The sequence below is a fragment of the Danio aesculapii genome, chromosome 15 (assembly GCF_903798145.1).
Source record: "Danio aesculapii chromosome 15, fDanAes4.1, whole genome shotgun sequence".
Taxonomy (NCBI): Eukaryota; Metazoa; Chordata; class Actinopteri; order Cypriniformes; family Danionidae; genus Danio; species Danio aesculapii.
The window spans coordinates 8,922,652-8,994,740 of record NC_079449.1 but is presented as its reverse complement, the minus strand read 5'-3'; the positions used below and the strand labels follow the sequence as shown (position 1 = coordinate 8,994,740).

General features: G+C 35.6%; 4 protein-coding genes across 5 annotated transcripts in view; 2 read left to right on the top strand and 2 right to left on the bottom strand.

Moving 5' to 3' along the window:
- cab39 (calcium binding protein 39) overlaps nt 1–14,520 on the top strand; it is a 36,904-nt gene extending 22,384 nt beyond the window's left edge. The window contains exons 6-10 of one of the 2 annotated variants that reach the window (XR_008838903.1): nt 137–196; nt 1,734–1,799; nt 6,548–6,691; nt 10,603–12,770; nt 13,107–14,520. Coding sequence is in view for 1 of the 2 variants with exons in the window: in XM_056473760.1 (XP_056329735.1) it covers nt 137–196; nt 1,734–1,799; nt 6,548–6,691; nt 10,603–10,791 (459 nt within the window). In the remaining variant the exon portion in view is untranslated. Of the gene's footprint in view, nt 1–136; nt 197–1,733; nt 1,800–6,547; nt 6,692–10,602 lie in introns of both variants that reach the window. The other variant, XM_056473760.1, reaches the window with a different exon arrangement.
- A 2,631-nt stretch (nt 14,521–17,151) lies between these two features.
- itm2ca (integral membrane protein 2Ca) lies at nt 17,152–35,243 on the top strand. The gene is made up of 6 exons (XM_056474368.1): nt 17,152–17,457; nt 23,365–23,508; nt 25,985–26,173; nt 28,469–28,579; nt 28,663–28,813; nt 33,430–35,243. The coding sequence occupies exons 1-6, from the start codon at nt 17,362–17,364 to the stop codon at nt 33,519–33,521; spliced, it is 783 nt and encodes a 260-aa protein (XP_056330343.1). The 5' UTR covers nt 17,152–17,361; the 3' UTR covers nt 33,522–35,243.
- A 7,854-nt stretch (nt 35,244–43,097) lies between these two features.
- On the bottom strand, nt 43,098–44,875 carry lpar5b (lysophosphatidic acid receptor 5b). The gene has a single exon (XM_056473833.1). It carries the CDS (start codon nt 44,718–44,720, stop codon nt 43,791–43,793), a length of 930 nt encoding a protein of 309 aa, XP_056329808.1. The 5' UTR covers nt 44,721–44,875; the 3' UTR covers nt 43,098–43,790.
- An 8,720-nt stretch (nt 44,876–53,595) lies between these two features.
- On the bottom strand, nt 53,596–66,571 carry gpr55a (G protein-coupled receptor 55a). Its single transcript, XM_056474213.1, has 2 exons — nt 66,453–66,571; nt 53,596–55,663 (listed from the first exon to the last, which is right to left on the bottom strand). Exons 1-2 carry the CDS (start codon nt 66,470–66,472, stop codon nt 54,655–54,657), a joined length of 1,029 nt encoding a protein of 342 aa, XP_056330188.1. The 5' UTR covers nt 66,473–66,571; the 3' UTR covers nt 53,596–54,654.
- Between the last annotated feature and the right edge of the window lie 5,518 nt (nt 66,572–72,089).

The window sequence follows — 72,089 nt, the reverse complement described above, 5'->3', positions numbered from 1 at the left end:
TATTGAATTTGACTCTCTCCTTCCTGTATATACCCTGTGTTTGCTTTGTTTGGGTGGCAGTTCTTATTATTTCTTCCTCAAATGTGCTGTGTAATTATTCAGTCTGACAAATGGTGTTTGTTTGGTTTACTTCCAGGATTTGCTGACGAGACACAAAGTGCTCAGCGCAGAGTTTCTGGAGCAGCACTATGACAGAGTGAGTCACGGTGGAATCGATTTGCCTTCCTTCATTGTCTGTTGTCATTCAATCTGATTGGATCTGTCAGTCATTCAGCATCACTTGTGCATTTTAAAGGGGGTACTATTATAACCCTTTTTTTACAAGATTAAAAACAAGTCTCTGATATCCCTATAGTGTGTATGTGAAATTTCAGCTCACCATACAATACATTTTTTATAACTCTTTGCAACTGCCCCTTTTAGGCATTTTATGCCATTGATTTTATGCCATTGATTTTATGTGAAATTATGCCATTTTGGTGACTGTTGCTTTAAATTCAAATCAGATTGTGCTCTTTACAAAAGTAAGTGGAGCTACAGATGCCTATGTGTCAACATAGCGGCAGATTCAAAACTCGACTATTGTTATCTCTTTGAATAACTGAAAATGTCAAAAGAAGTGGCTCAGAATAAGGCAGTCTATGGAGACTGGTGTTTATTTGTGCATCCTAAAACTTGACATTTATAATCCACTTAGTCGCTAACACTATCTTCAGCTGGTGAAACTAATGACAGAAGACTACTTCTCACTCAGGGTTGTCTATGCTAATGAGGGAAAGATCATCACTAATGGGCGGGGCTTTCTCCATCTGCTAAAGGGAGAATGTCAAATCAAATTGTTTCCGTAGACTTTATCAAGTGTAATTATAAAGAATTGGAATTAATTAGAGGTTGGCTATGTCCACACACTGTTGCCACACAACTGTTTAAACCCCTTATAAAAGTGATTTTTGCATAATAGCTCCCCTTTAAAGATTCAAATCACACTTTAAAATGTGTCACTGTCTTTAATATAAGATTTATATTGACAAAATGTCAATAAATGCCACTAAAACTTTCTAAGATAACTTGGGCATACTTGATTAAATACTTGCTCTTTCAGTGGATTTTTAGTTCCCTCGTTCTCTACAAGTATCCAAAAACAAAAATGTCTAAATTTTGCAGTGTTCTTAACATTTAAACCCAAAAAAACAACTTCTTATGAGAGACGTCTTTGTTGGAAAGTACTGAAATGTATATTTTCATATTTTACAGATGTGTTGGAAAGTAATAGAGGGGCACAAGATACACAAATACACTTCATTCATTCATTCATTTTCCTTCGGCTTAGTCCCTTATTTATCAGGGGTCATCACAGCAGAATGAACCACCCACTATTCCGGCATATATTTTTTTACGCAGCGGATGCCCTTCCAGCTGCAACCCATTACTGGGAAATATATTAAAAATATATCATTCACATAGACATAGTCTTTTTTAAGTGACACTATGTACTGTATAACTGAGGGTTATCTGTGTTTATATACTGTCCATCCTATACACAACTCCTTAACTTTTCTGATTTTGATTGTGATGTAATAACATGCATTTTGTAAAGCTGCTAGGAACGATAATTATTGTAAAAAGACCAGTACAAGTAAACTTGAATTAAACAAAAAGAAGTCAGAATGTTTAATGTTTATAACATGTATAATGTAAATTACATTTATTTTTTGTCTTCTTTTGTTCTTCAGTTCTTTAGTGAATATGAGAAACTTCTTCACTCAGAAAACTATGTTACTAAGAGGCAGTCGCTGAAGGTAAGAAACTAGTTAATGTATTAGTTAGTGTGTTGTTGTACAATTTGTTGTTTGCTTATTTTACCAGTCAAAAGTTTGGGGAATTTACAGTTTTTAAACCTATTTCTTGAAGGAAGTCTCCCATTCTTCTCACCATGCATTAATTTATTTGGTTTAAAAAATGGTAAAAATAAAATAAATGTAGTGTTTTGTTTTGTTTTGGATAGATTTATTTACTGATATTCCACATAAGAGGCCATACAAAATCCTCCAGATGCCATAAGAAAAAGTAAACACTTTCTGACCTCATACATCAAATGTAAGTTCTAACATTATTATATCATAAAGCTGAAATAGCCAATGCTATACAGATCGAAAACGTGGAGGAAGCCATCTTTGTGCAATTAATTTTCTTATAATTTAGGAAAAATAATATTCCTGTCATATTTTCCTTTAATATTTTTCCTATAATTTCAGACATTATTGATAAAAGTTTCTCCCAAAACTCATAGACCTTCTCACATTCCCACACCATATGTACGTTCCAATTTGTTGGTGAGAACAAAAACTACAGTGGGGACTACAGTCCAAGTGGGAATAGGAAGATCATTCCACAAGCGAGGAACATTGGATTATAAAATTTGGAAAGTGACTTATAGCCGTTCTGTGATGGTACCACAAGGCGGTGCTCACACCCTGATCAGAGGCTCCTGGAGGAGATGTAGACCTTTAGGAGCAGGTGGAGGTAGGGTGCTGTGGCTGTCCTGTAAGCAAGCATCAATGATTTAAACTTGATCCCAAAGCTTCAACTAGAAACCAATGCAATGAGATAAAGAGAGGTGTTACATGGGCTCTGTTTGGCTCATTGAAGACTAGATGAGCTGCAGCGTTCTAGATCATCCGTAGAGGATTGAGAGTGCAGGATGGGAGACCAGCTAGAAGAGCATTGCAGTAGATCAACCTTGAAATGACTAAGTTGTGCAGCATAATCTGCTAGGAAGGGTCTAATTTTTCAGATGGTGAAAAGTGCAAACCTGCAAGATCGAGTCGTGTTAGCAATATGCTCTATTTCTGTAAACATGCCATTTACAGACAGAATGTTTCTTTGGTGTCCAATACAATCTGTGACAGAGCTTAAAATGGATTAACTGATGGTTTGGATTTTTTGATGTGCAAATCTAGTGATTATCATGATTCGAGTAAAACAAATAAGGAGTACCTGACGAAAGCAATTTGGGAAATAAAATAATGCACTAGGAAAATAACGCACGCCTGTAATGAAAATGGGCCTACGAAGAGGAGTGGTCATTAATGCAAGTGTGCATTATTTTCAGATTTAATACTACATTGTTTTATGATTTATTTAAAAGAACACTTGTTAGGTTTTATCCTTAAATGCTCTTTATTACTTTCTTATGCATCTCATAGCCCGTTTTTAAGTTCGTAAAGGAGCCTTCGGCCATTGTTATGAAAGAGAGAGGTAAATTGTGTCATTCACATGAATCTGTGCTTTTTTAACAGCATTTGGCAGCAACATCTTTACTAAGATCAGAACTGAGAGTTTAACTGTGAAGTTTGTACCTCGCTACTGAGAAATGGCTTTTGTTTCAGTGAAGTGTTGAAACAAAACAGTTTCAGAGTAGTGCTGACAACACGTTGCTGTGTTCATGCAAGCTTGCCTGTATTGAGTGAGTGAGATCTATAAGGAGAGAGAGTGTATGTGCTTTCAACGGGTTTGTGTTTGTCAGATTTATGTTATTGCTTCATATATTTATTTGCTTGATCAGTGTAATTGTGGGTTTTGAAATCAAGCGTTCAGCAGAACTGTTGAACATCCCACAATGATAAAAATGCACGTTTCATGCAATGCAAAGCAGAATTTTCAGCTTTTGGTGTCACATGATGCTTCAGAAGTCATTGTGTGTATGAGAAGTACTTGAAAGTCAGACATATGGATTCAAGACCTGGAAAGTACTTAAAAACAAACACAGGTCCTTGAAAGTGCTTGAATTAAATTTGAAATGAAATGTATGGTGTTATTTCAGCAGTTGTACTGTGCTGCTGTCAAAAGCAGAAAAAAAACTCTTAATTGAAATCTCTTTATTCAAGAACTATGATAAATATTGCACATTTATCAACATTTCAGACACTGCGTTTAAATATATTACCACTATTGAATTCAACACTTTAAAACAGCTACATTTTTTTTTTTTTGGTAAATGACACAATTAAAACATCATTACTCTGACATTTTTATGTAAATATTAGGTACAAGTAAATGTTAAAGAGCCTCTATTTTGCACTAATAAAGGTCATATTTTGGTTTTAGGGGTCTCCAACAACAGGCTGATATGCGTGCAAGGTCAAAAAAACACTTTCATTGTCTTATTATATGCATTTATTTTTACTTAATTATCCCAGCGACTCCCATTTGAATCTTTCAGCAATTCATTTGTTCCCAAACCCCTCCTTAGCGCGAAGCTAATCTGCAGTGATTGGTCCGATGACCCAGTCTATTGCTATTGGTCGACTGCGTTCAGCACGAGACAGAGAGAAAAGCTCACCACGGCTATGAAATAGCAGCCAGAGAGTATGTGAGAGCAGGAATGTTATTCTACGCTTAAACCTAACCCCATGTAATAACAACGACAACGATTCAGTATTAATCCACACAGTGGCAAAAGTTGAACTATTTTGAACATTACCGCACTGTGCGTGTGTGTAGGAACAGCTAATCTTGGCCATAGCAAAGACAAACAGCAGAGGATCGCCAGTTCCGAATGCATTTGAATCAGTGAAGAAACAAGCACGCACCATGTTTTGGACACAATATGTGAACAGCCCCATACAGATTTAACCTGAGAGATACAGTACAAGGACTGATCTATGAGAGATATGTGATTACAAGCCGCGCGGGGCCATTAGATCTTATAACACACAATTAAACACATATTTTGCAAACTACACAAAACAAGGCAACAATTTTAATGAGAGTTACAAGTTATGATCCGGAGGAAGAAGAAACTGGTCCATATGAACTGTAAAAGGCCGGCGAATCCCACGTTGCAGCGTAGGTTATTGTATCAATCATCAGAAAAATGATAGGAACAATCAGCACTGGGCTGGCTAAACTGTGGTATTGTTGTGAAAATTAACTTTAACCCTATATTCCCAGCAGCCGAATCTCCATCTGTCAGTGATCATCATCTTCACGTCATGATCAGTCTCGTGATCCTCCGCGCCTTCTCTAGTATGTGGAGGGAAAGCGCGTGCACATTTTACCAGAACTGGAAGTACGTATTTGGTGATGTACCGTATCGACGTCGATGCGATCAAACAAAAGATCCGAACACAACTCAATTCATTTACTCGACTCTGAGTCAAATATTTAGAATCTATATTTAGAATATTAAAGAATCAATAGTTTTAAACATGCTGCACTTTTAGATTTGAACCTCTGCTGGATGTTTTTATTCATTTAGAGCTGTGTTACACACTGCTTGGAAGCTCATTTTCAAAAACCCATAATAGGGGCTCTTTAAGTACAGTAAGGGAGCTTCATGATGCTACATATGCTGGGGGAATTAAAAAAGGTGCTTGATTTGAAATTAATGGTGTTTGAAAGCCTTTGAATCTTTGAACATTTCTCATTAATATCAAAGCTGAAAACAGTTGGGCTGATTTATTAAGAGGAAAATTGTATTTTTATTTGAAATAAAAGTCTTTTGTGAGATTACACTGTTGTTCAATTTCTTTTATAGGATTAATTTCTATTACACTGGAACTAGCAGGATTCTTTAACTACTAAAATGGCCATCGTGGTGTTTCTGAATTTTTTTTTCATGTCATGAATTAAAAAAAATAAATATATTTTATGTAGTTTATATTTGAAGATTCGATTGAGATTGGAAAAATTAAGCTTTGAATTGTCTGTCATCTGTGCCTCAGCATGTGGACTGTCGGTTTAGTTGACAAGTCTGACTCTGTCATAACAATTGTGTAAATGTAACATAGATAATGTTCAGTTTGAAAGACTCAGATCTTGGATGCAGTTGACGGGATTGTATTAAATTAGTTTATGCAAGCAGAACAAACACACCCTTCAATTAAACTGCTTCTGCTTGTTTTATGAAGTCGTTGTTATCTTAAAAATAAACCCTTTTTTGTTATAAAGCCTATAATTGTGTACAAGTTCCTCACTTTGTATTTTTCACCGCAGTGAGTGTGCTGTTTTTGAAGTTTTAAAGACGTGTCTGAAGTAAAGGTTTTTTTTCTATCAGGATGTTGTGTTTTTGTTAGAAGAAAGTTGCTAGGCAACAGAGGCACACATATGCAAAGGCAGTAGCGGAAAGTAGCGGATGCTGAAATGCTTGTAGGCAGTTTAACCATTATCCTCAGTCAAGGTAGAAATAAAAACTCTTTTGTGATTAATATTTTTAGTTATTATTTTTTACATTTTTCGTTTGTTTTGTAATTTTCTGTAATTTTTATTGTTAGGATAAAATATATACACATTCAGGAAAAGTCAGAGCACTATGGTTATATATGTTTTAGTTATTAATTTACAAAATTAAAATGTGGTCAAAATGACAGCTTCAGTAGTTCTAGTGTTAAACAAAAACTTTTATTGACCCCAAACCTTTGACCACTAGTTTTATTTTCTGTGAGTTTTTGTGTCACTGAAAATCTCCAGAATGTCTTCAGACAGAATTACAGACGGTAACTTCATGTTTACGTGCTTTTAACATGTGGTTTGTGTTTCCTCTTAGCTTTTAGGAGAGCTGCTTTTGGACCGGCACAACTTCACTATAATGACCAAGTACATAAGCAAACCAGAGAACCTCAAACTCATGATGAACCTACTGCGAGACAAGAGCCGCAACATCCAGTTTGAGGCCTTTCATGTGTTTAAGGTAGAAAACCTCCCACCCTCTTGTTGATTTATTTATTTTTTGATCAACTTACCAGCAGTGTGGAGTGTAATTAGTTACTTATCCACTGATAAAGTGTTACTGTTCATTTTTACTTAATTTAATAACTTACTTATAATGTAATTGTCTTAAATCCTGTAAATAAATTCAGCAGTTATGTGTAAATCAGACAAGCAGATTAATTGTGTAATTTGTTATATAAATATGTTTTGTAGAATAATTCTATTTTTGAACTAAGGAAGGTTAAACTTATATAAATGATTACACATGCTAAAAAACGAGTCAGAATTAATTGATGAAAATATGTTTATATTTCAGATATTTAGCAGAAAAAATTTGTTTTTCAACTAAGCAAATTACATTTGTCAGGTCATTGAGCATACTTACGAAACAACGAATTAAGAAATTAGTAATTTGCTCTGGAACATTATTTTTTTTTTGTTACATATGATGTTTTGTTTGTATTTCTGCCGTTTAATTCTGTTTGTCCACTAAAGAATGTTATGTTTGTTAATAAAATGCTTAACTGTCGGCACCAATAGCCTAGGGCAGGGGTCACCAAACTTGTTCCTGGAGGGCCGATGTCCTGCAGATTTTAGCTCCAACCCTAATCAAACACACCTGAACAAGCTGATCAAGGTCTTACTAGGTATACTTGAAACACCCAGGCAGGTGTTTTGAGGCAAGTTGGAGCTAAACCCTGGAGGGACACCGGCCCTGCAGGACCGAGATTGGTGACCCCTGGCCTAGGGGTTAATGCACCAAGTTTTTTGCCGACCATTCCCCTCTTTCCACTCCCAATACTTTCCTTTCTGTAACCTCTACTATCCTATCCAAAATAAAGGTGAAAACCCCCTAAAAAAAATAAATTAAAATGTTTTAATAAATCGAACAAAGCTAAAGTATTAAGCGTTAACCCCAAAATGTAAAAATCTGTCATTATTTACTCACCTTTCACTTGTTCCAAATCAGTTCCAACACAAAAAGATGTTTTGAAGAGAGCTGGAAACCTGTAACTGTTGACTTTCGTAGTATTAGTATTTCCTACTATGGAAGTCAATGCTTACAGGTTTTCAGCTCTCTTCAAAACATCTTCTTTTTGTGTTCAACAGAAGAAATAAACTCAAGTAGGTTTGGAACCGCCTGAGGCCTAGTAAATCGTGAGAAAATGTTCTATTATCCTATTTATTTGTATTGTCTAAGGATGTTAAGTAATATTCAAAAGTTAAGTAATTAAATCCCTTATTGAGTAACTCAATTACTTTACAAACACGGTAGTTAGAAAAGTCATTTAAATGTAACTTTAACAATGTAATTAGTTGTCTGACATTTAGCATTGTTTATCATTCATTCATTTTCTTTTCGGCTTAGTCCCTTTATTAATCTGGGGTCGCCACAGCGGAATGAACCGCCAACTTATCAAGCACTTCCAGCTGCAACCCAGTACTGGGAAACATCCATATACACTCATTCACACTCATACACTACTTTCCTGATTCACCTGTACCGCATGTCTTTGGACTTGTGGGGGAAATCGGAGCAACAAGAGGAAACCCACGCAAACACAGGGAGAACATACAAACTCCACACAGAAATGCCAGCTGATCCAGCCGAGGCTCGAACCAGCGACCTACTTGCTGTGGGGTGATCGTGCTACCCACTGCGCCACTGTGACACCCCTTCATTTTTTTGTAGAAAGTCTATTCAAATTTACTCGTATAGCGCTTTTCATAAAAATTATCATTCCAAAGCAGCTTTACAAAATGTGTGTTATTATATTACAATCAGAATCAGAAAAGTTAAGGAGTTGTGTATAGGGTGGGCAGTATATAAACATAGATAACCTGCAGTTATACAGTAGGCATGGAACGATAACAGGTTTACCGTGGTTTGAAGTTGTTGAGTAATCTGTGTTTTTGAATCTAACAAAGACAGAAGCAGAAGTCAATAGCTATGTTTCCATCCATCTATTTTTATGCGCATAAAAAAATGGTTGATGGAAATGCCAAGATGCGCACAAGTTTTGAAAACACGAATGAAAACATATGTGCATAACTGAGTAGGAAAAACGTTTTATTTGATGAGAAAAGATGCAAATTCCAGTATGCCCATTAAAAAAAGTAAGGTGATTTTGTTATAAGAGATCATGTGATGATAAAAATGTGAGTTATTGGATAAACCAGCAGGCTGAGCACATTGTAAAACATCTGAAATGTTGTTTCGATCATTCTAAAACACCTTAACCGTTTCAGTATTAGTGTTATTATATTATTAATGACCTCCAGAACTGTCAAGAGTGTCCGTGCTCCGCGTCTCAAGCCTTCAAATGCCACCACATGTTCATTGCATGTCAGCATTTGTCTTCTGAGGTGCAAGTTATTTATTAAATGAAGAAAAGATTCACACAGCTTCTCCTACCGCAGTAAATTTCGTTTCTACTGTTGATATTTGGCGCCTGTTAATCAGGAAGTTAGAATTTAGTTGTCTTTCACTCATTGGATGGAAACGCTGCTTTATTCGCACATCTTTTATTCAATATTCTAGTTTTGCACATTAATTTAATTCACATCTTTGGATGAAGACATAGCTAATGATTAATTTTAATTAATTTTAACCAGACATGTTTAAAATAAAAAGAGCCAAAATTATTTTAAATGTTTCTTAAAATAAAATATTTTGTGTTTAATAAGGGAAAAGTTTTTTTTTTTTTTTGAACAATCTTTTTATTGAGATGTAATAAAAATATGACAATATAACATCACAATCATATTTTACATCTTTTTTTTTCAATTTAGAGGAAAAAAATAAAACAATAAAATAAAAATAAATAATAAAAAGCATACAACAACAAGAAAAAAAAAAAACATAAAAAAGGAATAAAAAGGAAATGAGAAAAAAAGGGGGGGGGGGCACAGGGTGTTTGAGTTAGTAACAGATTATTCTAGATACAACAATTGGAAGAGATTGTTGAAAATACAAATAATCTATAGAAGGCATGAACCAGATCATCAGATGGTTTGTTTAAATAATTCTTTGGAAATAGGGGGAATATTTAGATATGCTTAGTCAATGTCAGTTTATTTCGTCGTTTCCTGTTTCATTTAATAAATTTCTGAAATTTGAATTTGAAATAAGATATATAAAGGGTGCCCACATTTTCTCAAAAACAGTAAGTTTGCCTTTTAACATGTATGAAATCTTTTCCATAGCTAAACAGAAGGACATATTATTGATCCACTGTGCAATAGATGGCCTTTCCATTTTCCTCCAGTACAAAGCTATTAGACGTTTTGCTTGGAGTATACTTATATCGATAAGTTTACGGGTGCTGCTGTGGCAATCAATATTTTCATAAATAATTCCCAAAATAAACATTTCCGGTTTCATGGGCAGTTTTACAGATACCATTTCAAAAATGAAACTAGCCACCTCTTTCCAAAATTCCTGTACCTTTGGGCAATCCCACATACAGTGTAAAAGTGTACCTTTTTCCACTGAGCATTTAATGCATGTGTCTGGGATACTTTGGTTAATTTTATTTAACCTGACTGGAGTGATATATGTTCTCATAATCCAGTTGTACTGTATTAATTTAAGATTACTATTAAATGTTAATGATTGAGCTTTTGTAATAAGGGAAAAGTTGTTACTTTTTTTACAAAGACATTTAAACGAACTAATTTCAGAGTAGTAATCACAGGACCCTGATACCATGAAACTGTGATATTTTTTTATCCAAGGTTATCATACTGTCAGTATCTTATATTGGCCCATGCCTATTATACAATACATAGGCTCCCTTCCAAAAAGTAACTCCTTATCAGTATGCAAACCCTGAAACTCATCTCAAGCTTCAGTATCCTGAGTCATTCATTATCTCCTGGTTCCTTCAGGTGTTTGTGGCCAATCCCAACAAGACTCCGCCCATCCTGGACATCCTGCTGAAGAACCAAACCAAACTCATCGAGTTCCTCAGCAAGTTCCAGAACGACCGCACCGAGGACGAGCAGTTCAGCGACGAGAAGACGTATCTAATCAAACAGATCCGAGACCTCAAGAGGCCGACCCCGCAGGACGCTTGAGAAACACCACCAGTATACACACGAACGTATAGAGGAAGTCTAGACGGTGGCGTCTGGGCAATCTTTGGCTCTCTGGGACGTTGAGTGGCCGCAGCGCTGGGCATGTTTTTGTGTTTTGCAGGAACCGTCAAATGCCGTTTGAGCTCGGTGAGTGATGATGATGATGAAGGGTCTCGCTTTGCTGGACATCCAACCTCTTCCCCCGATTATGTTTTATTCTCATGTTTAAAAAACGAGCAAAGTGAACAGAGAAGACGGAAGTAGATGCTGCTGCTTTATTGCACATACAGGAGGGGGTTTTGTACCTCATACACAAACAAACATACACTCAGATGCTAGTAAACCTACACAGATGGAGTTTGCTAATTGGATGGTGATGAATTCAATGATGAATATGCATTTATCATATCTCATATAGCATTCAAACACACTCCTGTGACGCACGCATCATGTTTTGCACATTTTGAGGTTGCATATCCTGGATGAGTAGTGAACATGTACATAGGGTATTTTTTTTTTTCACTTTTCATATTTGTTTTGGCTTTGTAGGATGTGTTTTAGCACCTTTAGAGATGGTAACGGTTTATGGTTTATTGTGTCAGTCATTTTGAGAGACGCGTGTGGACATGAGTAAATGTGAGAGGTTAGATACTGATTTGTTAGCGCCGTCTCTGATTTAACGCTGGCATTTTTTGTCTATCATTATTAGTCACTGCATTGAATGGGTGTAATGGAAAGTTGGCGCTGTTAATTCTGCTTTCTGTGGTCGTGACCTTAAATTTTATGATCTGACTTTTCTAGTTTTCGATGTTACTAACCTACTGGTGTAGTATTTGTCTAGTGCTCATAACTTTTAGACAGTCTCATTTAATGTTAGCTTTTGATCATTTGGTGCATGCATAGTAGAATCTGACATAACCTCACATTTCACCCTAAAATCAAGAGAAATTTTATATTTTGGCACCTGCTCATCAAAAAATTGCTTTAGTTTGTTAAAAAAATTTATAATTCTATAATAAATCTTACTATATACTAGTTTTTTGTAATTATTTTTAGATAAAAAAGGGATGGTTCACCAAGAAATGAACTGAATCATTTACTCGCTGTGGTTCAAAACCTATTTCATTTTTTTTCTGCTTGTGTTGATGACAAAATGAGATATTTTGAAGAATGTTGGTTGCTGGTAACCATTGATTTCAGGTATGGAAGTCAATAAAAGGGTGTCAGCATCCAGCATCTTTTTTTGTGTTCAATAAAAGAAAGAAACTCAAAGGTTTAAACCACATGAGTGACAATAAATGATGAGGTCATTTTCATTTTCTGTGTGAACTATCCCTTTAAGTTTATTAGTATTGTTTTTAAAATAAATACAATGCAGTTGTAATCATTTACTTACTGTTGTTCAGAACCTATTTGGATTTTTTTATTATTCTGTTGAAACACAAGGGAAGATATTTTGAAAAATGTTGGTGCTGGTACCACTTGATTCCAGGTATGGAAGTCAATAAAAGGGTGTCAGCATCCAGCATTTTTCTAAATATCTTCTTTTGTGTTCAACGGAAGAAAGAAACTCAAAGGTTTAAAACCACATGAGTGACAATAAATGATGAGATCATTTTCATTTTTTTTTTTTTGTGTGAACTATTTCTTTAAGTTTATTATTATTATTATTATTATTATTATTATTGCTATTATTATTATTATTATTACTATTATTATTATTATTTGATCTTTACATTGTAGTTGTAATTATTTTCTCACCGTTGTTCAAAAGCTGTTTGAATTTTTTTATTATTCTGTTGAAACACAAAGGAAGATATTTTGAAGAATGTTGGTTGCTGGTACCCATTGATTCGAGATATGAAAGTCAATAAAAGGGTGTCGGCATCCAGCATTCTTCAAAATATCTTCTTTTGTGTTCAACAGAAGAAAAAAACTCATAAAGGTTTAAAACCACCTGAGTGACACTAAATGATGAGGTCATTTTCATGTTTTTGTGTAAACTATCTCTTTTAAGCTTATTATTATTATTATTATTATTATTATATATTATTATTATTATTAAGGACAATGCAATCGTAATCATTTACTCACTGTTGTTCAAAGCCTATTTGTATTTTTTTTATTATTCTGTTGAAACACAAAGGGAGATATTTTAAAGAATGTTGGTTGCTGGTAACCATTGATTCCAGTTATGGAAGTCAATAAAAGGGTGTCAGCATCCAGCATTCTTCAAAATATCTTATTTTGTGTTCAACAGAAGAAAAAAACTCACAAAGGTTTAAAACCACATGAGAGTGACAATAAATGATGAGGTCATTTTCATTTTTTGGGTGAACTATCCCTTAAAGCTTTTTTAAAAATAATTACAATGCAATCATAATCATTTACTCACCGTTGTTCAAAACCTATTGGGATTTTTTTTTTTTATTATTCTGTTGAAACACAAAGGAAGATATTTTGAAGAATGTTGGCTGCTGGTACTCATTGATTCCAAGTATGGAATTCAATAAATGGGTGTCGGCATCCAGCATTCTTCAAAATATCTTCTTTTGTGTTCAACAGAAGAAAAAGAGGTTTAAAACCAGTGACAATAAATTATGATTTTTTTTGATGAACTATTCCTTTAAGCTTTTGATTTTCTAAAATAATTACAAAGCAATGCTATTTAAATTAAAAATTTAATCAAAATGTTTGTACAAAGAGATGCTTTGTAAAAACTTTTTCATTTGATAATATTCTTTCTCCTGAATTTAGAGGTGAAATGTGTTCTTGCCTGGTTTTGTGTGATTTTACTATACATCAGCTCACTTACGTTACCATCTTTTTTACTGTACCCTTTATTTTGGGAAAAAAATTACAACTCCATTGTGAGATGTTACTAGCTGGAGATTAATCTGAAACGGTTGGATGTAGATGAGCTGCTTCAGCTCACTCACACTCTGTGAATGTTATTTTAGGTTTGTTTTATAAAATCAGTCAGGTACTTGCTTGGTGGTGTTTCTTTTTAATCTAGCCTAACCCCAAGTCTGAAAAACCACCTAAAACTGAAAGTGATTTTGCAGGGTTTTGCTTGATCATTTTCAGGTTATGACTGCTTTTACTCACAAACCAGCCACAATTGTCTGCCATAAACCCCTAATTTCTTCATTTCGAATGCATAATGTTACTTTTAATGCAGAACTTTACTCATAGATGTTCTGCAGAATGTTTACAGTACTGGTCAGGAATACAGGGATTGATATATGTCTATAACAGTATTTTATTTTAGTGACGAATACAAAAAAACTTTGCGTAGCTTAAACATTTTTCTTCATATTTGAGTCTCTGCATATCCTGTTTATATGGTGACGGGCAACTCACCATAAGCTGCGATTTTACAACAGACTAGACTCTTTCATTGGTTGGCACTTGTAACAACAGCCAATCACAGTCATCTTGTATGCCTGACATGGTAACGGCCCGGAGCATTAAGAATTCTGAGAATTAGTAAACCTATCTTGCATATCAGTGCATGTTTGTATTTCGCAGCCTTTAGATTAAGCATGGACGTCTTTAACGGACCGGCTGGAAACTTCTTGGCCTGCTGTCTGTTTCAATTAAACGGTCCAATTTAACCTATGTAGAGCTGGCCTGAGTAATAAGACTTGGGCACAGAAATGGTGGAGTTTCATCTGAAATGTCAGTTCGTAGACAGACTAACAGTTGGAAATAAAGTTTGGAATAAAATACTTGTTTCTACTGTCTTTGTTTGGGTAAGTGTATTGTTGTTCACTGAAGATGGATGGATAGTGTTAAAATGATGGATGGATGGATGGATGGATGGATGGATGGATGGATAGATAGATAGATAGATTCATAGACGGATGGATGGATGGTGAAATACTAATAATACACTATTAAATTAAAATACTGTATACAACAGTATTTATTACGATTTTATCAGTTCACTATAGTTAATACGACAGTATACTTTAGCATTCGTTAACAGAGTTGTAAGTTATATTATATATATATATAGTATAATATACATTCACCGGCCACTTTATTAGGTACGTTAACGCAAAAGGAAATATCCTGTGAGCGGACGTTGTGTAGGCATAAATGCCTTGTTGATGTCAGAGGAGAATAGCCAGACTGATTCAGGCTGATAGAAAAGCAACAGTAACTCAAATAACCACTCGTTACAACCGAGGTATGCAGAAAAGCATCTCTAAACACACAACACATCTAACCTTGTGGCGGATGGGCTACATCAGCAGAAGACCACACCCGGGTGCCACTCCTGTCAGCTAAGAACAGGAAACTGAGGCTACGATTCGCGCAGGCTCACCAAAACTAGACAATAGAAGATTGGAAAAACGTTTCCCTGGTCTGATGAGTCTCGATTTCTGCTGCGACATTCGGATGGTAGGGTCAGAATTTGTTGTCAACAACATGAAAGCATGGATCCATCATGCCTTGTATTAACGGTTCAGGCTGCTGGTGGTGGTGTAATGGTGTGTGGGATATTTTCTTGGCACACTTTGGGCCCATTAGTACCAATAGAGTATCGTGTCAATGCCACAGCCTTCCTGTGTATTGTTGCTGACCATGTCCATCCCTTTATGACCACAGTGTACCCATCTTCCGATTGCTACTTCCAGCAGGACAACGCACCATGTCATAAAGTGTGAATCATCTCAGACTGGTTTCTTGAACATGAGTTCACTATACTCAAATGGCCTCCACAATCACCAGGACTCAATCCAATAGAGCACCTTTGGGATGTGGTGGAATGGGACATTCGCATCATGGATGTGCAGCCGACAAAGGGGGTCCAACCCGGTTCTAGTAAGTTGTACCTAATAAAGTGCCCGGTGAGTGTATATTATGGTATAATAAATATAATAGCTTAATAATATAATATCTATAATAGCATAGTATGATTAAAACACAAATAGTATGGTTATAAAACTGTAGAATTTACTTTAAATTGTAGTATTTTTTTCAGATAGACAGAGTAAAATACTACAGTATTAAAGTAAAATACTGTATAGTATTTATTAGTTTGCTACACTTAATACAACAGTATGCTGTGGTATATATTAACAAACAGTTGGATATTCTATGCAGTATAATACACCAATTATATATATATATATATATATATATATATATATATATATATATATATATATATATATATATATATATATATATATAAAGAACTTTAATCTGTTGTTGTCATTGTATAGTTCCTATAGTAACACAACTATAGTAATATAAGCAATTGACTTAATACTAAAGTATTTTTTACAACCAAAGGGTACATTATACTATAATATACCACAGTTTACTGTAGTAAAGTCTAAAATAGGCCTATATTACACTGTATTACAGTTTATCGGTTTACTATAGTTAATACTAGCCTACAGTATGTTGTAGCATTCAATTAAAAGGTTGTAAATTTTATAATACACAAATGATTTGAAGTATGGTTCAAAAACACTAATGAGTTTACTATAAATTACTATAGTACTTTTTTAATTTGGGGATAGATAGATAGATAGATAGATAGATAGATAGATAGATGCATAGATGGATGCAAGTAAAATACTACAGGATTAAAGTGAAATACTGTATACTATAGTACTTATCAGTTGATTGGTTTGCTATAGTTACAGTATGCTGTAGCATTCATTAACAAAGAGTTGTAATTCTATACAGTATAAAACACCAATAGAATGGTTCAAAAAAAATTCGTAGAGGTAATTAAATTAAATTCTTTAGTGTTTTTTAACTATAGTAAAGTTGTAATTGTATAGTTGATTTAGTAACACAACAACTATAGTAATATAAGCGAATGACTCTGTAGTTTTCTACAACCAAAGGGTACGTTATACTAAACCACAGTTTACTGTAGTAAAATCTATAGCACAGTATTTATTATCATTTACTAGTAAATACCAGCCTACATTCATTAAAAAGTTGTAAATTCTATAATACACACTTAATTTGAAGTATGGTTCAAAAACACTATTGAATTTACTATCAGTTACTATAGTATTTTTTATGTGGGGACAGACAGACAGACAGACAGATAGACAGATAGAGAGATAGATAGATAGATAGATAGATAGATAGATAGATAGATAGATAGATAGATAGATAGATAGATAGATAGATAGATAGATAGATAGATAGATAGATAGATAGATAGCATCATTATCAATAATTTATATCTTTATAATAAAGATATATGGTACTATATATCAGTACCATAATATTAACATCAGATAAATACACTACATGTCTTCCAAAGCAATACGCTTACGTACACCTCCATAATATGTATACAAAACGTGCGCGCGCTTGCTCGTTCTGGGTCGCGCGCATCATCTCCAGCGTCGCTAGCACTGTGACTTTAAGAACGTTTTTTTTATATAAATGTACAAATACATAAATAAATAAATAATAGATTCTTTCGGTCTATTGTAACAAACGACAAATATTGTTTCAAAAGGCTCGGGGGGAAAGGATCTGCGTTCGCGCTAAAAACAAAACAAAACAGCGTTTTATTCCTTCATCATGGTGAAGATCAGCTTTCAGCCCATCACAGGACAAAAAGCCGAGAAAGAGGGTGGTGATGGAGATAAAACTCAGATATTCATACCGCATCCACACGTAAGTTTCGCTTTTTGTGTGCTTCATCCGAAATGTCACGGAAAAAAGCAGTTGAAACCCGAATGAAAGTCGGAAAGGAAAGAACATCCATGGTAAACCATCAATCACGTCATTGGTGGGCAGATATATGATCTAGCTATTGATAATGCTCCATCAAACACTTATTATGCGTTTGCAGCTGTGTTTCCCCCCTTCTTATCGCGAATAATGCCCTTTGGTTTCATAACACGAGGACATGGATGCTGCAGCACCTGCACCAACAACATCACATCATATAACATGCATATTTATACTATCTCTGGCACATAGTGTTCACTTTATCTACATGCTCAATATGGATGCATTATTGTCATGTGTCTATAAAACTGCTTATTGATTTATAAAGTGATGGAGTAAACATTTAATATTAGCATAATTAACATAAACAGATTTAAATATGTTGCTGTGGATTTAAGATTTAATCAAAAAGAGTAATTATTACAGTAATGAATGTGTTGATTATTGTGACTATTTTAGCCTTTATTCTTAAGAGATTATAGTAACGGGAACAAATCTGGCATAGTGCAGCACAGGTTTATGTGTATAAGCTACAGAAACACACACACACACACACACACACACACACACACACACACACTAATCCAACAGAGACAAAATGGCAGATGGCTACGGTGAGGAGAATGACTTCAGTGAGCATTAGCTGTTTATAATCACTCCAGTCCTAAAAGTGGAGCCTGTATATATAGATTTTGCTCTTTTAGGATAAAAAATAACCTCCCAAATAAAACAACTTATAGGTGAAATGTGCAGTTTTGTGGCCATTCACATCTCAAATAATTCCCTTTGTAAGACTATTCACATTTCTCTACTGTGTAATTAGCAAATATTCATTCTGATGATGTTTTCTTAAAGTTATAAGCAAACCGTAACAGAATGTCTGATTAAAATGTATCTGTTCAGTGATAATGTTAACACAAAGAAAATGTGTTTATACATTGCTCATGGAATGGTGTTAAAATGATTTGCTTGGGTTTAATCTATTGTTTTTTTTAACAAAGAACATTCAAACAATGCTATAATTTTTGCAAAACGATAAAATTAAACATTTAAAGAGACAGGTCACCCTAAAATAAAAACTCTGTCATCATTTACTCACCCTACACTTTTTACAAACCTCTTTGACGTTTTTATTTTCCTTTTGTTACACAAAAGAAGACATATTAAAGAATGTTGGAGGGAAAAACAGCCATTGACTTCCATAGTATTTTTTGTTCCTATGGATGTCAATGGCTGCCTTTTTCCAACGTTCTTCAGAATAACTTTTGAGTTCAACCAAAGAAAGAAAGTCATAAACCTACTGTATGCATTCATCTGAGTATGACTAAACATTAGGGCTTCACAATATAAAAAATCTAACATTGTGAAATTTTTTATTCTGTGTTATCTATTGCATTAGGAATTCAATTTCATTAAATTAGTTGAATAACCATTTGCAAAGAATTTATAATTTTAGATTGTTGGGGAAGATTCTGTATAGGAGTGCATAAAATATAATAAACAATCTACAAGCATAGGTAAGTTAAATAAAGAAAAAGAGACAAATGAAATAAGCATCATTCTATTGTTTTCCAAGGAGACAATCTGTATTCAGGTATATTGTAATTGAATGATCTAATGTAAAATAATCCCACATGGTCTTCGTTTTATAAACAATTCAATAAAATTAATCATTATTTTGCCAAAGTTACAAACGGTACAATTTCTCAGGCCCCCATGCTTTTAAAGCCCTCACACAGTCACACGCCTCAAAAAACACTTGAATGATCAATTATAATCCAGAGTCAACATTGCGTATACATGCGATGTTATTATTACGAATGATCACGTTGCAGTATTGATGCTGAAATGATATATTGTGCAGCCCTACTAAATGGTGAGGAAATGTGAATTTTTATAATCTCTATAATATACAATATAAAAACACATCATGAGAACCTAACTCTAAGAGCATTTATTTTGTTAGGCTAACAATATCCCAAATCTGAGAGCAAAAATTCAGTCATTTATTAATTTTCTTCCGCTTTTCCGGGGCCGGCTCGTGGTGACAGCCGTCTCAGGAGAGAACCCCCAGACTTTCCTCTCCCCAGACACATCCTCCAGCTCATCCAGGGGGATCCCGAGGCGTTCCCAGGCCAGTCAAGAGACATAATACCTCCAGCGTGTCCTGGGTCTTCCCCGAAGCCTCCTCCCGCTGGGTAGGCGTCCAGAAGGGATCTGAAACAGATGCCCGAGCCACCTCAGCTGGCTCCTCTCTATGTGGAGGAGCAGCAGCTCTACTCCAAGCTCCTCCCGGATGACAGAACTCCTCACCATATCTATAAGGGTGCACGCTGCGAAGGAAACTCATTTCGGCCGATTGTATTTGAGATCTTGTCCTTTTGGTCATGACCCAAAGCTCATGAACATAGGTGAGAATAGGAACGTAGATTGACTGGTAAATCGAGAGCTTTGCCTTTCGGCTCAGCTTCTTCTTTAGCACAATGGACCGGTAGTACATCGACCGAATTACTGCTGGCGCTGCACCAGTCTGCCTGCTGATCTCACGTTCCATCCTTCGCTCACTCGTCAACATAACCTCAAGATACTTGAACTCCTCCACCTGGGGTAAGGACTTTCCTCCAACCTCGAGATGGCAAGCCACCTTTTTCAAGTGGAGCACCTTGGCCTTGTACTTGGAGGTGCTGTGATTCTCATCCCAGTTGCATCACACTCAAACCACCCCAGTGAATGCTGAGAGTCCATGTCTGATGAAGCCAACATCATCATCTGTGAATTACAGGGATAAAATCCTGTGATCGCCAAACCAAAGCCCCTCTAGCCCAAGGCTGCGCATAGAAATTCTGTCCATAAAAATTATGAACAGAACCGGTGACAAAGGGCAGCCCTGCCCGAGTCCAACATGCGCTTGAAACAAGTCTGACTTACTGCCGGTAATGCAAATCAAACTCCAGCTCTGTTCATACAGGGACCAGAGACAGCCCTTAACAGAGCTCAAACATGTAAAAAAAAATCAAATGTTAGTAAAAGTGTCTGCATGGAGGCGGTATTGGCAGAGTGCGTTTTAAATATTTCAAATCTAAATATCTGAAAATGAGTCAAAAGGAAATCTCCATCCTGATATTATTAATCCAAATGTGTTTGTGTGTGTGTGTGTGTAAGAATAGGGCCATCTCAGGCCATGTGCCGTTCAGTTGGCAGATGGGTTGCAAGACTGGGGGCGTTATTAGTCATTGCCTATCAGCATCTCACATCTAATAATTTCCTTCTGTAGTACGAGCAATGAATAATCCATTCTTGGCTGCATGGGATACAAGTGAATGTAATGCTGATTGTAGCACGTCTCGCAGCGTGGGGGTGATCATACTGAAAGTGGCACAGTATTGAGGACATGATGAGTTTATTACTGCAGTGTGTGTGCGTGAGGTGAGGAACGAATGTCCCTGTGAAGAAGCAACCTGAAATGACCTACTTTGTGTAGAGCTATGGGAGAAGCTAATAATGAAGACATCTTCATAAAGTATCTAAATCCATAAACAAATTAATATGTGGTAATTAAAATGTGCTTTTTTAGACCCATATAGAAATCTGATAAATGTATGCAAATTGCATATTTAACATGGAAGTTCATGTTTAGATTTCACAAGTATAAAATGTAAGTCATATATGCAACATATATTTCGAAATAATGCATGTATGGACATTTAATTTTTTTCAACTATTGGAATTTTATATATATACATCTATATTAAGATATATGAGATTTAATTATATATACATACTCACTCACCGGCCACTTTATTAGGTACACCTTAGTAGTACTGGGTTGGACCCTCTTTTGCCTTCAGAACCGCCTTAATCCTTTGTGGCATAGATTCAACAAGGTACTCAAAATATTCCTCAGAGATTTTGCTCCAAACTGACATGATAGCATCACGCAGTTGCTGCAGATTTGTCAGCTGCACATCCAAGATGCAGATCTTCCGTTCCACCACATGCCAAAGGTGCTCTATTGGATTGAGATCTGGTGACTGTGGAGGCCATTTGAGTACAGTGAACTCATTGTCATGTTCAAGAAACCAGTCTGATATGATTCACGCTTTATGACATGGCGCGTTATCCTGCTGGAAGTAGCCATCAGAAGATGGGTACACTGGTTGTAAAAGGATGGACATCGTCAGCAACCATACTCAGGTAGGCTGTGGCGTTGACGCGATGCTTAATTGGTACTAATGGGTCCAAAATGTGCTAATAAAATATCCCCCACACCAGGACACCACCAGCAGCCTGAACTGTTGATACAAGGCATGATGGATCCATGCTTTCATGTTGTTGACAATAAATTCTGACCCTACCATCCGAATGTCGCAGCAGAAATCGAGACTCATCAGACCAGGCAACGTTTTTCCAATCTTCTATTGTCTAGTTTTGGTGAGCCTGTGCGAATCGTAGCCTCAGTTTCCTGTTCTTAGCTGACAGGAGTGGCACCCGGTGTGGTCTTCTGCTGATGTAGCCCATCCGCCTCAAGGTTTTATGTGTTGTGCGTTCAAAGATGCTCTTCTCTATACCTCGTTTGTAACGAGTGGTTATTTGAGTTACTGTTACCTTTTTATCAGCTCGAACCAGTCTGGCCATTCTCCTCTGAACTCTGACATCAACAAGGCATTAACTGCCGCTCACTGCATATTTTCTCTTTTCCAGACCATTCTCTCTCTCTATATAAGTTGCATATATGATATATTTTGAACTTTTTATGTAATATTATTTGCATATATTGCTATACATCAGATTTCTATGTGGAAAGGCACAATTAATATTTAATTAAAATGCCAACAAAAACACGATAACAGTGTATTTTGCTGACTAATGTATTTACGTTATCCCAAATGTTTTGAAGAATGTTTAAATCTGCTGATGACATCACACATCCTTGATTTTCAGTTTGGTTTTATTTGGTTATATAAACATGTAAACACCAAAGATGCTTTAATGTCGTGTGTGTTTTATTAGCAGCATTATAACAGCGTAATTATAACCATAAAATGTATTAAGTATGATAAACCAGTGCTGCTTCTTTTTCCCCACGTGATATCACAAGCAGAAGAACCGTTGAATTAGTGCTGCAAGATATTGAAAAAAAACGGCATTGCGATATTTAGTTTTTCTGCTATATATATATATATATATATATATATATATATATATATATATATATATATATATATATATATATATATATATATATATATAGCAATATGTTCCTAATTCATACGTCTGCATAAAACATAATTAACAATTTGCATAGATGAATACAGTGAAACATGAATGATTTGTTTTGTTATTTATGGTTTTCTGTGGCGTCTAACAGCATTGAAGAACAGAAATTCAATATTAATCAAATGTAAAATAACACTGTATTGTCTTCATTGTATAAATTATTCAATACAATTATTAATCTATGTCAAATCTGTAAGCTCTAGAAGTTCTTGGTTTAAATTTGCTTGATATCTTAGTCACAGTTCTTGAAAACACATCACCATAACCATATTTTACTCTATTAGGTTAATTCCTGGTTATTATAACCAGGCGATGTGACTTGCAGATTCGCACATTGCAATATCAATGCTGAAGACTTTAAAAGTTGAATACATTAGTTCATCCATCAGCTTTATTTCTGCAGAAATCCTGTATGTAACGAAGACCACAACTCCCATGATTCCACACTCAATCATGACGTCATCAAATGACACCTTTGTTTGTTGCAAATATGCGCCATCTAGTGGCAAAAACTACATAGTGTGCCTTTAAATGTTCCCTATTTGACATAGAAATATCTGTGTTTCTGCATAGGTGGAAGAGGAGCTGGTCTTACCTGTCGGACGTAAACGCTCCTCTCTGAGTGGACTTTGCTGCCTGACAACTGCACTGATTGTCTTCACCTGCAGTCTGATATATGCTTCGATATATATCTACCGCTACTACATCATTCCCCAGGTAGCTCAGAAATGTATAAGTGGCTTAAATCTCACAGTATTGATTATGTAATTAGCTGATAAGCTTGCATTAAAGCTAGTTTATGTGTTCACTCTGACAGAGCTTATGTTTTAGTGTTTTGCTAGTGTGATTCATCTGTCATGCGGTTTTTTAATTTATTGTAATGATGATTCAAAAGCTGTGCTTTGGTTCATTGGATGTCCGATTTTTCACCTGTGTTAGAAGTCATCTATGAAGTATGAAGTATAAAAATGACTGGTATTCATTACATGGAAAAGGGCAGTGATTACTGTAATTTCTGAATGAATCATTTGAAGAAATGTCTCACTAGCCATGCTGCACAAAATGCTTTTCTTGCTAAGAGTTTTTGTGTTGTTTCTAGTTTAAATATCTAAAAAATTCTTAAATAAGTAAAATAAATAAAAATGATTTCAATCTTCTTCAACTGGCAGATTATTTTGCCTGATTTAAGTAAAAACACACTTAATTTTGACTTAAATAATGACTTGAATATTTGTTGCTTGTTTAAAAAAACCTCTTGATTTAAGAATGCATTGATATTTGCACTAGAAACTTAACATAAAGCTTTTTTTTCAGTGTATGTTTCTATCCATCTTAGCATATTGTAGAAAAACACTGAATAGTACAAATTAAGGCTGGGCCGATAAATGATATTATATCAAATCGTGATAAAGTTTATGTCGATAACAATGATAAGCACTGGTCTTTGTTACTCTGTATTGATCCAATAGCCAATCACATAGCGGAAATGTGCAACAATGCCATGGGAATCTAAAAGTGTGTTAACTTTAGACATGTACCGAAATTTTGGCTACCAAAAAATTTGTCAGCCGAAAATGTTATGCCGTTTAATGGACCCTCTAATTTTTGTGGCTTCAGTCATTGTTGGGATACTCCTTTAAATCTGAAAGCATTAACAACTTATATAATATATATATATATATATATATATATATATATATATATATATATATATATATATATATATATATATATATATATATATATATATCGTTATAGTTCAATATGGGAAATAATTATTGAGATTAAATTTCGCCATATCACCCACCCCTAGTAAAAATCCCTAATTTATACTAACTAAATTCTAACTATGGCATAAACTTTGAGATAACACTTTATTTTGATGGTCCATTTGAGTATTAGTAGACTGTCTGCTTAATATCTGTTGATAATGCTCTTTCAACACACATTTAACTGACTATAAGAAACATTGCAAGTACATGTCAACTTACACTAACACTAACCCCAACCCTAACAGTCTACTTATAATCTAATGAGAATTAGTTGCCATATAGATGCAACGTAACATAAATTCAACAAACGGACCATGAAAATAAAGTGTGACCAACTAGGATAAAGCAGATTCCTAGAATGAATGATTTTGGATCAGCAGATGATGTGATTGATTGGATAAACTGGTCAAACCGACAGACAAATCTCAACACGCACCATCAGAAATGTTGTTCAGCCATTAAAGAGGATCTATTTTCTTCAAGATGTAAAATAAGTCTTTGATGTCTGATGAGTGTGTATGTGAAGTTTCAGCTCAAAATATCACACAAATAATGTTTTATAACTCGTTGAAGCTGCCCCTTTCAGGCTTTGATCGTAATTGTGCCATTTTGGTGACTGTCGCTTTAAATATAAATGAGACTGTGCTCTTTTCAAAAGAAGGCGGAGCTACAAATGCTTATATATCAGCATAGCGGCAGATTCAAAAACAAGACTAACATCCTAAGCTGATATCGTGCTGATGCTGATAGCGGATAGCATCCTATGGCGATATAGTCACTAATTGGTGGGGCTTTCCCCCTCTGATGACAGGTACAAAGGGAGAATGTCAGTCAAAGTGTTCCTGCAGACTTGTATTTATCAAGTGTGATTATAAAAAATAAAATTAATACATTTTTACCATTAGAAGCTGGTTATATTCACACATTTGTGCTTAAACCCCATATTAAAGTGATTTTTGCATAATAGGTCCCCTTTAAAATGATTTTGTTTAGTTTGTTGATCTTTCAGAAATGAACATTATGTTATATAATAAGCACCACACATGTTTCTTTATACCATTAACTTTTTATTTGATTTCCATATACTTTTTTGCTTCAAAAGTTCGTAAGGTTTGGATTAACCTAATAGATGATTGTTTTGGTTCATGGCTTATAACACTTTATTGAAAAATTCTAATTGGAAAAACACTTCTGAATGCAGCACTGCTGAAAAAGTGCCACTAATGCACTCTGTACACAATAATCGCTAATAAATGATTGAGATTTATTTAAAGAATCAATTTCACCATCACAATTATATGAAAAAAATGTAACCATATCATGTTCTTGTGTTTGAACAATGTCAGTCAGTGTATTTGGATGATATAATAAATGCATTTGCTTTATAATTAATAGCTGTCTTTAATGTGTTGATGATTCAGGTTCCGGATCAAAGTCGGTTCCACTGCCGCGTTGTGTATGAGGACTCGGTGGCTGCTCCGCTGCGAGGGTCTCACGAGGTGGAGGAGAACGTGGGCATCTACCTGAAGGAAAACTACGAGCAGATCAGCGTCCCTGTGCCCGACTTCAGCAACACAGACCCTGCTGACATCATTCACGATTTCCACAGGGTAAATCCACACTTAAAGAGGATTAGTTCATCCAAAAGTGACAACTTACAGTTCATTTACCTTCGGGCCATTGAAGATGTAGGGGACTTTATTTCTGCAGTAAAGCATTAAAGATCCTCTGACGTGCTTTAAAATGTGCACTTTTATTAGAAATTTGACGTAATCTCATCTGAAACATGAACAATGAGTGTGAGACATAGAGTAGCTCTTCCCTTTTTAAAAAACAGCCAATAGCATTTAGTTTTTCTCACAGCTCTACCAGTGAGAGTGGTTGAGCTCAAGCGCATCAAGTGAGAAAGATCTGAAAGAGGCCTGGCATGTCAGATACTCGAGATCATTTGATTGGTCAGAAGTTTGATGAGAAAGTGTACTTCACTTGAGGTGATGTCAAAAAAATCGTTGATCCATTTAGGCAAAACTGAAAAACTGCAAGCTTTGGATGTCTATATCCAGGGTTTCTGAAGGGACAAAAAAAATCTTAAAATGTCTTAAATTTCAGAAACTAAAATTTAGGCCTTAAAAATTCTTAAATTCTGTGAAATATTGGCTTGTAGGTCTTAAATCATTTTACATGGGTCTTAATTTTCCTTTGTTTATGTAAAGCCACTCAATCGATTCAACACATATCCAATCACCAATAATGCACCTCAATAAAACTTTAAGCAAAACTATATTTATAACTAATATTTAGTGCTGGGAAACGATTATTATTATTGTTTTTTAAATGTATGTATATAACTAGAGTCTGCTTGTTTTAACACATTATGTAAAGTGTGTGGCTAAGAAGTATCTAATTAGAATTAGTTTTTTTGATGGGTCAAGTACATTTTTTTTTTCTGCTGGGCCATTAAAAGAAATCCTAAGCATTTATCCCTATTTAAGTCTGAAATTTCATTCTTCATGGTCTTCAAAAGGTCTTAAAAAGTCTTAAGTTTGACTTGGTGAAACCTGCAGAAAACCCTGATATCTTCTAAATGTGAATTCTGTCACTGTTTTGTTTGGAGCACACACTAGATTATAGATATCCTAAAAACTAATAAACTAATACTAACATCTAAAAAAACTTTAATTTCACAGGCCCTTTAAAGAAGATTTTTAGCTGAATCCGTGGTCCTTAGTAATTCATATAATGCAAGTCAATGGCCACCGGTTTTTTTAGATTAAAAATAAACTTATACCAATAAGTCCAAATAAATCTCTATGTGCCCTATGGTCTTATAAAGCAAAATGATTGGTCTGTGCAAGAAATTCAACATTTGCTACAAAGAGAACGATGTGCAAAAAGAAAGCCCCACTCACTACTCAATATTAATTTCAATTGGAATCACATTAACATACTGAAATAAAAGTCTCAGCAACTTTCGGTTCATGTCAATTTTACTTTACAGACAGGGCAAACAGAAGACAAGAAAGTGAGGAAGCACGTTTTGGTCATAATAGTTTTTACCTGTTATTATTCACGTTGTGGAAACTGCTATAAATTACACTTAGATGCATGACTCGCATCTGAATGAACACTCACAGAAACGCCATCAAGAACTGTTTGTCCAGACTGTGGAATAAAGCTAATAATATAGTAAGTAATGTTCAATTTCTTGTACAGAAAGTTCATTTTGCTTTATAAGACCTTGTGTATGATCAGGAGCCACAGGACCTGGTTTGCATATGTTTGTATGTGTCAAAAACAGGTAATTTAGTGCATTATACCAATTACCAAAGACCAATTACAAATGACCAATTACAAAAAATCTTCTTTAATCTTCTTGGAAACGCTCAAAGTACCAGGAGCTATTAGAGAAGTGCCAGGGAGACCCACTGTAAGCCAATAGAGGTGGGCTGTAGAGGGTTTGCAGGGCATTCACTCTGTAAAGTCTTCAACCAACTAGGCCTAGCAGTAGCAGCTAAGAAAAGGGCCATTAAATCCATCTGTGAAGCTGCAGAGAAAGCCACAAGATGGCTATGGATAAAGAGGACTGATACGTGGCTGATGGCTACTGGGACGCAAGCTGGGGTTTGATCAACCTCAGTTGGGTCACCTGGCCGAGGGTGTCTGATGTTATAAGACCCGAAACCCCCGGTGACCGCAGGATACATCACTGACAATGGGTCCCAGTGCATCTAGATGATGTATCTTGCACAAAAAGCCACCTTCCTGTACATCTTCAATGGCCTGAAGATGAGTAAAATAGTTGTATAGTTTACTTTTGGATGAACTATCCCTTTAAAAGCTAACATATTGTCACATGACTACATTATTACACACCCTCTCACATGTTATTGTTTTTGCGCTTTAAGGGTCTGACAGCCTACCATGACATTGCCTTAGACAAGTGTTATGTCACTGAGCTCAACACCACTGTTGTAATGCCGCCTCGCAACCTTTGGGAGCTGCTCATTAACGTCAAGGTACTACTATTGTTTGAATATAATAGCAGTTGAAGTGTGAATTATATCTTGATGATGCCTTTCTATCTATTTTTTTTTTACAGAAAGGGACTTACCTCCCCCAGACGTACATTGTGCAGGAAGAGATGGTCGTGGCTGGCCGTGTTAATAATATGCATCAGCTTGGCCGGTTTATTTACCGTCTGTGTAATGGTAAAGATACGTACAGGCTCCGTCGCCGCACCTCACGCCGCCGTAAGTTCATTTTGGTTTCGTTCTTTAGTGTAAATAATGGTAGGGGACAACTGATATGAAGTGAAGTTTCGAAACTAATTTCGAAAGGAGAACTTGATATGATTGATGGCAGCTGGTCTCTCATCTGTAATCATTAGTAAGCCAATCGGATTATTCCAAACTAGTGTTGGGGAAACTTTTTAGACCCGAAGGCCACATCAAGTTTTGCAAACCAAGTGAAGGGCCACATGCCAAATCCTTCAAAAAGTAACTTTTATTTACAGTGGCAGTATGCATGAAACATGTAATATCGCACAGAAACATGTCACATTAACACAAAACTGATTTTTTTTAATAGTTATTATTGAGTCAAACAAAACCTACTTTTAGTTCAGTAATATGCATTGTTAAGAACTTAATTTCTCAATATTTCGATTATTTTGAACCCTCGGATTACAGATATTCAAATAGTTGAATTACATCCAACTATTGGCTTAACTAACAAACCAATTATCAATATAAAGCTTATTTATTCATGTGATGTAAACAACTCAAACAAGGACACTTATGACTGGTTTTGTGATCCAGGGTCACCCAAAATTAAATGATCAAAATAAAATGAAGATTCCAGTTACTATATGACAACAGTGTACTAAAAGTCGATGCACAATGTATTAATGGCCATATTGGTCAATAAATCTTTTATTGATAATGTTATCTTTACCGGCCTGATAAGAAAATAATTTATCAACTAATAAACTCTGGGTCATTTGAGCAGGCTGAAACAATTCATTAGTGTTTTTATTGGTGCCTTCCACATTTATAAGAGTCTAGAGGCAACACGTCAACAGTATGGGAGTTTTTCATCCAGAAAGACTGTACTACTGTAAATTATTTTGGGGAAAGGAAGATCTAGATGTTTCCTATCAGATTCCTATATGTTCGCATTTTATTTTTGTAATCAAGTTCTGAATAATATATATATATACGTTTGAATTTATTGACCTATATATTCCAAATATAAAGAGAAATCAGTTATAGATATCACCCACAATCTCCATATTGTGCTTTTCTTTTGCATTTCTGTAATTCTGAATCACGTACAGGTCACATTATTGCCAAAATTATTCAAACAGCACAGTATTATGCATGTCAGGTCAGTAGTTGGAGCTGAAAGTTTGAGATTTGTTGCGTCTAAAGCTCTAAATGCATCAAAAGTTTGCTATTTTTAGTTGACCTGTACACCATCAATCTCAGTGGTTAATTGGCCAATTGGAACTGCGAATCCAATTTGGCAATACTCTCGTTTGCCGCTCTAATTTCTTCATCTTCTTGATTGGAGGAAACTGTGATCCAGTGTAGCTTCACAGCTGCCATACAAATCTGATTGACATCCAGCATAATAGCTCATTGCGGATAATTAGCGGAACAACACCCACTGTATGGCTTCCTGCACCATGCAATCTACTTCTCCCTGGTTCCTGAAGCTCTGAAGCTTTTTTGGTGAAATTATAATAGGAAAATTGGGGTGATTTCATTGAGGTAGGACAGAATCAGCCAAGTGCATGCAAAAAAAACAATTTTTTTTTGTGGTTTTCAGGAGCTACACACATACATAACAACATATACATATATCAATACATCATTATACTGTACACACATACATACATAGATACTTATCAACACAAGAGGACAGAAGGACATTTAAATAAGTGGAAATTAAAGTAAAAGTAAAAGTTATGAAGATATATATATACATATAGATGGTTTATGTGCAATATGTGCATTGTTGACTTTTTAACTGTGCAAATTAAATACTATATTTTTAAGGTAGATGGTTGAAAACATTTTATATGGGCTGGATTTAAACAAACAAATCAAGTTGAACATTTCCAAATTTAATTTGTTTCAATTCAGCCCATAAAAATTACTTGCAACCACCTACCTTAATCCAATGAATCTTTTTTCTAGTGTAAGAAATAAAAGTATATATATATATATATATATATATATATATATATATATATATATATATATATATATATATATATATATATACTAACCTATACTATACTATATATATATATATATATATATATATATATATATATATATATATATATATATATATATATATATATATATATATATATATATATATATATATATATATATATTAACCAGTAAAGCCACTTAATTGTAAATACTTTGTATATAATTGTATATACAAAGTATTTACAATTAAGTGGCTTTACTGGTTACAAAAACCATAAAAAGTAGCGGTGCTGTATGTTTATGAATAGACTGAGCAGTTATGACAAAAGAATATTTATTGATTTATTAATGATGATATAATGTGTAACATAATTCTGTGTCCAGAAAGCTAGATTTTTGTTATCATATTATGTGATTTACATGCTATGGACACTAATTCACACGCTAAAAATACATTATACAAAAATAGTCATAAATATCATTGTGGTGCATTTTACTAAATATTTTTTCAGCCTTTCTACTTTAAAATTCAGTTTCATCTGTTACCTGCTGATTACTTGATTGAATTATTTTTGTAAATTTACTACTGTAACTATTTAAAAACTGAAGTTTTGTTCAGTAATATGCATTGCTAATAACTTAATTTTGACCAATTTAAAGGTGCTTTTCTCAATATTTATTTTTTTTTAAACGCTCAGATTCCAGATTTTCAAATAGTTTAATCTTAGCCAAATATTGACCTACACACTCAGAAACCAGCTTGTTAAGTTTGACCTCACGCGAAACAGCTTCTGGGTCCAAGCGCTAAATCCAACTGTATGGGGAGGCTCATCAAATAAGCATTTAGAAAGTGCTGTAATACTTTTGAAAATCACGACCGCAATATATATTTGTGATGTAGCAAGTCCAGAGACTGATGTGTAAGATTAACTTTAATGTGTGATAAGACTAAAAAGTGGTCATAGACTAATATTTTCTCAATTCAAATGAGTAGCGGCTTGAATTCGGAAACAGTATTTCACACGTCACCGATATGTCACAACTTAACAAGCAGATAAAGGTGCAAAATCTATAAACGGGGGTGGTACTTTTTCAAAACTTTAGTACCGTACAGGTGGATATTAGTACCTTTCTGTCGAGTTCAGACTGCACGATTTTCAAAGTAGTCGTGTCACAGATGTTTTCATATTGCATGACTATCTAGGACTAGCATTCCGTCGGTGCTGTGTTTACACTGCAAGATGGATTCAAGACAGGGGGTTTCACACTGCATGACTTTACAATTGGAGGAATCACTGACAACTTTGTCTCAGTCCGCAAACTACATCTCTCACAACCAAACACGTGAGAAGTGACATGGAAACAATGCGAGGTCACGTGGTATACTGTATCTTTTTTTAGTAACGACATAATGAATAAGAAGCCTTTAGCGGGGTAGAAAATTTACTTATTTTGCTCACCTGGGTTTTGAAAGGAATTAGCAATTTCTCTTAAACTTTTTTTCTTTTTTGACCTGGTTGTGATATTGCTCAGATGACATGTCAAACAGACACGGGTGCTCTGCCAGTTTTGCACTAGATTTTTCTTCATTTCATGGGTTAAAAATAGACAGAAAAGAAGCTCTTTTAACTTCTCCCCCATTATCCCGCTGGCCTGCAGATTATCATATTAGTGGATGCTGCTCTCCCATTGGCTGTAGGTAATCGCCGATGTTATTTTCAGAACACATTTCACACGGCATGATATCTCACGGGTGTCGGCGACTCATCGACGATTCTCTCAGATCGAGTCTTTGATAGTTCACATTGTGTGATTGTTACTCGGGTGACGCAGTGGTGCAGTAGGTAGTGCTGTCGCCTCACAGCAAGAAGGTCACTGGTTGAGCCTCGGCTGGGTCAGTTGGCGTTTCTGTGTGTAGTTTGCATGTTCTCCCTCTGTTTGTGTGGGTTTCCTCCGGGTGCTAAGTTGTCCGTACTGTATGAGTGTGTTTGGATGTTTCCCAGAGATGGGTTGCAGCTGGAAGGGCATCCGCTGCGTAAAATATGTACTGGATAAGTTGTCGGTTAATTCCGCTGTGGCGATGCCGGATTAATAAAGGGACTAAGCCGAAAAGAAAATGAATGAATGAATGATTGTTACTCATGTGAACGAGCACCGATTTGCATGTGATTTTAGGCATTTGTCAGCGAATTCTCGAAACCTGTCGGCGAATTAAAATCAGTGCTAAAATCTAAACTCAACATTAGGGTGTACTTTTGTACCTTTAGGGTTCACTTTTGTACCTCTAATGTATCTATCAGGTACACACTTGTACTTTTTAGGTATTAATATGTACCTTTAAGGACCTGTTAGGAACAACTATTTCGAAAAGGTATCGCCCCTGTGACAAATTTTGTACCTTTATTTCTGAGTGTATCCTAACAAACCAAACATCATTACAAAGAGTATTTCTTCATGTGATGTATAAACCTTAATTTTCTAAAAAGTACACTTAGGACTGTTTTGGTCTAATCTGGGCTGGACTGGTCTAATATCTTGCAATATTGCAATACTTTGTGATATTTGTGAAATTTGCAAACAATTTCTGAGTGAAAACAGTTTGTATCCACTGTTTATACACATTACTTCTTTTTTTTTTGCAGGTATCAGCAAGCGTGATGCGCAGAACTGTCACCGAATCCGTCACTTCGAGAACACATTCGTGGTGGAGACGGTGATTTGCGAGACTCCATAGGCTGTCCGTCTCTTTGCTCCGCCCATTCCGATGAGATCATCTCTGCTGATCTCGGTAGCCACACCCCTTTGAAAATCACACACTTTACCTCTGATCCTTAACGTCTGTAGCCCCATCACTCTCTATCTTTTTGTACTTCTCTCTCTCCGTACACATAGTAATTCATTACTGCCTTCCCTTGAAAGGTATCTGACGAGTCCTGTTTATTCGCAATAATAAGCATTTCAAAAAAATGTAAAAGTAGCATCTTAAATCTGAGAAGATTACATGGGCATTATGCTGCACAATGCCTGCATGCTCGTGTCTGCGTGTGATTGGCTGTTTGTGCTCCATCGAAACTGCTCTTGGCTCTCTTATATAAAGATATTTGTGTGTTTATTTTAGGTATATTCTGCGAATCATGGATTGCTGAAATGGGAAAATGAAAACACTAGGCATAAATACTAATAGAAGGCATATAACCCCTAGCATATATATATATATATATAACATATATATAAACCCATTTATTGCTCTCTTATTTAAAGGCACACTATTATAAATGAAGATTTCAAGTGCTTGCACAAAACCTATAGGGATATTTTGCTTAAAATAATAGCAGCGGCACGGTGGCTCAGTGGTTAGCACTGTCGCCTCACAGCAAGAAGGTCGCTGGTTCAAGTCCCGGCTGGGCCAGTTGGCTTTTCTGTGTGGATTTTGCGTGCTTGCGTGGGTTTCCTCTGGGTACTATGGTTTCCCCCACAGCACCCAAACCCATGTGCTATAGGTGAATTGGATGAACTAAATTGGCCGAAGTGTATGAGTGTGTGTGTATATGAGTGTGCATGTGTGTTTCCCAGTACTGGGTTGCAGCTGGAAGAGTATCCGCTGTGTAAAACATCCCGGAATAGTTGGCGGTTCATTCCGCTGTGGCGACCCCTGATAAATAAGGGACTAAGCTGAGGGAAAATGAATGAATGTCATATAATAAATGTTGAAAAATCACCACACGTCTGGATAAGTAGAGGCTTTGAGCAGTTTGCCTTCTGTTTTGTATTCTTAAAGGGATAGTTCACCCAAAAATGAAAATTACCCTTAAAATTCACTCATCCTAATGTGGTTTCAAACCTTTGTGAGTTTCTTTCCTCTGTTGAACGTAAATTGAGATATTTTGAAGAATGATATTTGATGGTATTCATTAAAATACACAAAAATACTGATAAAATCAATCAACAATCTTCAAAATATCTCCTTTTGTGTTCAACAGATGAAAGAAAGTCAAATACTCAAATCGAATTGAATTGAATATTTAATTTTAGGGTGAACCCTCTTTTTAAACACAATATCAGCTTTTTATTGGTGTGTCACAACTTATGTATATCCTAACATCCCAGTGCTACATCCAAAAAAAAGAAAAGAAAAGATCACAGCCATTATTACATTTATAACGTGTTCGTTTTCTACGTATCTCAGTAATCCAGTAACCAAATGTCACTTTAGCGCTTCAACTCTTCTACACTTCCTGTGCCACTTCCTCTTTTCTTCTTTCTCTCTGCATGCCCTTCAGAACACACTCATCGTTTGAGTATTTTCTTATAATATGAGCGAAGCCTTAGGCCAGATTCATGCCCTGGACTAATGTACACAATCTCACAAGCTCTTTGTGTTTATATGTGTGTGCTGAAATCTAAACCTTGTTTAGTTGAGTGAAGCAAATGTGTAAATAAACCAATAACACCTACATTTATCGTCACTATTGTTGCATCCTTTATGGAGTTACAACACACTGACAGCGTGGGCAAACCCCTATTTTCAATGAAAGCAATTGCGCAACTATGACAATTACAGTTTACGTTGCATAACCACAATTGAAGAACAGCATGCGTTGTAGCTCATTTTCACAAAACATCAGCAGGGAAACTTCCACATGGAGGAAGCGTGTATTATCAGACCACTTGTACTCTTCGAAATCATGAGAAAGGGGAAATAAAAACAAGTGCGTGACCTTCCTGTCGACATACTTTATTCGAGGTATTCTCATGCGCATCTTGAATTAATCTTGCATCATCTCGTGCCCCTGTAATTGATAATCTATGATCTTGTTCAAACTTCCTTTTAAAACTTTGTCATCGAACCCACCCTCCCTCGCATGTTAGATTGTAAGATTGTTCATACTGATAAATCGGAGACGTACGTTGATGACTCAAAATGTTTTGATCAGTCACAGGTGAAACAAATGTCATTTTATAATATAAACAACAGTCAGATCTTGTAATGGTGGCACAGTGGCTTATTACTTAGCACTGTTGCCTTACAGCAAGATGGTTGCCAGTTTGAGTCCCTATAGACCAGGGGTGTCTAAACTCGGTCCTGGAGGGCCGGTGTCCTGCTGAGTTTAGCTCCAACTTGCTTCAACACACTTGCCTGGAACTTTCTAGTACATCTGAGCTGGATTAGCTGCTTCAGGTGTGTTTGATTAGGGTTGGAGCTAAAATATGCAGGACACCGGCCCTCCAGGATCGAGTTTGGACATCCCTGCTATAGACCAATTGCTATGTTTGTAAACATTCAGCATGCGCGCGCAGGGAGGTGGCAGAAAGAAACCAGGAGCGCTAGCATTTACAGCGAGGGAATGACATCTGATGCAATACAGAGTTTGTTGTTGTCTTAGAAATAAGGTATATTGATTACACATTATATATATTATTTACATAATGCTTTCAGCTTATTATAACAGCTCGTCACCCAGTGATAAGCACAGTGATTCAGCAAAATTAACGTTAAAGTGAGCGGCAATCATCTGACAGGTCCATTTGCAATAGCACGCTCACAATGGATATTGGATAAGACGAAATGACCAAGCATCCAGCCCCAAATATACAATCTCATTGAAGCTCCAAGTGATTTTACTACAGCGAAGTTAAAGATCTACAAGTCTTTGGATGCCAACAATGTTGTTCTGTGTGGTCATGTGCAAGAAATAATGTTCCAAGATTACCAGATTCAACACTATGTAGAGCTAAAAACCGAGGTTCTGCTTAGCCAAAGTCAAGGAAAGAAGATGGAGTTAACGTTATACAAGGCCTGGGTAATTAATCACCAACATGCAAAACGACTTCATTCTGACAGAGAACAACACCTGTACGGCAGGGTATGTGTGCTTACACATAAAGGTAAAGTTGGTTTTATATTCGCACATTTAGACTTTCTCCTTTATAATATAATTTCATAAATGTATTATTTGCAAACTCTAAATAGCGAAATCATATTAGCAGCCAATGACTATGAAAGTACAACACTGTTCACAGTCAAATTAACAGTGTTAATGTTGTTTTCAAGTCACACTTGCAGGTTATTTCAGACCGAATATTCAAAGTGCCGTGGTAAACAATATAGGGAGTGTGTCACAAGTTGTCACTGAATAAATGTGTGAATATAAAACCAAGTTTACCTTAATAACTTACACTTTCACGCTTCATTCTTAGCATTCAGTGTCCGCAGTTTAATTAACCATATGGAACTGTCTTTGCTGAAATCATTTCTGCAATCAAAAATGAGTAATGTGTATGATTCAGCATAGCGTGAACTCACCTGATATAACATGAGAACTGCAGAGTCAAGCATTTCTAATTAGCTTGTCATTTCATTCAGCTCCCTTTTAGCCAAAGACGTCTGCTGTTAGCCTTAAAGCAGTGTGGTGTATGGTAAAAGTTACCCAGTGTGTGTTAAAAGTCGAATTTGGCATCCTACCCCACAACACTACATCTTTACTATTGCAACCAGTGACCCTTGTGACGTCATGTGTGACGTAGGTTGGTAATTGCTCTATTGGGTCAGGAACCATTTAAAATTGTGTCAGGAACCAGTTTGCATGTTCATGGGTTCCAATGGGGGCTCCAGTTTTCCCCACATTACAAAGACATGCAAATTGGATGAACTAATTTGGGCATGGTTTATGAGTGTGCGTCAATAAGAGAGTGTGTGGGTGTTTCCCAGCACCGGAGATTGACGATTTAGTGCTGGGTTGCGGTTGGAAGGGTATGCGCCTCATAAAAAAAAAACATACGCCAAGAGTAATTGGGGGTTCATTCTGCTGTGACATGCACTGTCAACTCTGGACCTTATACAGACAGGTGTATGCCTTTTCAAATCATGTCCAATCAACTGAATTTACCACAGGTGAACTCCAATTAAGCTGCTTCACAAAGAGCTTCACGGCAAAGGCTGTGAATACTTATGTACATGTGATTTTTCAGCTCTTTAATTAAAAAAAATAATAATAATTCACATTGTCATTATGGCGTATTGTGTGTAGAAATTTTAGGAAATAAATGAATTGAATCGATTTTGGAATAAGGCTGTAACATAAAAAATTACGGAAAAAGTGAAGCGCTATGAATACTTTCCAGAGACACTGTATGTGTGAACATGGCCTGAATGAGTTAGTCAGTTCTTATAACCACATGGCATGGATAATAAGTTGAGGAACCATTTAACAAGGGCCAATGGTTTGCGCAAAATGCTGGTTAAGATATTTCTGAAATGCCAAGTTCACTTCTGTGTGGCTCCTGGGTCAAAAGAAGGACAAACCACAAACCGACAACAAGCTAGAGGGAACTGAAGGCTAACTGAAACACAAAGACTACAAAGCCAATCTCATTAGGTTCAAGACACAACATTTATATTAGGATTGTTGGACAGATTCAAATAGTTTTCATCCAGCTGCGATAACCATTCTTGATGCTGCTAAAAACAGTAGACTCAAGACAATATGTAGGTCATGATTTTATGTACGTGTGTCTGAGAGCATAGATGACCATACATCTTTCTTAGATATATTTGTTCTCATATCATTTATTTTAGTCATTTTAGCACTTTTTATTGATGAAATGATTGTTGCACTGACTAGAGAGCACGTTTTAAAATTTCATTGTGACAATGGTATAAGATCTATCCTATTAAATGAATGTGTCACAACACACACTGTATCACACAAGGCTGCTTATGGCATCAATTTCATTCACCATCGAAAAATGCTTGGAACAGTGCAACAAAGTCATCTGGTCCAATGAGTCTCCTTTTCTTATGTCATGTGGAACCGACCTTGTATAGTAAAAGTGTTTTTTTACTGTGTGGTAAGGAGTCATTTGGTTTGGGTCAGTACAACTCACTTTTGAGGGTGCAGTACAGCTCACTGCTGTGTTCCATACCTATACACCTGGTACTTTTTTAATACTACTATTAATACTACCATTGCAAAACATGATGAATACACACACTGCTGATCACTGAATGATCTAAGAGAATAGTCACAACCAGTGCTATTGAATTGGCAGCTCAAGACTCCTAAGCTGCAATATCAAAATAGTCAGCAGAAGCCACTTCTGTATTGTTGATTCACATGAATACACCAGTTTTTAACCACACTAAGAAAAGTGGTCAAGTTTAATTGCACATACCCTCGACCCATCATTTTTGCCTGAGGGAGCAGGTCTGCTTCATATGTACACTCCAGCACCTATATGTCCCACAATGCAATGCGATAGGGACGTCACAACAGTGAATTGCATTTGCAGTATATAGTAGTATCCAATTGCACAAGGTTTGCACTCCATTTAAACCAGAGGTGTCCAAACTTGGTCCTGGAGGGCTGATGTCCTGCAGATTTTAGCTCCAACTTGCCTAAATATACCTGCGAGTATGTTTCTAGAAAGTCTAGTAAATAGCTAGCCCAGGTGTGTCTGATTGGGGTTGGAACTAAATTTGAAGGACAATGGCCCTCCAGGACCGAGTTTGGACTCCCCTGATTTAAACCCATTCAGATGTTTCGCCAGTAGTGGACAGTAGTAGTGTTTTGGTGCATAAAAGTTTTCTTGGAGCTTCATACTACAAGTTGAGCCACTGAAGTCTTCACTTTTTTGGAGTCTGAACATTTCAAGACTCTCGGATTTCATCTAAAATATCTTCATTTGTATCTTAAAGACACACACGGTGGCTCAATGGTTGGCACTGTCATTTCACAGCAAGTAGGTTGCTGGTTCGAGCCTCGGCTGGGTCACTTGGCATTTCTGTGTGTAGTTTGCACACTCTCAGAAATAAAGATACGCGAGCTGTCACTGGGGTGGTACCTTTTCATAAGGTACACATTTGTACTTGAAGGGTCCATATTGGTACCTCAAAAGTACATATTAGTACCTACAAATTTTAAGAGGAACACTTTAGTAGTTTGTAGGTACTAATATGTACCCTTGAGGTATTAATATGGACCTTTTAGGTACAAATTTGTATCTTTTGAAAAGGTACCACCCCAGTGACAGCTCTTGTACCGTTATTTCTGAGAGTGCATGTTCTCCCGTGTTGGTGTGGGTTTCCTCCAGGTGCTCCAGTTTCCCCCACAGTCCAACGACATGCGTTATACCGTAATGTATGAGTGTGTGGGAACGCGAGAGTGTATGGGTGTTTCCTAGCACAATGCGTTAAACATATGCTGGAATAGTTGGCGGTTCATTCCGCTGTGGTGACCCCTGATAAATAAGAGACTAAGCCAAAGGAAAACTAATGAATGAATGAAAGGTGAACAAAAGTATCAGAGAATTGTAACAACATGAGTGATAAATAAGAAAATTTCCATTTTAAATACGTCCAACTCTTTAAATATATGCAGTTTTTGGCTCATCTGTTGTGATGGGTCAACAGATTACAGGATGTGTCAGAAACCAAACAACCACTGCCATATCTGAATTTCAGCTCTTCCTCTGCACTGCTAAAAATCACTTAACACTTAAACTTGGTTGTGAGTTCATGAAAGGACTTGAATTTGCTTCCAATGTGCAGAAAACTGCTTCTGGATATGCCACCAGCATGAACCTGACTCTTCCAGACCTACACTGATTTAGGGTTGAAGTGGATGTTGTTCATAGCCAGCCAATAAATAATAAATATGCAAGTAGTTACAATCCAGAACCACCACTTTCTTTGAATAACCAATAACTACATAGAGAATGAGCTAGTGAGTTAGTGAGTCTAGTACTGAATCAGCTCATTTTTGTACACAAATCGTTCAGTTTCCCTTGTAAATCATATCCACTGGTTTATTAAAAAGAATTGTCTCACTGTAAACTGTTATTATATGAATAGGAGCTTTGCGCAGATTCTCTAAACAGTAAGACATTTACATGTTTTTGTATGTGTGAACTCTTTCTGTAAGCAGTTTGTAATGTGGGTGAACTTGTAGGTTTTTAAAGTGGGCAAACTACAAACTTCTGAAGGAAAAAAAAGGCATTCGAGGTGTTTTTTCCAAGCATTCATTGAAGTTATTTTATCACTGATAAAATATGACAACGATTGCAAAGCATTTCCAAACACTGAATAGTTACCAATCCTGCAGTTTTACGCACCAGCGGTGTGAGTTTACAAAATCTAAACACTGTTTATAGAGCAAATTCTTCACAGTCAAGTCATGCTTGAGACTAAGCATTCACCAAAAGTCGGTTTATTAGGATTAAATACTATTGCTACAACAACACACTTGCTTAAGTCTATTAAAAACTGGTTTAAAATCGCATATGGCCATCATTACTGCTGTTTATTCGCAAACATATTAAAAGCTAATCTGTATTTCGATATTTACTTATTTACCACAAAGTGCACAGGATGTCAAAAGGAGAAAAATAATGACTCAACCTGAAACTGACACCTGCCAGGCACTCGACTGACAAATTAACCATAAATGCTTAAACAATATATTGATGTTTAATGCAACTTTAATTCACATGAGCAACGAGGAATTCATTAAGAAATCCAATTCTTGATTTTTTCACCTTGAAAAAAAGTATAAACTACAATTATTACTATTATTTATTGTGGATTTTAAACTTTAAGACAAAATAACTTGCCCACATTAACTATATAAGTGTTCATTAAACCACCAATACATTAAGCTTAGAAAATAAAAGCTTCTGACATAAAACCGATTATTCATGAGAGCACAATATAGTTTACACACACTCTTATCAACATATTGAAGCGCACATGGATCCCAAACACTCTGTCAGTATTTATTTCCATAGCTGTGACATAGATGTGAGAATGTGTTGCATTTAAAAAGACTGAGGTTACACTACAACAGAATCTTACCTCGAGACAAAAGTGAATGCAGGAAGTGGAAAGTTTTTATTAGAGCGTAAATTCAATGCGGTTTACAAGCCATCATTATTAAAAAATATACATAGATTAAATTAAAAACGTTTTATATGTTATTCCCAAAAAATTCATCACATTCTGAACGCAACGCTGATCTTTGAAAGGCTTCACACCAGAAGAGACTCAAATTTAGGCTATGTCACTAGTAAAAGTGCAGATGAAAGATCAGATTTGTTTTCTGAATGTCTTTTTTTATTTATTTGATTTCTGGAATTATAGGGAATTTTGCTTTTAAATACTCTGAATCAATTAGAATTCATTATTTATTAACCGTTAAACTGAATTTCTAGTCACATTAAACATAACTCAAACATTAAATAACTGAAACAATTGCATAGGTTAAAGAAGGTAGAAATAGCTGAGACTTTTGCAGATTATCCCTTTATACAGTATAGAATATTATAAAACATTATTTAAGAACCCTGTTAGATTAACAGAAATGTTTTGAACAGAGGACAATACATTTCGCATTCTGTAATTATAAGTGTGAATTAACCCTCCAGTGCATGCTACTTGGACAACTATAAAATAACCGTTCAAAAATAGTTTATAATTTAATTTAATCATTTATTACAGTGATTTTATAGATGAATTTTCAGCTTCATTACTCCAGTCTTCCGAGTCACATGATCCTTCAGAAATCACTCTATTATTATTATTATTATCATTGTTGTTATTATTTTTATTATTATTATTAATTTCTGGATGACTCAAACATATTTAAGTTTCATGATCAGAATTACAAAATTGAAAACAACCGAAAAACTAATTTAATCTAGTAAAAATGTGTGGTATACCTGTTTTTTTTTTTTAGATGGCAGCCACAAAATTGTCTTTTTAAGAACAGATTTATGCCTCTTCTCACAATTGTTGAGTTAAACTCTATTCCACTAATTTAAACTACAACATATATAATATATGAACGTCTTAACATGCATACATTCAAATATAGAACATTCATTTACAAATATAGTACATTCACTTTTAAATTCTGTCAAGAGATTCAAGTGTACAAATACCGTGTAACTCCTTCCACTTTCAAATTGAGGTCAAGTTGGTTTTACATTCAGACATTCAGGAATTCTCCTTAACCCTATAAAGCTGCACGTATAATATTTGATACACGAGTTTTTAAGACCTTTATAATATCAACCTGATCAATACTTTGTTTAAAAGCATGTTGTATATGATTTGATATACAACAGGTATATCAGGTAACAGGTAAAAACAAAGAAAACTGCCTGAAATGTTTGCTGTTGTCAAAATTTTAAGGGCAATATATATATATATATATATATATATATATATATATATATATATATATATATATATATATATATATATATATATATATATATATATATATATATATTTTGTAATGTAAATTAACTTTGTAAGCAAAAAGTTGCACAGACGCCTGAGATATTAATGTGATACAAAATAAATATTATGAAAAAATTTTAGATGGCAATTTTGCTAGATGGTTTAATAAACATATTTCTGCCTATAAACAAATTTCTGCCTATTTTGTGATAATTCATGTCTTACAGGGTTAATAATATAATTTCAGAAAAGTACTATTTGCTAATTCTAAATAGTGAAATCATATTAGCATACAATGACTATCAAAGAAACATTGTTTACAGTCAAATAAATAATGCTAATGTTGTTTTGAAGTCATACTTTCAGACCGAATATTCAAAGTACCATGGTAAACAATATATGGAGTGTGTCACAAGTTGTCACTGAACGAATGTGCGAATATAAAACTAACTTTACCTCAATCACATCCAAAGCTAATGCATCAAGAAACATCTGTGGTAAAACCAAATTGAGTACATTAAGCGTTATTCCGAGAAACCGGGGGTTACTCGTACTATAACCGTTCTCTGTTGAAACCTTTGTGATGCAAGTCAAAGTAAAACCACATAAAGACTTTATGTTTATGACTATACGAGAGCGAACCAAACTTTCCTTCTGGAAAGTTTAAGAAACATTTTCCTTCCCCTCAGAGGTATAGCCTATCCTGTGTCCCCTTAGGAGCTCCGAAGAAACTCTGTTTTGTTTATCCTTAGTATTTCCAGCTGGTCAAGACCTATCCATGGACCTGCTGAGGGAATAAGTTCCAGCGTCAGTCTGTTTTTTGCCCTTGTCCTGCCAGAATGAGTCCAGGGAGAAGTAGTAGATGAGCGGATCCAGGCAGCAGTTGACACTCGCCAGGCAGATCAGCGACCGTAAAACCTTCCTGTCAGAATCATCTTTATTGTACGCTAAAAGTTGTAAAGTAAACGGCAAGAAAAATATAGTAAACACCAGCATGTTCACTAGAAAAATAAGCACCACGTTCATTTTGTTGTTGACTTTGGTCGCGCCGGCGTTTGGTCGCCTCTGGAGCACGACTACGACCACGACCGTGGAGATGACATTGACCACCAGGAGTATTAATAAAAATACCGCTTGTAAAATCGAAGGAGTTTGAGATGCATTTTGCTGCACCTGAAACTCAAAACACGGCATATGGGCACAGTTTTTCAGGGAGCCGTAAATTTTTAAAATCTCTGGAATGCAAAGTATGGTGATGAGGGTCCAGACGAGCGCGCAGGACTTCAGGGCGCACGCGGAGGTGCGCAGAGACCTGGAGCGCAGCGGGAAGACCAGCGCGACCATGCGGTCCAGGCTGATTAAAGTGATGAAGATAGAGCTCGTCCTGATGTTGATGCGAAACAGCATGATGGCACCGGCGCACGAGACCGCGCCAAACGGCCACTGAAGAGTTGCGTAAAAGTAGACGCGCAGCGGCAGGGAGAGCGCGAGAAGCAGGTCGGACGCGGCAAGGTTGACCATCAGCACCGCGCACGGAGACCGGAGCCCATGACTCCGCAGAAGGATCCATAGGGACACCGTGTTGAGCGGCAAACCGATGACCAGAACCAGTCCATACACGACAGCCGACGCCACAAAGCGGGCCGAAGGTTCCAGTTGGTTAGTAATGCATGTGTTAGTGAAGTTTTGAATCATTTCTCACAACAAACGAATCGACGTACGAAATCAGAAATCCGTTTACAAACGTCTTCTGGGTGGATTTAAAGGTTTGTCGGACGTGAAGTGAATCAACTGAAGCGGAAGCATGTCGTTGATAAAGGTGAAGGGGTTTCTCCGCCTCTTCATGGGAGCTTGCTCTTTTTCTTGTGCTGGGTTTATTTTTGTATTGTGAAAGTTTGTGAAATGTCTTGGCTTTAGAAAGTTTCCCACTATGTTAATTACACATTTCCTTAACCTCGTTTTGACCTTTTAAGCACGTTGTCAGACTAAAGTTAAAAATGTCACGTGGGAATCTGCCATACTCAACATGCACTATGGTCAAAAATGTATTTATTTTTGCTGCTTGTTCAAACTACTCATTTAAATGAGCAGAAACAACACAATTCTTGACGAATCTTTGGGACAAGTTACATTTTTATGTTCAGTCCACTTAAATTTGTTCAATTTGTAAAGTTAATCTATTTGTGTTGGTACAACATAAATGAATTGTGTGGAACTTGAAAAAAGTGTTGCATGCAAAACTGTTGCAAGCAATTCATTTGTGTTGAATTTAAACAAATTAAATTGAGCGATGATCAACCTAATTTGTTTGTTTAAATTCAGCCCAAATAAATTGTTTACAACCACTCAACGTAAAAAATTGAGTAAATCCAAGGAATCATCTTTGAATAATTTTTTTCAGTGATATAAGTTAGATTTTAAAAGGAATTAGAAAACGCATAACAATTCATACAACATCCCAAGATGTAAAAATGAAAAAATATCAAAGCAATGAGCATAGACAATCATTCATACAAGTTTTGTTTACTTTTTCTCATTGATACATTGCTTTTTTTCCCTTAAACTGTACTACACGGTAAAAATGATTGTGCCAATTAGTTATGACAACTTAATATTTTGAGTTATGTTAAATTATCTGGAATTAATGTGTTGACATAACATATATCAACGTTTTACTCGGCTGAACTCTGAACTTAGACCTAAAAAAAGTAAGCTGAACTGAACTATTTTTCTTCTGGAGAAAGTTTTATTTGTTTTATTTCAGCTAGAATAAAAGCAGTTTTTAATTTTTTTAAAAACATTTTAAGGTCAAATGATTAGCTCCTTTAAGCTATTTTTCTGATAGTCTACAGAACAAACCATCATTATACAATATCTTGCCTAATTACCCTAACCTGCCTAGTTAACCTAATTAACCTAGTTAAGCCTTTAAATGTCATTTTAAGCTATATAGAAGTGTCTTGAAAAATATCTAGTCAGATATTATTTACTGTCATCATGGCAAACATAAAATAAATCAGTTATTAGAAATGAGTTATTAAAACTATTATGATTTGAAATGTGTTGAAAAAAATCTCTCCGTTAAACAGAAATTGGGGAAAAAAATAAACGGGGGCTAATAATTTAGGGGGGTTAGTAATATAGACTTCAACTGTGTGTGTGTGTGTGTGTGTGTGTGTGTGTGTGTGTGTGTGTGTGTGTGTGTGTAGTCAAACTACTTGCTCTACAAACAAATGTTTACATTACTATACAGACCAAGTAGAATAATATAATAAGAAAATATCAGTTTGCAACATCAAGCAGCGTAACGAGCAGTTTTTAACGACTAAAATTGAATGGAAGTGAATGAGACCGGAAGTCTCGAGCCAAAAAGATTCAAATGGCTGCGCCCACTCGTCAGCAAAGAATAATGTGAATACTTTCTATGTGAATTTATATTGTAAGTTTTTCCTGCTAATGTCACATCCATAACGCTGGAATTGCTCTTAAATAGATCAGTAACACACTGGAGATGAATAAATATGAATCTCTGGCATGACAACATGATGTACAAGACTGCACACAGTTCAAAGTTAAATGTGTCCATACAAAACCACTGAGACAAAAACACGTTTGTCTGAGAGAGCGTTTGTCATGTGTATCATATAACCACAGTGGCGGTGTTGTGGTTTATTCAGTCAAGTTCATTGTGCACTAAAAATCAACCTGAGAAAAGAAGCTTAAGCGAACATGCCGTAAACAATGCACACACTTTATTATAATAAATAACATGAATATCAAAACGAGTAGATCATCAGAAGTACAACTGCAGTGCTGCGAGAGGAGCATAGCTAAACTGTAGCTACAGCAAAAATACTCATCATTTCTAAAAGTTCTTCTGTTTTAGCACTTCTTGGAGTAAGTAGCATTATATTTTTAAGTATACACATAATTATACTTATAAGTCCCACTTATCTGGTGCACAACCAACACATTTTCACTCATAGTTCAGATTTGACATTAAAAGCCTGAAATGAAATGTAGCGTTCTGTCACACTGACTTCCCTGCTATAAAACTAGTCACTCCCCTGTTAATGACATTTGCTTCAGCAGGAACCTTTGACATCTAATTCAGCTTGATTCTATGGAAGGATCACAAAGTTAACAGAGTTAATAATTACTTGAACTTGAACACAGTTACTGAACCATCTCTATGACCCATAAACCTCTAAGTAGGCTGACCAGCTTTCATTACCGCAATAGAAAGACTATAAGTAAAAGGCTGACCTCTGGTGGTGATTAGAGGAATATAACAGTTTATAAAAATCAAGAAAACAGATGCACCGGGACTGTCCTTGATTTAAAGGGGAGCTATTGTGCAAAAATCACTTTTATAAGGGATTTAAATACAGTTGTGTGATAATTGTGTGTGAATTTAACCAGCCTATAATGGTAAAAATTAATTATATCTTTTTTATAATCACACTTGATAAAAACAGTCTGCAGTTTGACATTCTCCCTTTATACGTGTCATCAGAGGGGGAAAGCCCCGCCCATTTGTGACGATCTCTCGGAGGTGCATGCGTTTGTAGCTTCGCCTTCTGGCTGGGTGCACAATCTCATTTGAATTTAAAGCGACAGTCATCAAGACGGCACGATTTGGATCGAAGCCTAAAGGGGGCAGTTTCAAAGAGTTATAAAACATTATTTGTGTGGTATTTCCAGCTGAAACTTCACATACATACTCTTGGGATATCAGAGACCTATTTTACGTCTTGTAAAAAGGGGCATAATAGATCCATTTTAAATCATTTAAAAATAAATCATATTTTGCATCAACAAAATTTAATATAACATTAGATTTTGTTCTTCTAGTTCTCATTACTGCAATGAATATTTTCATAATTCTATATTCTTGCATTATTATTTATCATTACTGTAGCAACTGTTTGATTTTATTAACTATTCTGTATTAATATAAATATGCTGTATGTTTTTTTACATGAATTCAGATTTGTAAAGGCAGTTTTTTGATACATAAATACTTTTATTTTTCTAATTATTAGTCGTTTCAGTGCTAAACAAATGTAAATTAGATTTATTTTGCATTATGGTAATGAAAACTGATGTTACATTTTTTGTTTTGTGTGATTTGTGGTAAAATGTGACCTGAGGAGACCAAGTTTAACCCTAAACCTGTTTACTCGAGGTACACTACCGGTCAAAAGTTTGGGGTCAGTTTTTTTTTTTTAATTATTAATAATTTTATTTAATCATTTAAAGAAAATTATTCTTTTCATCAAGGCAGCATTTATTAAAAGTCAAAAAATAAATGAATAATTAAATACTTATTTATTAAATTACTTATTGTAAGTGGTTTCAGATTAAATTATTTCTTCAGTCATTATTGCTTTTATTATTATCACCATAAATAATAATAATAATAATAATAATAATAATAATAATAATAGAGTGATTTCTGAAGGATCATGTGACTCAGAAGACTAGAGTAATGAAGCTGAAAATCCATCTTTAAAATCACTGTAATAAATAATTAAATTAAATTATAAACTATTTTTAAACGGTTATTTTATAATACAATTTGTTCTGTAGTTTTGATTAAACAATTGTAGCCCTGGTGATCAGGAGAAGCAAATTTTAAGACATTTAAAAATCCTGCTGACCCCAAACTTTTGACCGGTATGTATGTCAGTCCCATAACTGGTCCTAGAGTAAGGCGTTCACACTGCCAGGCTTAGTTGATCTGATTTTTTTGAATGGCTGTTCACACTGCCCTTATAAATGTGGCCAATATCAGATTTGCAGTGTGAACAGATCATGGTCCTAAACTGACCCGCATGTGCACAAGTGCATTACGGAGAGCACAAAATGTCTAATTATGCACACGTGATACTGTATGAAGTAAGCAAGTTGTCAGATCATGCTTATATGATTATTGTCCTTTTCACAGACAACCGTGGTGTATTTCATGAACTGTAAATTATTGTTCTGCTACTACTGATGTGTATTTCGGCATTTGAAATCTAAAATAAGCCACTTGTGATTGAAAACACTGATCATTTGTGATTTAAGACAAGCGCGGCATGCGTCTTTCTGACCACCGGTGTACGGTCATCAAGGGTTAATGAGCAGCCGCAGGCTGATCTGTGAAGGCGGAGTTGTTTTATCTCCGTTTGCATTTAATTTACTTCGTTATAAACAGCAGACACGTATAGAAGGGGGGTTTGGGTGCTCGAGCACCTGCTTTTTTTTCTCTCTGAGAGAAAGTTCTCCCTCCTTTGCTCACGGATCCATCCGCAACACGCACGACGCTCTTCAGCTTCGCGATTAACCCGTGCCCCAATCGTTGACAAGCACCAGTTTTGCCATCAAAATCTTTTTCAAAATGAACAACCAACTTTCTGTGGTAAAGTAATTGCCATGTGTGCCATTCTACTGTGATGCTGAGGAGTAGATGATGTTTGCAGCACAGAATGATGACGCATGTCGCTCAAAGATTATGTAAGTCACATGAAATCCGACATAACCGTTCACACTGCGGTCGCATTGCAAAACATCAGATCTGTGTCTGATTTAAGACTACATATGAAAGTGGCACAGATCTGACCTAAAAACACCAGATTCCATGCGGTTTGGGCTGTTCACACTGTCTTCATCTGAGTCAGATGTGGGCAAAAAAAAAATCAGATTGGGGCCACATTTGGCTGCAGTGTGGACGTTGCCCTAGTTTAGTCAACTCTGGGTATGTTAACTGTGAACACAAATACATTATCAACATAACACTGAAACCACGAGCCACCATGGACACCGACAACATAAAGCAGCATGCTACACTTCTTCTTTCTTCTTATAAGTTATCATTACACAGCATTTCTTAAGCCCGGTCCTCATGCCTCACCGATCTGCATATATTGCATGTCTCTCTTATTTAAACACACTTAATTTGGATGACCGGCTTGTAAAAAGAGCTTTATGCATGAACTTTGTTATAACTGACTCACCCTCATTGTTTCACTTTCTTTATTTTACATTGAAACCTTCATTTATGGATCAACACAATTTAATTTTCTGCAGCGTCTTCTTGCTAGAGAAGCATGAAGTGTGTCATAATATACCTCTGTAAATAAATACAATATAAATTCACATTTCATACACTAAAATGCTATTTGTATGAAACATACAGTCAAGGTCAAATTTTTTCACCCTCCTGTGAATGTTTTTTTTATTTTTATTTTTTTATTTCCCAAATAATGTTTAACAGAGTAAGGAATTTTTCACAGTATTTCCGATAATATTTTTTTTTCTGGAGAAAGTCCTATTTGTTTTATTTCAGCTAGAATAAAAGCTGTTTTTAATGTTTTTTTTAAACCATTTTAAGGTCAGTATTATTAGTCCCCTTAAGCAACATTTGTTTTTAATTGTTTACAGAACAAACCATCGATTTACAATAACTTGCTTAATTATCATAACCTGCCTAGTTAACCTAGTTAAACCATTAAATTGCACTTTAGGCTGAAAACTAGTATCTTGAAAAATATCTGGTAAAATATTGTGTACTGTCATTATGATTAAGATAAACGAAATAGAAATGAGTTTAGACCCCTGCACGGGCCTTAAATTTAAGCACTATATATATATATATATATATGTGTGTGTGTATATATATATATATATATATATATATATATATATATATATATATATATATATATATATATATATATTACTAGGTCCACACGGAATCTGCGCGCACAGAATTTCGCAGATTTTTAGCCCGTCATTGATTCTGTATATTTACTCGTGTAAAATGTATATTTATTCAGTTTTTAAAAGAATTTCAGTAGTATTATTGAATAATATGAAAATATTCATATGAATTATTTACAATAGAGCAAAGTAATATTTTCTGTCTTTTAGTAGCGATATTATATGAGAGACTGACCAAGTAAAGTGGATCTAATTGATTTGCATTTTAAATAATAAATAAAAGTTAAAAAGGTACTACTTTTTATTTAATATATTATGGTTTTAGTTATGATACTCCCAAAATAATTCCACATAAATCTGCAGATTTTTAACACAATTCTGTGCAGAAATAGCAAAAAATGTCCGCAGATTCCGTCTGGCCCTAGTTATTACATATGTAGTTAGTTAGAATATATATGTAATTTAGAGAAATGTTTGGAGTTTTTTTGGTTTGTTTTTTTAAATATAGGATTTTGTTTTTCAAATTACATCGAAATCCAAGCGGTATGTGATCCACAGTGAGTTTAATCAATTTAAAGATGTCCATTGTGCATAACCAGTTGCCTCAAAAGTTGACCAGAAGTTTGCCTTTCCTCTTGCGTTTTTTACAAATTTAAATTCTTTATGTTCTACATTGTACGTTGCTGGAAATCTCTTTGCGCAAGGCACCACTGGCACTTCCGTGCCGCACGCATTAGATCTAATGAAAATTTTTTGGAATTTTTTTTTCTACAGCAGGCCTGAAGCCCAATATGCGTGCTAGCTATAATGTGAAAATTGATCCAAAGCCTGGCCCTCGGGCTCAAATGCAGGGCTGTACAGTATATAAGTTATTAAAGCTATTATGTTTAGAAATGTGTTGAAAAAAAAAAATCTTCTCTACATTAAACAGAAATTGGGGAAAAAAATAAACAGGGGGGCTAATAATTCTGACTTCAACTGTTTATGCAAACTAAAATCGTGGTGGAATATCCTATCATTGATGAATTAGAACAAATGTCTGATGTAAAAAGAGAAACATTCGAAATGTGCAGAGCTGTGGGGCGCGAGGACTGGGACTGAGAAACACTGCCATACCCTGAAAGTTATCTCACTTTTTGGGCCTGAAAGCTTGGGTTATTCGCTTAGATATCCTTAAACTTATCTGGATCTGTCACATAACCTGCTTTCTGGAATACACCACGGAAATCTCCTTAGTTTTCGAAGGAGGTTTGTTAATTGTACATCAAATAGTGTTGTCAATCATGGCTTATACGAGCTTTAAAACATTAACTTTGTGTTTTGGGATATCAAAAATTGATAAAGGGAGTTTACTAAAAAAAAAAAATCAATTACATAACATTTGCTCAACAACATTTTGTTCCAAACCTTTCTTCTGTTTAATACAAACATATAATTTGAAGAAACTTTGTAACCAAATAGTTTATGGTACCAGTTGATTTCCAAAATAGGAAAATAAATAAAGTGAGTCATTGGGTAGCTTCAAATGTCCGGTTAGCCAGAATGAAAATGTCATCTTTTGTGATGAACAGATGGAAGAAATGAACTTGAGACTGAAAAGTCTTGGTGAGAGGATTTAAATGTTTGGGTGAACAATGAGTTAATTAAATACCTCATTACTTCAACTTAAATTAGATTACTTTTTTAAACTCAAATGGTTTGTAGCAATCGATTTCTTCAAACGGTTTGAGTTGCCTTAACTCATTGGGTTTTGCAGTACTCAGTTGGTTTGAGTTCTCTTTTTTATTGGGTTTTACTGTGCTCAAATTGCTTCTCTTACACAAACGGATTAAGTTCACGGCACTCATTAGGATTAGCTTTTGAACTTAATCGGTTTCCTCAAATGGTTTGAATTACCTTGATTTCTTTGGAGTTTTTGAGTTTTACAGTGTAGATTTTCTGAATATAATCATGAATGCAATGTATATATTTTCTTTTTTACTATTTTGTATGTAGGTGTCTGTATAGGGACTGTTGCACCTTGCATAGATATATTTGCATGTCTATGGGGGTTTCCTTGAATGTTTAGGGTGCAGGTGCACTGAGGAAGAGCTTTTAGTTTGAACATTTGCACATTCACAGCTTTTTGCACTGTTGCACTGTTTTGTGGTCTCAGAGGCATCAACAAAGGTTTTTGATGTTTGGAGTATATCTGGCACTGTGCCGTTTCTTTGACTTATAAAAAGTTATCATAAAGCTCAAGTGCAAAGGGAACTGAAACATTCATCTGTGACAAGCAGCGCTCTTCGCATATAAACATCCCAATCATTTGCATACATTCGTCTAAAATGAGCATCTCCACGTGACCTCCTGTATATTTTTGCTCTTTCACTGTAAAATGTATCTGTAAATTGGCAGTTTTTTGTATTTTGTCATTTTTTTATCATTTACTTTATGCTTTTGAATTGCATTATAAGACATTGATCTTTCCTCCAAATCTGTTGATGTTGAGAAGTTTGAAAAATTGACTTTTATTGACATTTTTAATAATTCGAAGTGATTTTTCGTCTGGGTTGATGTTGTAAATGACGGTACAAAAACCTGGTAATAAGCTGCCAGTAGATATTCTGTTTTTTTACAGACTTTTATCCCTATATATCATTTACTACACATCATATTATCTCAAAGTACTAAAATGTCAATGAAATTCATCCTGTTAAAATTGCAGTTTAATTTTCAACATTAAAAGTCAAAAGATCAGAGATAAAACTCCCATAATGCAATTCAAAACCATAAATAAACAGATAATACGGAAACTGTTAATTAATGGATATTTTTTACAGTGTAGGATTATTCATCCCATGATCCTTCTAATGTCCCTGAGTGTTTATATAGATTAGGGTTGGGTCGATAGACGATGCCATCGTCAATCGGCAATACACATCACAATGCTGAGCCAATGCTGGGACATCGCCCAACCCTAATATAGATCACTAAGTACAACCAGTATCTGTACACATCTCCATATTTTCCCTGAGTGTTTGTGTAGATTCTTACATAAAACCAGTATCCACGCATACAGCGGGAAAAATAAGTATTCAACACGTCACCATTTTTCTCAGAAAACATATTTCTAAAGGTGCTGTTGACTTGAAATTTTCCCCGATGTTAGTGACAACCAAAGAAATCCATATATGCAAAGAAAACAAAAACAATTAGTTCACAAATTAAGTTATTAATAATAAAATAAAATGACGCAGGGAAAAAGTATTGAACACATGATTAAAGGGAGGTGTAGAAAGGCAGTGAAAGCCCAGACAGCAGCTGAAATCTCTCAGTAGTTCTTCAGCAACCCTCTGCCTGTTGTCATTGTAAATAAATATTAGCTGCTTCAGTTCAGCTTTAACTACATTAGCAGGATGATGAAGATTAAATTATTTCAGCAAGACAAAGATCCAAAACACAGCCAAGGAAACTCTCAAATGCTTTCGGAGAAAGAAAATCAAGCTGTAGAATGGCCCAGCCAATCTCCTGACCTGAATCCAATGGAGAAAACAAAATTAAGCTCAAATTTGATTGACGAGGCCCACAAAACCCTCAAGATTTTGACACTCTGTTGAAGTCTTTTATATAAAGTATTAAATACACTTTAGTAGTTCAGTACGTGTGTAATTTCGTTGATATTACACATAACTAATTTTTCACAATTTTTTGTTTTGTTTTCTTTGTGTTTGTGTTGTTTGGGTTTTCACCCAAAATCTGGTTCAATTCCATGTCAACAGCTCCTTTAGAAATATTATTCCCAGCAAAACAAACATGACATGTTCAGTACTTTTTTTCCTCGCTGTATCTCCATCTTTTCCCTGAGTGTTTGTGTAGATCCTAATTTTAAACCAGTATCCACACATATCTCCATCTTTTCCCTGAGTGTTTATGTAGATCCTTATGTAAAACCAGTATCCACACATATCTCCATCTTTTCACTGCTTACAGAAGAGCCATTATGGTTTTCTCCAAACGTAAGACTCCTTGATCCCCCCCGTATGCGCGTCTCTCTGACGTGTATCGCCATTCTCCTCTCTTTCTGCGCACACTCCAGGTTCTCTTTAAGGATGAAGTAGTAACACGCTCCGTCTGCCAGGATGTTCACATTGCTAATGCATATGCTGACGTGAACAAAGTAGCGCAGGTGACTGATGGTTTCTTCATTCCATTTGTTCGTCTTGGCATGGAAGTATATGAGAGCCGCTATGTGATATGGAATGAAGCATGCAAGAAAGACCCCCAGGTTGCTGAGCACGATTTTTAAGCTCTTATTACTGCGCAGTTTAGCATCGCCAGGGTTTCGTGCTCTCATACTGTGTAAAATCTGCACAACTCGCACCGAGCAGAACACCATCACTATTGTACTGCTGCAAAACACAGTCTCCATCGAAACCACGATCCAACTCTTTGACCAGGTTTTATTGGAGAACTGCTGGAAACAGTAAACTTTGTCGGTTTTATTGACAGGGTCATCATGAAGTTTGTAGATGGGAGTGCTGCATGCAAATACTAATATCCACAGAATTAGGCACACGATCACCGACTTGCGTGGAGATCGCAATCGCAAGGCAATGAATGGAAACTGTAGAGCGATATAGCGGTCGACAGCAATGCACACACTCAATAATATGCTGCCGTAGATGTTGACGTAGAGCAGGCTCTCCAGCAGGGAGCAGAAGGTTCGCCCGAGTGTCCATACCTTCTTGTATGCATGTATTTTAAAGGGCAAGGACAGCATCAGCAGGCTGTCATTGATGATCAGGTTGATAAGGTAAACGGTGGATTCACTCCAGCGTCGAACGCGAAACAGCAGCTGCCACAGAGAGCCCAGGATTAAAGGGATGCCAAAGACCAGAATGGGCACATACACACACCTCTGGAACCAGCAAACCCATTCACAGTCTGTCCTGGAAAGAGAGAGAAACAGAAAGAGGGGCAGAAATATTAGGGTTGAAGTAGATTAGATTAGATTCAATTTATTAACTTTATTTCAACGGTATGTATAGGTTATAAGTGCAAATATAGAGAACTATGGGTAATATTTACAAATAGATGTACTATGAACTTAATATACAAATTGTATAACCTATAATAATAATAAGAGATTTACAAATAAATGAACATACTGTGTGCAGGTTGCTATTAATAATCAGGTATATGCAAATAGATATGAACAACATAAGTAAGTAAAGATTTATTTAGCACCTTTCACAGACATTGGGCTTATTTGAATAATCTAAGCGCAAAGTCTAAAGTGCATGGCACAAAAGAATTCAGTGCGTGTACGAATCCACTTGTGCTATTTTAAGGATGGAAATATATACTCTGCGTCCTGGTGCATGGTCCAGGAGGGTTGTTCTTATTCTCTTAATGCGTTATGGGTGTGTTTTGAGCATAACGTGCATTAAACCAATCAGAGGCTCCTCTCTCATCTCTTTGAAGAGTTAGTTGCTTCGCACCATGGTGCATTTGCTATTTACATGGTGGACTGTGTAAGTGGAAAAACTGAACGCTTCACTAGCGAGAAAACAGTTAAACAGACAATCTGCAGCATGAGGATAAAGAACAAGCCTCCTCCATTCGGCCTCTTTACTTTCTCTTTTACTCTTTACTCCTTTACTTTCGTGGATAAGGAAACAGTGTTGTACTCACTTCACTGAAGACATCCATTAGCCTACATCATGTATTTAATTTTGTTTGTTAAGCACAAAGATTTGTTTTAAAACTATTTCTAAATTTAGTTCTAATTTTCACGAAACAAATAAATGAACAATAATAACCAAGTGTGGTCAAACAATTGAGTTATATCTAAATACACATCCTGCTCTTATGCCCCATATGGTGTTGCACACATCTCTTAAACCCAACAGGTAGACAAATCTAAACTTGTTTTTATTAAAACAAATATAAATATGCATATAAGAAATAATACTACTAATAATAACAAAAATATACTAATGCAAATTGTCATGAATGAACTGAAAAAAGGCATTGAGGCAGTGGTTTTTATATTTATGTAGAAAATAATTTTTGTAACATTTTAATCCTTCAACTTTTTTCATATGTAAAGATATTTGTGTATTGCTGTACATCCTGTGTGTATTAAGCATTGTGTAAGCATCTGAACCCACATAGGCATAGCTGCTTTTAGATGGTCAGTGGTGCAGTCTGTTTCAGTTCTTCAAAATAGCAATGAACCAACAATGAGGCTTAACACAACTCTATTTTAGACCAGCACGCCCATGAGTCCACTTGGTAATGCAAATGGATTTGCTATTGAAACAACATGGTGCAAAACATGAAAATTAGGGTTGCGCTGGTCTGAAAAGAGCAACAAATCGTGCCATACACGTCTTGCACCTTATTGCACCGGGTGTATGAGAGTGCTTTACAATAAAAAAAAAACCTGGAAAACAAACAAAAGAAAAAGAAAAAAAATCTATGAAAGAAAACATATTGAATCAAGTTAAAAATCCAAGGACAGAAACACCAATGTAAAACCAGCTTGACCAAAAAGATGTGTCTTTCAATGTTTTTAAAAGTTCAATTGATCCCAGAGATCTCAGTGCTAGAGGGAGACAGTTCCAGAGCCTTGGGGTCACAACACAGAAGGCACAGTCACTTTTAGTCTTAAGACATGTTCTGGGAATGGATAAAAGGTCTTTGCCAGAAGACCTCAGAGATCGGCCACAGGAGTGACCATGTAAAAGATCTTGATGATAAAGGGGGGACTGACCTTGCAAAGCTCTATATGTAATTACCAGAATCTTAAAATCTACTCAATAGGAAGGCAATGAAGTGTCTTAGCACATGTGCGACTTAATGTGCGACCTTGTGGCGTTGGTTAAAAGCTTGCAACTTGCAATCGCTCCATAGAAGATTTGTTCAGACAAGTGAACAGAACATTAAAATAGTCCAACCGTGAAGAGAAGGGCACAGACTATCTCCATCTCTTCCTTTGAAACAATATTTCAGATTTTTGCAATGTTCCTCTGAAGGAAAAAGCATGTACAAACAACAAACATGGCTAAAAAAAGAGAGCTTTATCAAAGATGACACCCAGATTTCTAATGTCACTACAGTTTGAAGATGACTAACACCCCAAAACTTGCTATAAACAGGAATTTAAAAAAGATATATAGATATACGCATATCATACATTTACAAATGGGTATGTGCAGTGTAGTGCGATGATTATGTGCTATATTAAATAGTGCAATGGTAATTAGGAGTAGTCTACTGGTTCTTCATCTGGTTCTACTTTTCTACTGGTTTGAAGTACCAGTCTACAATCTTGTTCAAAATGCTGCAGCTTGTTCTTGTAATGGGGAAGAAAAAGAGTGAGCACACCACCCCTATTTAAGCATATTTACATTGGCTTGCAGTTAAACTTATTATCGATTACAAGGTTTTAACTTTTGCATTTGAAGCCTTGCATGATCTGACTCCGGTTCACATCTCAGAGTAGTCTATTGTTTGTCCATTAAAAAAAACTGTAAGAGAATCATCTGACAGACTATTAATCGGTCCATTTCTTGTTTTAGCCATGGAATTTCCTACTTAAACTTGTTAGGTTATCCCGTTCTTTGCTCGCATTTAATTAATCTTTGAAAACACATCTTTTGACTTTTTGTTTCTTCAGAATTACAAGTTTATATCAGGAAATCGTGAATTTTTTTCTCAGAACTGTGAGTTTATTTCATGTGGTTTAGACTTTTTTGACTCATAATTGCAACTTTCTCAAAACCGTGGTATATAAGATATCAGATTTCTGACGTTATAACTTACAACTGCAACTTTTCATATCAGAATTCTGACAACTTTTCTCACAATTTACATCACATTTATATCATGCAATTGTAACTTTATTCAGACAATTTAGACTCCAATTTTGACTTTATTTCTCAGAATTGCTAAATAATAGCAGAATTCTAACTCTGACATTAAAACTCACACTTAAAACCTTTAATCTCTTTATTCTGACATTATTTCATTATTTCTCTGAATTGAGAGTCTCATTCATTCATTTTCCTTCAGCTCAGCCCCTTGTTTATCAGGGGTCGCCACAGCGGAATGAACTGCTAACTTATCAAGCATATGTTTTATGCAGCGGATGCCCTTCCAGCCGCAACTCAGTTCTGGGAAACACCCATACACTCTAACATTCACACATGCACTCATACACTCTGGCCAATTTTGTTCATCCAATTCACTTATAGCGCATGTCTTTGGACAGTGGGGGAAACCGAAGCACCTAGAGGAAACCCACGCAAACACGGGGAGAACATGCAAACTCCACACAGAAATGCCAACTGACCCAGCCGGGAACCAGCAATCGTCTTGCTGTGAGGCCATCGTGGCACCCTGAGTTTACATGATGCAATTGGGACTATTTCTCAGAGCTGCAAGTGTTTCTTTCACAATTCTGAGAAAGAAAGGTCAGAATTGAGAATTTGGATTCTGCAATTCTGAGAATATAATTTCATAATTTTTTATTTAGTGGCAGAAACAGGCATTCATACTTTTTCAGCCCATTTTTTTATATATATTTTAATTTTAATGAGTTAAATGATGGTTTATTGATTTAATCTTTTTGTTTGTATGACTGTCATCCTTTTTATTATTTCATTGTGAAGCACCTTTGTGACAATAATATTGCTTAAGTGTGATATATAACTTATCCTGACCTTGTAATGAACAACACTGAAGGTTCTTTACTGAGATTAACGGTTTCATAAAGAATCATTCAAATCTATTTCATATAAATATCCAAATAAACCAAACTCATTCATTTTTGCCAGCTCAGTCCCTTTATTAATCAGGGGTGGCCACAGCAGAATGAACCGCCAACTTATTCAGTATATGTTTTACACAGCGGATGCCCTTCCAGCTGCAACCCAGCACTGGAAAACATCCATACACACTCATTCAGACACATACACTACGGCCAATTTAGTTTATTTAATTCACCTACAGCGCATGTCTTTGGACTGTGGGGGAAACCGGAGGAAACCCACGCCAACACAGGGTGAACATGGAAACTCCACACAGAAATGCCAACAGAACCAGAAACCATTTCCAAACTTTTTCATTCCATAAAAGACTCTTTAGATTTTGAAAATGTTTTTCACAATATAAAATGGTCCTGTGAAGAACTTATGTCAACTTAAGTCATTTAATGGTTCTTTGTGGAAGTAAAAAGCAATTATTCAATGGCAACATTGTAAAAATAAATATAAATGCCTTTTTTGATTCTTTCTGGCATCTTTAATTTAAAGTGTACAGACTATTTTGAAGAATGTAAACAATAACATTGGCCCTAATGTATTTCCGGTTTTCATTTTAAATTTCCATAGCTTCTGAGAATCATAAAAGGTCCACATATTGATAAAAAATGTTATGATAGCTGTTTTAACTTTGAGATATGATTGAATTGCCTCTTGTTTCAGTTATTAAAATAGCTTGACAACAAGCAGGAAATGATCATGGGCCAATGGCATTATACTGTATTGAAATGGTCTATAGGTGATTCACAAACGTTTCAACATAAACATAAACTCCCCGCAGGAATGATGATTTTTTCAATTTCACTGCTTATGAAATATGTTATAACATGTAACCTGCTTTATTAAATAAATTACATCCAAAGTATGCTCCACTTTCTGCTTTTAAGACATGTGCAAACAATCCGCCTAACTTCTACTATTATTTTCCAGGAACTCAGTCAGAAATACAGGTTTGATGTGTGTCAACAATCAGTATAGGGCTGCACAATTAATCTGGAAAAAGATTGTGAGCTCGATTCCACCCTCCACACGATCTTAATCCAGCATCTCTACAATTCAGCCAATTGAATTTTGAAGTTCAGAATAAAGTTGTATATATTGTTCAGTTCGTTGCACATAGTCATCGTTTGGGAGCCGTGCTGAAAGTAGGCTATGATTTCATTCTATTTTTTTTGTGACGGCAGCCATGACATGAACCACACTCAGCAGTGAAAGTGAAACCGAAAGCGTGCACATTATTTAAATGATTACATCACATTTTAGAGTTATGATTACTTTTTCAAAAATGTAACTCAAATATTATTACTTATTTTTTAAAAGTGATGCGTTTCCTTGTTACTTAGACAAGTAATATTAATACATACTGGCACAACTTGTAATGCAGGGGCGGATTTAGTGATTTGCGGGTCCTAATCAATTTCAGCTATGGTGCCCAAAGTCCTAGTGTACCCTCTTTGTATTTATTTATTGGTTTGTTTGCTTACTTTTTCTTACATAACTCAATCTTCTTTTCTACATCTTTTTAACCCAAAACAAAAACAACTAAAAATAATAAATAAATAAATAGTTTCATTTTTAAAACTAAATCTTCACCTGATTTGATACAGAACTGCTCCATTATTAGGGGGTGGGGGACAAATTTGTGCAGACGTAATAATTATGATACGCTTTTATTTATTAGACCCTCGACTCTACTAAATCTGAGAGAATACAATGTTTTATATATAATTGATAGACATAATTTATACTTCTAGGTATTTCCCCAAATTTCCGGGAGCTTATTGGTTAAATCCGCCCCTGTTGAAGACATTGTACTAAACTAAACCCCCACAAATGAGACCCTCATTTGCAAGACTGCGAAGTATCACATTACACCTGTTCACACTATGCGCAATATGTTTCTTGCTGCTATTTACTCGTGGTGCAAACATTTGTACTATAAATATAACTTACAAAGGTGTTGCAATCTATTTGCTGTTTATAATTAAAGTCATCATTGTTATCATATTTCCCTTATACAAACATGCCAAAACCTGATCCAAAACCAACACCTTCTGCCTAAATATGCAGCAGCAGACATCATGAATTAATTATGGACCCACACGGCATCCATTATTAGTCCCCATCAGATATTATTGTTATGGCTTTTATGAACAGAAATGATTGGGCAATGGTGTTTTATATTTTATATGGTGTTGACGGTCCTTCCAATAAACAATAACTGTAGGTCTGTCTTATATATTTAGACGTGTTGTTATAGAATTCAATACAGGAAACAAGGGGTGTAAAATTATCAGCGCTGCTTACATAGCACACGTGAGGTTTTGTGCACGTGATGTAGTAACTATTTTTGTAGGAGATTAAATGATTTGAGATACATAAAGGCAACTTACAGTACCTAATTTCCTCTTTTGATATAGAGATCAGTAGAAAGCAATGTATATATGAATCTGCACCACAAACGAAATGCAACGCAGCCCAATTTCCTTTCTAAAAAATTAAGACGGTTCATTCCTCTGGCCTTCTTTCTTCTGCTTAACAGAAAATTCTGAAAATTTTTAGAAAAATGCTGGAAACCTGTAACAACTGACCATAGTATTAGTTTTTCCTACTATGGAAGACAACAGGGCTGCACAATATGCATGCCATGATTTTGCCAAGTATGATGCGATCCCGGATTAACATTTATGTTGATCCTGGAAGATCATTTTTGTTGGAAAATGTAATCCATACCTATTCCATACCCCTAAACCCAACCATAACTGTAAATGATCCCCAAAATCAGAGGGGAATAATAGTTGGATAACAATCATGTAGAAGTAACCGTAACCGTAAGCCTAAACTTAACATAAATGGTAAACATATGCCTTAATTCTGATTGGCTGATTGGATCGTTGTTCCAGGATCAACATAGATGTTAATACAGGAACATGTGCTGGGGGAAATCAGGTTGGCGCGTACAATATATAATTCAGCATTGATATTGCAATGGGCATCCGCAAAAGTCATCATATCAAGATATGCAATGTTGAGTCTGAATTATAGTTTTAACAATAATAGAGTGAACATTTATCATTTGCATGTGTTTTTAAGGCCTTTTCAAAAGAGTGCATTTCATAAGAGTTTAAAACATTTGGACACAATGAGGTTTGTAGGTGTATTGTGTTTTAGTTATTTATATGATTTATGCGAACAAGTTTATAATTTTTGTTTCGTTTCTAGTCTAAATATCTACTTTTCAAAGTGAAAATATGATTTAATTTCCCCTTTGTAAGATAATGTTGCTTGTTTTAAGGTAAACTTTAAGTTTTGAGGTGAAAACAAAACAACATTTTTCTTTCTAGATATTTTTTTTGTAGATATTTGGACTAGAAATGAGACAAAGTAAGAAAATAATCTTTTTGCATTATGATTATTCAATTTCTGTACCTGAATTCTGTTAGAAAACGGTCCAATACAGCTATTCAAATCATCTTGTAAAACAGTATTCATATTGCAATATTTAGCGCTAAAAAATAATATATTGCAATATAATTTCTTCCAATATCACAGAGCCCTAATAATTACAGATTTTCCAGCTTTCTTCGAAATATCTTCTTTTGTGTTCAACAGAATTAAAAAACTCCTTAAGGTTTGGAATCGCAATAAGTTTTCATTTTTGGCTGAACTATCCCTTTAAACGATACATGTTTTAGTTTAAGCTTTTTCAGCAAATGATCAATGTTTATTTATTGGAATGGTGCTATTTATTTACACCTAAATATTTAAATGAAAAAGTATATACTTTTCCTGTTTGTTTAAACAACTTATTTAAAATGAGTTGAAACAACTCAATTCTTAAGTTTTTGTGGCGATAACTTAATTGTTTTATGTTGGGACATCATGAAGGAACTGTGTGGGAACCCAACATTTTTTTACAGTGTAATGTTGAAATAACCAAATCTGTTGTTTTGGAATTAGTATGACTAAAAGTCACATATTTTATTTTTTATTTTTTTACAGTTAATGCCAGCTACAACCATAACAATGAATGTATTATCAAATGAAGCACATTCTGAGGGTAGCACGATCGCCGCACAGCAAGAAGGTCGCTGATTCAAGCCCCGGCTGGGTCAGGTGGCATTTCTGTGTGGAGTTTGCATGTTCTCCCTGTGTTGGCGTGGGTTTCCTCCGGGTGCTCCAGTTTCCCCCACAATCCAAAGACATGCGCTATAGGTGAATTGAATAAACAAAATTGGCCATAGTGTATGTGTGAATGAATGAAACATTCTGTAAATTTAGTAGGGCTTCATTTATAGATAGTGCTGCAATACAGATACTGTAGTTGTGCCATCTGCATACAGATGTACACTGCAAGGCCTTAACCATTAATAAAAATAGAAATCAAGAAGGGAGCTAAAATAGGTCTTTGAGGAACCCCCAACAGAAAAGGGAACAGTAGTTTTCTAAAGATACACAATGAGTGTGGCAAAGTAGAGAAGTTTATGACACAAAACATTCATTTTCCTTCAGCTTAGTCTCAGATTTATCTGAGGTTGCCACAGCGGAATGAACCGCCAACTATTCCAGCATATGTTTTACGCAGTGGATGCCCTTCCAGCCACAACCCAGTATTGGGAAACAACCATACACACTCATTCACACTCATACTCGTACACTACAGACAATTTTGTTTATTCAATTCACTAATACCCAATGTCTTTAAACTGTGGGGAAAACCCACGCCAACACAGGGAAAACATGCAAACTCCACACAGAAATGCCAACTGGCCCAGCCAGGACTCGAACCAGCGAACTTCTTGCTGTGAGGCAAACCACTGAGCCATTGTTTTGAATACAAATATGAATCATACGTTTTGTTAATGTCTCGCTCTTAAAAGTATGTATGATGTTATTATTAAATAGTGGACTATGGTTATGGTGCTCTGTCCTGCCCTAAAAACATGATCATAGTACTAGTTTCTCTTGTTAGAGGGAAATAGCGCCAGTATCTCGACCGACCTTTCAAAAAGCTCTTTTTTACACTATATTTATGTTGATTTATAGTAAAGAGTTTGAGGTTTGTCAAGCCTCCTGCAGCACATCCTGGCAGGTATTTTCTTTCTCGTGTGGTGAGGTGCCTACGCTTTTTGAAAGGGTATCGAACTGAATTCTGTGTGTGTTTGTGTGGGTGTGTGTGTGTGTTGCCTGTGCCAGATCATTTTCGATAAAACACATGGAGGTTGCATTTTCATAGTTTTGAGCTTCCCTGAATTGTCGCTCCTGAATAATCAAATTATAAGCAATTAATTTTTGATGATGTATATGGATTATTATCTCTGTAATCCTGTAGTAAAAAAGTTTAACAAGCGATATGAATTGTGAATTAAGCTGCGAACAAAGAGTTGTAGGGACGAGACTCTTATCCTCTGTCTCATCTAAAAACAAACATAGTAAGAAGATACATGCAAATAGCCAGCTACTGAGGCTAACCACATCCGGGTGTCACTGTTAAAAAAATAAAGAAATACATCCTTAAAATAAAAGGCTTTTAATTGGTTGAACATATCCTCCCCTTTGGATAAAAGGAGTCTGACCGTATTAATAAATAGTTATTTAAAAAATACTGTAAAGTTTAATAAGAAACCAAAAATGGTTGTGAAATCATCCTTTTATTCTTAAAGAGGTAGTTCAGCCAAAAAATGTTATCATTTACTCATCCTCCACTTGCCCCAAACCTCTTTTTGAGTTTATTCTGTTGAACACAAAGGAAGAAATTATGAAGATATAATGAAGAATGTTGGAAACAAAACAGCCATTAATTTCCAAAGTATTTTTTTTTGATACTACTATTGATGTAAAAAATCCAGCTTAAACCAGGTTTTAGCTAGTTGACCAGGCTGGTTTTAGAGGGCTTTTGGCCATTCCAGGCTGGTTTCCAGCCATTTCTAGCCTGGTGTTTGCTGGTCAGGCTAGAAAATTACCAGCTAAAACCATCTTGACCAGCCTAGCCAGGTTGGGAGCCCAGTCAAAACCAGCTATGTCCAGCTTAAACCAGGTGGTTAAGCTGTTTTAAGCTGGTCATTTTCCGGCATGACAAGCTAAGACCAGACAGGAAATGGCTGGAAACCAGCCTGGAAATGGCCTCTAAAACCAGGCTGGTCGACCAGCTCAAACCAGCCAACCAGCTTAGGCTGGTTTAAGCAGTTTTTTCAGCAGAGTCTTCAAAATATCTTGTTTTATGTTCAATAGAAGAAAGAAATTCCTAAAAGTTATTTATTTAATAATTCATTTATTTATTTGATTGTTTGTTTGTTTATTTATTTTAAGGCGAATTAGACCTTTAAGACCGTAGTACCTGAGAAGCATCTGATGTACCCTAAATTTACGTTACAGACCGGTCAAATCCATCTTCAGACTCATTTAATGATACATTTCTAAAGGGCGGTTTCTTCCGTCAAAAATGGTTTTGTCAAATATAGCAAGCTCAAAAATCCAAAAGTAGGTTGTCTCTTTTTGGTGACTTAAAATCAAACAGCAATCATTGGAAATTCTCAGATCCGAAGGCGGCAAATGGAAATGTGGTTTCTCCTTTGGTTATTTTTGTCATTTTTTCTTTGATTTGATTCTTATTTTCAGCCACACTAGCTTATTTTATATGCTAATCACTTGGAACTGTATCGCTAATGGATAAAGTAAACTTTAAACTTAAAATAAAGGCCAAATCTAAGGTTCACACATTTTTTTGTGACAAGTTAGATGCTATATCATCTAGATACTCTAACTTCTGACAGGATTCGCTGCAACTGAACTAAAACAAACAATAAAACTATGTTGGCAGGTCACATTTATCAAACAAAATACTAAACGGAAATGTGGTTACCATGGTAAACTGTTAAAACGAACAAGCTAGAGATGAGCGTTATCTTACGATGAGTTGGAGGAGTTCATTCCCAGTCAGCAAAGTGTTGTCTTTTTCATCTGTGTCTTCTGCTATCCAGACTTCAAGGCAGAGTTTCTTCAAGGCAGATCCTCACGTTGATTTGTAAAAGAATAAGTATAGCGTGCCGAGGCGGTTCTGTTGAAGTTTCCGCTACATGCTGTTGAACCGTGTTCAGACAGAAACTGGCGTGTTTTTTTGAAGAGAGAAACTACTGTTATGCGCTCACGCGTCCGCCTCTGCACTGTTTGGTGGTTTAGGCAAATGAGACACCAAATAATTACACTTTGCACTCACAGCGCCAGCATCTAATCCTGTGAACAATGACGAAACGTGTACTGTAGTTACATTGTTATGTAATGTTAAGTTTAGCTGTCACACTGCATTGTTTTCAAGCAAAGAATAAACAGTTTATGACACTAAACAATTATAGAAAATTATGTCATTGTTTTGAATACAAATATGAATCATACATTTCGCTAGTGTTTTGCTAATTTGTGTTTTGTTTAACTTTAAAGCAGGGATGCGTTAGTCTACACGTGCTTTTTTATTGTACATTTGTAAATTACAAGAATAGGACAAAACAGGCATCAAAAACAAAAGTAATTGACATTCAAATAAAATACAAAATGGAAGACATTCACAAGACACACATTCATATTAACTTATAGAGCTTTTACATTTGTCACATCTTTTAGAGACTTCATTAACATAATAAATTCGTTAACATATTATCTCTATAGATTAGTGGTTTGAACGTTCATAAATGATGTGACGTCACTTCCAAGTACCCCCACAAACCAGGCTATGTGACGTATTTGCATATATAGTCAAATGTCTTGAATGGATTTGGAAGGCATCCTTTGTATATTTAGGTATAAAAGTTTATTTTTTTCTGAGGAAGATGTACATTTCTATTGTAAAAGGTTTACCACCAAGTGTGACCACTGTTAATCTTTGTTTATTTATGGGGAAGTACCAGATGCAAAAACAGAAATGGGCCCAAGGAAACCCCATTTTTTTTGTTATTTCAGACAGATATGAAATACTATATTGAATTACTTCTTAGGCTGAAAAATAGTAAAGATAGATAGATAGATAGATAGATAGATAGATAGATAGATAGATAGATAGATAGATAGATAGATAGATAGATAGATAGATAGATAGATAGATAGATAGATAGATAGATATTGATGGAGTCAATAACAAAATTTATTTGTGCTTTTTAAATTTAATTTAATTTGAAACATTTGTTTTGAACATTTACTGTAGCTATGTAGAATAAAGGAATCCACAACATTACTTTTTGCATATTACTGTTTTGTATTATGCATTGGACTAACACAACAGTATTAAGTGCATAGACACAAGCCATGACAGACAGGAAGATTAAATGGGTTGAAATGGTCAAAACCAAATAACCATTTAACTTCCTTTTGTCAATAACATGCACATTTTTCTCACGGCAGCAACACTGAATGTGTGGCGTACAGTAGTACCCTACAGTCTAGTGTACAGTCTCACCACTAGATGACGACAGACCCCAAGTTCCGCTCTTGACTCACAAAACCACAAAGCTAAAAAAAAACCAGCCAAAACCTGACCTTTTCAGCCTTGCTAAACTGCTCATCTGCTGCCAACAGAAACGTTTGCTTTTGGGAAACAAAGAGGAATCAGTGGAAGTGGCATTTAAATGTTATAGATGTTTATAGATTATAAATATCTACAACATTTATCTTTATTGTTGTTACTTGTACAATGATAATTTTTAACCATCCATCCATTCATTTCTATTGTATATTACATATTCTAATCTAACCATCCATCCGTCCATCCTCTATCTATCTATCTATCTATCTATCTATCTATCTATCTATCTATCTATCTATCTATCTATCTATCTATCTATCTATCTATCTATCTATCTATCTATCTATCTATCTATCTATCTATCTATCTATCTATCTATCTGTCTATGTCTGTCTGCCTGCCTGCCTGTCTGTCTGTCTGTCTGTTTTCAATTCAGTTCACCTTTATTTGTATAGCGCTTTTACAATGTAGATTGTGTCAAAGCAGCTTCACATAAAAGATCAAAGTAAATTGAAATAGTGTAGTTCAGTTTGTAGTGTTTAAGTTCAGTTCAGTTGAGCTCAGTTCAGTGTGGTTTAATTTTCACTGCTGAGAGTCCAAACACTGAAGAGCAAATCCACCGATGCATAGCTCCACAGATCCCGAATCATGCAAGCTAGTGGCGACAGCGGCGAGGAAAAAACTTCACCAATTGGCGAAGGTGAAGAAAAAAAAACTATGAGAGAACCAGACTCAGATGGGCACGACCATTTCTTCTCTGGCCAAACAATTTGTGCAGAGCTGCAGTCCAAGTGCTGGAGGCTGGAAGCTGGATCTCAGCGAAGACTCGTCTGTCCCTGGAGCGTCACAGGAATCAGTCTCATGTTCTCCACTCCTCCATGACCACCACAGTAGCTGCTCAGGATACGGCCTGGTCCAAGATATGGAAACCTTGGGATCATCTCGTCGCTGGTCTTGGATCGAATCAGTGGCGCTGCGTGGTCTCGGGATGAGTATCCCCAGGTGGAAATAGAGAATAAAGAGAATAATTAGCGTAGCTGCTGTTCATAGTGTATATAAACGAGATGAAGAAACCTGTGTGGAGCACATTCATGTATCATACCGCTAAGTGATGCACTGAGTGTATGCTTTGCTAAAAACTGCGAGAGTGTGTCTGAGCCTCGGACATTATCAGGAAGGCTATTCCAGAGTTTAGGAGCTATAAATGAGAAGGCTCAACCCCCTTTGCTCGACTTTGCTATTCTAGGTACTTACCAGAAGCCCTGAGTTTTGAGATCTTAAAGAGCGAGTTGGATTGTAGCAAGACAGAAGGTTGGTTAGATAAACAGGAGCTAGATTATTTAAAGCTTTATAGGTAAGAAGCAATATTTTAAATTCAATACGAAACTTAACAGGCAGCCAGTGTAAGGAGGATAAAATTGAGATGATGTGATCATATTTTCTAGACCTGGTAAGAACTCTGGCAGCTGCATTTTGTACTAGCTGAAGTTTGTTAATAGAGGATGCTGGGCAGCCAGCAAACAGTGCATTACAGTAGTCCAGCCTAGAAGTAAAAAAATCATGGACTAGCTTTCTGCATCTGAGATGGATAGCATACTTTGTAACAATATTTCTCAGATGAAATAAAGCTGTTTTTGTGACATGGGAGATATGATTTTCAAAAGTTAAGTTGCTGTCTAGTATGACACCCAGATCTTTTATAGTAGAGCTAACGCAACTTTGTATCCCTCTAATTGTAGGTCAAGTTGTGAGACCTGCTGTGTACAGGATTTAGGCCCAATAAGTAATAATTCTGTTTTGTCAGAGTTTAAGAGAAGATAATTGCTGGTCATCCAGTCTTTAACATCTTTAATACACTCAGTTAGCTTAGACAGTTTAGACGTCTCATCAGGTTTAGTTGAAATATATAATTGAGTATCATCTGCATAGCAGTGAAAGCTGATCCCATGTCTTCTAATAATGTCTCCCAGGGGTAGCATGTATATTGTGAACAGCAAAGGGCCTAAAACTGATCCTTGAGGCACCCCATATTTTACTGGGCTGACTTGTGAAGGCTGTTCATTAATATTCACAAACTGGTAACGGTCAGCTAAGTATGACTTAAACCATTGTAGAGCCTGTTCCTGGACACCTGTAGACTTTAAGCGATTTATGAGGATATTATGGTCGATAGTGTCAAATGCGGCACTAAGATCGAGTAAAACTAATAGCGAGATGCACCCTTGGGCAGCAGCAAAGAGTAAATTGTTGGTTATTTTCACTAATGCAGTTTCTGTACTGTGGTGAGCTCTGAAACCTGACTGAAACACTTTAAAAACATTGTTCGTCTGCAGAAAGGAGCATAATTGAGCAGAAACAACTTTTTCTTAGCATTTTAGATAGAAATGGAAGATTTGAAATAGGCCTATAATTAGCTAAGTTGCTGGGGTCCAGTTGTGGTTTCTTAATAATAGGGTTAATAACAGCTAGCTTGTAAGGATTTGGAACATGGCCTAAAGATAAAGAAGAGTTGATAACGTTAAGAAGAGGTTCTCCTATAACAGGTAGCAATTCTTTCAGTAATTTTGTTAGAATTGGGTCCAACATACACGTAGCTGTCATGTGCGTTTACAGATGTTTGATAATTGAATAAATGGTTTTTAATGTGATGTCTTACACAATGAAAAATGATTAAGAAGTTTGACTATTTAAATTTAATCAGTTTAAATTAGATTCGACTCCTCAGATTTGATCAACAAGCCATATGCAATTCGTTTTTTTTCCAAACGACAGACAACTGTACTTACTGTTTCAACACATGCGCCAAAGCATTTGCAACTTGCTTAAATCAATAAGAAATGCCACTCTGAAGTGGACAATAAGCTAATGGTTCAGAGATTTAAACTTATTGTTTTGAAAATTAAAATTTTAATCAAGAATTGAGCAAAAGGCAATCGTAAAAAAATGTAAGAATCAATAAAAATGTTAATCTTTTATTTTTATTTTATCTCTATGTCACTTTTGCAAAGCTGATGAAGATAGATGACAATAGATGAATATAGATGAAGAATAATGAATAAAAGCCATATCTTTTTCAAACTGTAAAATATTTCACCTAGTCAGGCAGTTCTAGTTAAATTAAACTGATTAATTTCAGTTTAGTATGTGTCTCTATCTGTTGTATCTGTATCTGTTAATCACTAAAAGTATTGAAACCTTACATCTTAACATCTTCATAATTCAATGCAAAAGATCTGAAAAGCACCATAAACAATATTTGTTCAGAAGCAGTTAATGAAAAAGCATTACAGAGGTAAATCTGTTATCGACTGGCCGCATGGACTTTGTTCACACTCCTGATGATCATTTAGACAAGGCTGGGCAGTTTTTCATGTACTATAGAATTGCGACACACCTGTTCTTCACAGGTGAATTTTATAATGTGTTCCTGCCACACTGACGCAGTGCTTTCTTTTTTTGGCATTACGTAACCGCTGGATTCTGAGGATTCACTGGATCCACATTCCATCCTGAAAACTCAATAATGACAGAAGGCTTAGTTTATACTCCCCCTGCCAATGAATACTCCGACCCCTTCCTACACACACACATTCTGCTTGCTATCTATGTCAGGAAAGATCAAAAACAGGTCAAAATTTATAATGGTAAGCAATGGTCCAATATAAGTCTAAATATTACTTCTAAATTAAACTTTTTATACATTTTATTTTAAGGCAAGACAATCAGAAACAGTTTTTACTGTTTTGAACTGTATTTTATTCTAGGACAGCATGTTATTTTAAAAGCTGCATTGTGAAAATTGCTGTATAGTTTACAGTAAGGATATACAATTTTGTAAATGCATATACACTACCTGACAAAAGTCTTGTTGCCTATCCAAGTTTTAGGAACAGCAAATAATAACTTGACTTCTAGTTGATCATTTGGTATCAGAAGTGGCTTATATGAAAGGCAAAGGCCTTTAGATTATGCTTATTTAACCAAAATAAAATATGATCATGCCTTTTCATTTTTTCATTTTCTTTTTGGCTTAGT

What these genes read in the sequence shown, in the direction of transcription:
- itm2ca (XM_056474368.1), top strand. Translation starts at nt 17,362, where the DNA reads ATGGTGAAGATCAGCTTTCAGCCCATCACAGGACAAAAAGCCGAGAAA. An exon ending in AGCTGCTCATTAACGTCAAG is followed by an intron (nt 28,580 to 28,662) that starts GTACTACTATTG and finishes TTTTTTTTACAG; the next exon opens with AAAGGGACTTACCTCCCCCA. An exon ending in TCGCCGCACCTCACGCCGCC is followed by an intron (nt 28,814 to 33,429) that starts GTAAGTTCATTT and finishes TTTTTTTTGCAG; the next exon opens with GTATCAGCAAGCGTGATGCG.
- gpr55a (XM_056474213.1), bottom strand. Translation starts at nt 66,472, where the DNA reads ATGAACTCCTCCAACTCATC. An exon ending in ATGAACTCCTCCAACTCATC is followed by an intron (nt 55,664 to 66,452) that starts GTAAGATAACGC and finishes CTCTCTTTCCAG; the next exon opens with GACAGACTGTGAATGGGTTT.
- lpar5b (XM_056473833.1), bottom strand. Translation starts at nt 44,720, where the DNA reads ATGATTCAAAACTTCACTAACACATGCATTACTAACCAACTGGAACCT.